The sequence below is a fragment of the Ptychodera flava genome, chromosome 12, assembly GCF_041260155.1.
Source record: "Ptychodera flava strain L36383 chromosome 12, AS_Pfla_20210202, whole genome shotgun sequence".
Classification (NCBI taxonomy): Eukaryota; Metazoa; Hemichordata; class Enteropneusta; family Ptychoderidae; genus Ptychodera; species Ptychodera flava.
The window spans coordinates 13,446,709-13,505,313 of record NC_091939.1 but is presented as its reverse complement, the minus strand read 5'-3'; the positions used below and the strand labels follow the sequence as shown (position 1 = coordinate 13,505,313).

Genomic DNA, 58,605 nt, shown 5'->3' with positions numbered 1-58,605 from the left:
AGGAAGCCGGCAGGTTGTTGATTCTTCTCCTGGGAAACAAGGAAGAGGAGGAAATAGCGTCCAAGGTGTCAAAATTTATGCGCCATTCTTCAAAGCCTCCCATGTAAAGTAATACCTCCTCCTCATCCCCTTCTACAGGGAGGGTCCATAGCACCCTCGTGTACTTACCTGCACACCTCGCATTTCGAGGTCCTGTCTAGGGGCGCCCTCACAGGTAATTTTGTTTGTTTTTTTTTCATGTTTCGGCCTTGATCTGTTCTGTTGCAGAATACAAATGTACCATATCCATGGGAAAAGTTTATGGTGGAAAAAATTCCGACGCCTAGAACTACCTACTCTTGGGTAACTTTTGAGGGTCCCCCTCGACAGGCCTGGAGTGTAACCCCACCATCGGGGATGTAACGATGGGAAAAATGAAAGCTTCCCCAACGACATTAGCTTTTCGCTGCCCCGATGAATTCATCGCAGGAGAATTACATCGACACAGATGTAACTGGGGAAACTATTATGTCTACTGGTAGTCACGATCCTGTCATCGAATGGATCACTAATGGAGTCGGAGTCTCGGAGTATTTTCAACATTATAAAGGTCCATTTAAAGGAAAACTGTATGATAGTTCCACCCCACCAGCTCGTATCTTTGCCAATAATCCTGCCTGTGTAAATTTTGTTGAGTTCATTTCTCAGTCAATCTCCTCTAGAATCCAAACTGGCGCTATTTCAGCTGTCGGGCAGGTCGGCATAGACCCCCCACCTTTTATTGTCATGCCTATTACTGTAGAACCAAAAAAACCTAGGATGTGTATTGATATGAGATATCTTAATCTATGGATCAGAGACATCCCATTTAAGTTAGACAAGCTGATTGAAGTCTCGCGATATCTTGAACAATATGATTATCACTTTAAGTGTGACGATAAAAGTGGCTATGACCACCTTCTTATTAAGGAAGTAGATCGCAAATATTTTGATTTTCAATGGGCAGGGCAATGGTATCTTAATAACACGCTACCGTTTGGCTGGAAGCTATCTGCGTATATCTACCATACTGTCGGTTACGCTATCACGAGTCACGCGCGTATCCTAGGTGTCCCCTGCCTACAGTACATCGACGATAGACACGGGGGACCACTGACACCGGCCTATAACAGCGACACGCACAGTGATTGGTCGAATTTCGATCTCGCCGAGGCGGCAGCATACATCCTATTTAAGTTATGTATAGACACTGGCTACTTCATAGCACTAAAAAAGAGTGTACTTAGACCGCAGAAAGCCTTGGTTCTCTTAGGTATGATAGTAGATTCCGAGAGTAAAGCTTTCATCATTCCCCCGCAAAAAAGCTCCGCTTCTTAGAGTTAGTAGAATACGCCATGGGTGAGAGTGTGATACCAATTCCTTTGTTGCAAAAATCATGGGAAATGAATTTCTTTCAGTCTGGCAATTCCATGCGCTCGGATCTTCATCAGGCAAATGGCCTTTGCTCTATCGAAAGCGCAAAAATCCGCTAAGAACACTATCAACATTCGTATCGGTACCCCACTCAGGAAAAAACTAGACGAGTGGCGCAATTTGATTAAATGTGTAAGTCCATTTCCCTGGCGTGACGAGAAACATGCAATAATTACGGCATACACAGACGCGAGCTCTTACAAGTGGGAGCGATTCTACAAACTAGCCCGGTTCAGTCGACGTCAATAGGAGATAGTCGGGAATTAGAATGGAGGAATAGACCAATAGTGGAAAAAGAAGCAGAAGCCCTTGTTAGAGCGCTAGAAGCATTCGGCCAGCAACTGAAAAATGCACGATTGAACGTTTGTTCAGACTCCGCTACCCTCATGTATGCGTGGAATTCTGGTTACCCGGGCTCCAAATCTCAACAACTAAATCAGATACTGAAAGAGATTTTTTACCTGTGCTTAGAACACAATATATCTCTCGATATATCTGGATGTGTGGGGCGAACAATACAAACCTTGAAAACTGCAAAGTCTGCAAAACCAAGACTCCACAGTTTCTTTGCCAAACAACTGACACTTGTGATAGTAGTAATACTGATCCCGGCGTCGAAGCTATAGACCAGCGATTGGAAGAAGTGTTAGGTACTCGTTCCGCTCATGAAATACAAAAAGACCGTTTTGTACAGCAATTTGAACTTTTTTTTGTTAACCTTTACTGAACCGAAAACTGTTTTAACTGCCTCCCCCCATGATGTTTTGCGATTTCTAGTCTATAAAGATAAGGATGCCAAGTCACAGGTACATATAGTGACCTGCCCATACTTAGGGCGTATGGGTATGCAGCAGTGCTCCTGCCCCAAAAGGTTGCGTGTTAACACCATAAAAAACATGGTTTCAAAATTAAAAACATTTTACCAGGCCCTAGCAAGTGGCGTTGACAAACGTACACCCAATCCAGCCGATTCATACATAATTGATAGATATGTAAAGAAATAGCCGAAGAGCAAGCAAAAGCCCTGGTCTCGCCAAAGCAAGCTACGCCTTTATTTATTAATAAGATGAGACTTGTATTTGAACATATACTTCAAAAGATAATGCTTGCAAAATCGCCCACACAGTTATATATATTAGCCAGAGACATGGCCTTTTTCAAGATGTTGTCTTTTTCTGGAGACGGGGCACACGACCTAGGCCACGTGAAAACCCAAGAAATTTTGAGATTTCCTGACGATTCTGGTTTACTCTTTAATCATACATTTGGAAAGACGCTAAGAGGCGACTCCACAAATTTATTTGCTATTAAAGATGTTCCGACTTAGTCATGTGCCCTGTCAATTCGTTGGAAGCGTATATCGCTTTAGCCAGCAGACTGGGCATTAATATTCTCACTGGTTATCTCTTCCGGCCAACCGCCCCACAAGGAACTATAGAAATGAAACCAATGTCTTCCCAATTAATATATTATAGGCTGAAATCATATTTACAGGAGGTTGGTATTAATGCAGGAGAAACACCGCATGGCTGTCGAAGCGCATGCGCCATCTCACTTGCCATGACGTACAGACTGGTTAGTATTATTGCTGACATTGCACTATACAGACTATACAAGCCTGTTCGTGCTGAACCTATGACTGATGATCATCGTCATTTCATACATCTTCCATTTACTAACAAAGGAATTGATGCCATTAATATCAGCAATATACTACACAACAAAAAGGTTACATCAACTATACCTGTATACTTTAAGAACCAGTCTGTACCTATTCTGTCATATCAATACACCAAGACAATCTCCAATAAAATATTCAATTACAATAAGGCATTGCGGCACTTAAAAATTGATGAATTCCTTCAACACCAGCATCCTGTGACTGCTCTACATCTCCCTTCAAATATACTCCAGTTGGCCATGTCATCACTGGTGATCTGAACTTGGTTGAACATCACCACCTTCGTAAGATATTATCTTGTGGACCCAAGTTCAGAGAACCTCGCAGGATCAACTGGAACCATAATTTTAAGATCATTATGGACTCAGTTGAAGATTATGCCAGGAAATGGGCTAAAAGGGAGGATGTAGAGTTGGACACACTGTCAGAATGGGTCAAATCTGTGAGGAAAATAGTGCGTGGCCGTATTGGTCGACTAAGATCACATGTTTGCAGAAGACCCTATTCTGTATTTAAAGATCCTGATGCTGTTAAGTGTTTGAATGATATCCATGACAAATATGTTGTCGTCCCTGCTGATAAAGCTGCCAATAACATTGTATTTGTCTGTAAGAAGTATTATTTTGAATGTCTTATAGACGAACTTGGTGTAACTAAGACCTCAACCAACTCCACTTACAGACAATCAATGTTCAACAAATCTGAAATTTTGGCAAACCATAAGTCATTCATGGATAATTTTAATATTACAACAAAGGATGACCATAATAAGTTGCCTAGCTTATACTGGATACCAAAGCTCCACAAAACACCTTACAAAGCTAGGTTTATCGCAGGATCTTCAAAATGTTCAACAACAGAGTTATCGAAGATACTGACTTCTGTTCTTTGTACTGTTAAACGGGGACTTCAATCATACTGTGATGTTGTCTTTTCTCGGAGTGGTATAAATCAAATGTGGATATTAAAAAATTCGAAGGAACTCTTGGAAAATTTGAAATCAAGATCTGTTTCAAAAATAACATCTATTAAAACTTTCGATTTTTCCACATTGTATACCACAATACCACATGATAAATTGAAAGAACGCTTGAAAAACATCATCAACCAAGCATTTTTCTACAAAAACGGTTCACGCCGTTACAAATATGTGGTATTAGGGTATAATTCTACATATTTTGTTAAAAATACAACTAATGCTAAAGTGTTTTATACCGAGAAAGACATTATCAGTATGCTTGATTTCCTCATTGACAACATATTTGTTGAATTTGGAGGACACATTTTCCAACAGTGTATAGGAATTCCCATGGGCACTAACTGTGCTCCCTTACTTGCCGACTTATTTCTGTTCTCATACGAGGCAGAATTTATCCAGAACCTTATCAAGCAGAAAAAGGTCTCTGTAGCTCGTACTTTCAACCTAACATTTAGATACATAGACGATGTTATTTCATTGAATAACTCTGAATTCAGTAAATATCTCGCTATGATTTATCCTCCAGAATTGGAGATTAAAGAAACTACAGAAACGGCCTCTTCTCTGCTTCATATCTGGACATTTTACTTGAATTTGACTCCAATGGTCACCTTTCTACTAGGCTATATGACAAGAGAGATGATTTCAACTTTAGTATAATTAATTTTCCACACCTCATCAGTAATATTCCACTCTCACCTGCTTATGGGGTATACATTTCCCAGCTTATACGATATGCAAGAGCATGCAGTTCATATGGTGATTTTGTAGAGAGACATGGCCATCTCTCTTTCAAACTGTTAAATCAAGGTTACACCAGAGCAAGACTTGTCTCTACATTCAAACGCTTTTTTGGCAGGTATCGCAAGCTGGTAGATAAATACAATATCTCTCTTCGACAAATGATCACTGATGGCATCGGTGACATTGGGCCTTAGTTAGTGACCACTACCTATCTGACTTACAGATTGATATATGGCGGGTGCCACATGTGGGGCAGGATGCGCTTACTATTTTCGAAACACCTGACATCACTTCTTGGTCTTTTGGCCAGAGGTCCATATATCTTTCTTTCATGAATTTGACTTTGTTTGTACCGTCTATTTACTGTCTGTTCTGTGCTGTTTTGTGTCTATGTTTACAACTATTGTCTTACAAATTTTGACCTAGTGTTATTGGATTATGGATGGTATGATTGCGATTATTTTACATATACGCCCTCATGGAGCATGTTGGCTGGAAGGCGGAAGAGACAGCTAGGTACTACATGAAGCTTTCAAAAGTTACACAAACTCGGCGCACCAGCAGACAAACTCGTAAATTTAGTAGAAACATCAGGCAGTATTACAGACACATATAAGCATATGGATGAACTTGTCGGTTTCCACAAGGCTTTCGAGTAAAGGGCCTATATTATAATCTATACAGAGGATGTTACTAATGAATATACAGATATTAGTTAGGTTGGTAAAGCTAAGTGTGTACTCCATATCATATAGATGAATAATAAACATCTTGAAACATGCGTATCGGATCTCGCTGTTTTTCTTCCCGGTACGTTGTTAATGATTGGGATTGGGATTCTTTAAGGTATGGATATTAACGGGAGCAGAATAATATGATGCGTAGAGCATCAGGGAGCAAACCAGAATTTCGACCCAATCCTAACAATGGCTGTATCCCTGAGCGAAGTGATAAGGCTTTAAAATATATAGTTATTCAAAGCCGCATCACGTAGTGAAAGTAATCCGCCATATGCAAATTTATAAGGTATAAATAGAAAAGGTGTCATCCGGACTATCTCTCCTCATTGCAAACGGGGAGAAGGCGACACAGAAGTAGGCTAAGACCCGATGGTGTAGAGGAGATACGGAGAGGGGCGGCGGTCTCCCGCCCACCCACCCCATGTATATATTGCTTCGCCACGGATAAGCCCACCAGAATTTCGACCCAATCCTAACAATGGCTATATCCCTGAGCGAAGTGATAAGGCTTTAATATATAGTAAATATGTATATTTGAGGTCAAAGGTCATTTGGGTCACGTGACATTGAGTCAAAAAAATTGTATCCCATAGTTATCCCTATATACCAAAAATCAGACCTCTAGCTCTATTATTAAGCCCAGAATTAGATATGTGCATAATTAATGAGGTACAGAAAGTGGCTGGACATGTGACATTTTGTCCAAAAACTTTGCTCCCATAGTTATCCCTATGTACCAAAAACACATTTAAGATGACAGCCAGTTAATTGGCCCCAACATGCACCAGTTTATCACATGACACATGGAACACACGGACGGAAGTTAATTGACCAAATCTTGGAAGTAAAAGTTGACGCCGCCATACAGGTTTTCAATTCTAATAGCTCCTCAGTATATAAAACTGAGGAGCTAAAAACTGTTCACTGTCTTCGTTTTCCGAAAAGTTTGAAAAACTTATTTTTCTATATACAGTTAACACAGAGTTGGCGGCCAATTTGAATAAAAAATGTTAGTAAATTTGGGGCAATTTGTTTCTCTAGTCCCATAATTTTGATGGTGAACCAAATTTATATTCTTGATTTTGAAACAGTATGGTTGAAATATTCCTGCAGGAAAGGTTGAGCAAAAGTTCAGTCTTTCATTGAGACACATACTAACTTAACGTTGACCTGCCTCTGGAGGCTTTTTACCCAATAATTGGCCTGCTTTGCTGCTGTACTCTGAGAAAAGGTCACTAACATGCTTGAAGTAAAGCTTGAACTTCAAAGCAGGTTTTTTAGTTGAATTTCCAGAGAAAAAAAAAACGGCTAAATTCAGCTGATTTTGGAAACTTTGGGCGCTCCAGCGGACCTTTGTTTTTGGCCGAGGTTGCCCCGGCAGTTATGTACCATCGTCATTTTGCACACTGGGTAACTTTGTGTGAGTATTCCAAGTTTTCTTTGTATCACAAAAACATCGAAAAAGACCAACTTTATCCCTTAAAAAGGAAAGTGATAATTGAAGCTCCAGAATCTCAGGCTGAACAGAGAAAGGTAGGTTCACACATCGTTTAAAAAGACTTTGATGAGGAAAGGTTTTATTGCAATGCTGTATCAGACTACATTCTCAGTGTATTGACATGTCTTCTACCATCTCTGGCAATTATGAGATATTTCAACTTAAGGTCAACAAATACCAACTAATTTTTAGGTCCCATATTATTTTCCACTCATGAAACCATCCTACTAAAAGTCATAGTTTATGAGTCAAATAACATCATATCAAAGCAAAGAGGTCTATTGCCTCTGTCAGCCAAACTATTAACATTTAGCAAAAAAAACAGAAAGTGTTCAATAACTTTATAATTTTTTTTAATGTTGCTTCACAGAGATTATACAGGAGATGTTGAGAGCATTTTACATTTTTAGCATCATAATGCTGTGGGCATATCATCATCAATGTTTGTAATATCCTGTCGGCATGACATCATCTGCTTGTGTTTAAAAAAGAAGATTCTGTGATGACACCTAGTATAGACAATGTAACTGAGTGAGACAAATTTCTACAAACTACTTCAAAACAGACATGAAATTATCAACTCACATGAGCCTGTTATAATTATTCTCAAGCTACTTTTATTTTTCTTATTTTTTTAAAGAGAAAAACTTCGTTTTGTCAAAGAATTACACGCATGATTGTTGTGAAATATTTGCAAATATGACAAGACAGAGATTTGTTCAATGAACTAAAGTAAAATGCATTTTTCCCTAACACAGCACAGATGATTTTTTAACATTTCAAAAGGTGAACACAGAGAAGAAATGACAGATATCATTGTGGGAGGCATTGAGGTTAGCAAATCCATTCAGTTTGATGTGGTCCTAGGATATGGCCAGGCTGGTATCAATAAACATTCCAGAGTTTGGTTTGGTAGTCCTGTATGCAGTCTTTACCCTGTATGCAAGTATTGGTATTCACTGGTACATCAGACCAGTTGAAAGCCTTCAATGAAAGCCTTCAATGAATGAATGAATGAATGACCTTGGACCACTGGATTTGCCCATTCCTCATTTGTACAGGGATGCAGCTAACCCCTTTGGCAGTGCACAGGAAATACATGGCATTATGAGAGGTGGTAATTAGCCATCATCCATGACATTATGCAAAGCTCTATGAGCAAAAACTTGCAAATATCTTTCATTGATATTTGGAAACCAATATAAAAACAATATTTTGCTAAATTTGTATAGGATAAAGCCCGAGTACGAGGGCTCTTCTGGTATATAAAGTCCAACACAACAATAAAATGTCGAGGCCGCAGGACGAGACATTTTATTGTAGGGTTGGACTTTATATACCAGAAGAGCCCGAGTACGAGGGTTTTATCCGACTTAAAAACTATCGCATCTAACTGATATATTTTAGTTTTCAATGTGTTTACGTCAACCGTCCCCTTTGTCATATGAATTAAAACATTTATTTGTGAAATAGCCTTCCAATGTAATGGAACATCCTATAAATGCCCTAGGGCACATTAGTTTATGTTTGTACCACCGCAGATTTTGTGTTGCAGCTGGTTTCCGCTGTGTTACCAAATTTGAATATTAGGGAAAAACGTACCAGATGTCTACAGAATATGACATTTCACTTTTGATTGGACAGTACTTTACTACGGTGCTGTCATTCGTTTCTGGAATTTGGTGACCAAGGCTTTACGAGTAGATAAAACACCCTGAATTGAGCACTCTGATTGGTCAATCAACAGTAGATAGTTTTTTAGTATAGGATAAAGCCCGAGTACGAAGGCTCTTCTGGTATATAAAGTCCAACCCAATGATAAAATGTAGAGGCCGCAGGCCGAGACATTTTATCGTAGGGTTTGGACTTTATATACCAGAAGAGCCCGAGTACGAGGGTTTTATCCGACTTAAAAACTATCGCCCCTGATATATTTTCGTTTTCAATGTGTTTACGTCAACCGTCTCCTTTGTCGATATAACATGTTTAGGATATGAATTAAAACTTTTATTTGTGAAATAGCCTTCCAATGTAATGGAAGATCCTATAAATGCCTAGGGCACATTATATAAATGCCCTAGGGCACAGCAGATTTTGTGTTGCAGCTGGTTTCCACTGTGTTACCAAATTTGAATATTTAAACGTACCAGATGTCTACAGAATATGACATGTTCACTTTTGATTGGACAGTACTTTACTACGGCGCTGTCATTCGTTTCTTGAATTTGGTGACCAAGGCTTTACGAGTAAATAAAACACCCTGAATTGAGCACTCTGATTGGTCAATCAACAGTAGATAGTTTTTAAATTCTACATAAAATCTTGAGCTAGTATGTAGATGTTATGCACAATAATATACTTTTAGAACAAAAGATATCTATAACTAAAGTTATCTAGGTACAGAATAGACAAATTCAGCTTGTATACGTGAGCAGTGAGCATCATCAATCCCTAATGGATGTAGTATGCCTGTGTCCAATTGGACTCACTATTAAAATGTGTCTTAACAGATTTCATCCCAACTTCACACTTGCCATGCCTTTAACTGCCTTTATGAAACTTGGTGGAAGTACTATACACTATACAAATATTACTTTGTCTAGCTATATGATCGTCAGCTGTTCCGTTTGCCTTACTGTTATGAAATCTGTTACGGTCCTGAGCTAAAAAGACTTGCTAGGCAAACTTTATCTCCTAAGACTTACTTAATCAAATTACAATACATAGATGTACATAAAATCGTATGTTAAAAAGGTAAGGCTTCTTTTCGGATACATACCACCACATTCGAAAATCACTGAATTCTCACAAATGACAGGCTAGACACCACGCCCATGTAAGGTGTTGCCACCATTTTAACAAAGGAAAAGACTGAATCTTTAACAATAATGGCAACAATGTACCTCTCAAAATTGCTTTCATGATTCTATTGCTTTGTGAATGTAGAAAAAGCGACCCAGCGGTCAGTAGAGCTCCGCTGTGGTATTTGACATAACACATGTGGTTTCAGAAAAGATGTTTCACCAAAAAACAGAAAAGTTGCCCTAAACATACAAATACTCATACTTGAGCAATTCTGAGTAAAGTTGCCCAGGAACATGCTTTTAACAAGCGACCTAGCGGCCGATATAGCTCCGCTGTGTTTATGTAGAGAATAACTATTTTTGACACATGTTGATGAAGAAGGTGGAAATCTTTGATAGCTCAATGCAGTGGCCAGAAAAAAGTGGCTAAAATAGCTGCAAAAATACACAATTGAAGATTTCATCATACTTTGAATATATCACATCGGATCATCCCTAAGAACATGTCAACCAAAGCTATCTGATGAGTAGTTTTTTGAGAATAAACTTTTCTGACCAAAAATGGCAACAATTGCCCCCCCCCCCCAAAAAATGCAGATTTCATCATAATTTCAAAAGATCAAATTTAGTTCATCTATAGAAACCTGTATACCAAATTTCAAAGCTGTTAGACCAGTACTTTTTGAGAAATATATGTTTTGACCAAAAATGGCTAAAATTGCCCAAAAAATTCAAAATTGCAGATTTCATCATAATTTCAATAAATATCATTTAGTTCATCTATAGAAACCTGTATGCCAAATTTCAAAGCTATCAGATGAGTACTTTTTGAGAAACACATTTTTTGACCAAAAATGGCTAAAGTTGCCCCCAAAATACAAAATTACAGATTTCATCAGAAATTCAATATATATTACTTAGCTCATCTGTAGGAACCTGTATACCAAATTTCAAAGCTTTCAGACCAATACTTTTTGAGAAACACATTTTTGACCAAAAATGGCAAAAATTGCCCAAAATTACAAAATTGCAGATTTCATCATAATTTCAATAAATATCATTAAGGTGATCTGTAGGAACCTGTATACAAAATTGCAAAGCTATCAGATGAGTAGTTTTGGAAATACACATTTTTTTGACCAAAATGGCAAAATTGCCCCAAAAATACAAAATTACAGATTTCATCAGAAATTCAATATCTATTACTTAGTTCATCTATAGAAACCTGTATACCGGATTGCAAAACTATCAGATCAGTACGTTTTGAGAAATACATTTTTTGACCAAAAATGGCAAAAATTGCCTTAAAAATGCAAATTTGCATATTCTGCATAATTTGAACAAATCTGAAATAGATCATCCCTAGGGACATATGTACCAAATATCAAAGCTATCTGACGCGTAGTTTTGAAGAAGAAGATTTTTAAAGATTTTTTTACAAAAAATGACAAAATTGCCTTAAAAATACAAATATGCAAATTTCACCACGATTTGAACAAATCTGACTGAAGTCACCCTAAGTAAACTGCATATCAAATTTCAAAGCAATCGGACAAGCGGTTTCAGAGAAGTAGATTTTTTTACCAAAACACCAAAAATGCCCCAAAAATACAAATATGCAAATTCACCACGATTTGAACAAACTGAAGTGAGGTTACCCCAAGTGAAGTGCATATAAAATTTCAAAGCAATTGGACTTGCAGTTTCAGAGGAGAAGGCAATTGTTGACGGACGACGACGGACGACGACGGACGACGACGACGACGGACGACGACGGACGACGACGGAAAATCAACCTATTTGATAAGCTCCGCGTCGCTGACAGCGGAGCTAAAAGTCCAAAGAAATTGGACAAATTTTTGACCAAGACTGGGGAAAAATTACCTCCACAAATATAAATTTGCAAATTTCATCACAATTTGAAAACCAAAGAAACTGCATACCACATTTAAAAGCAATCAGACCACAATTTCAAAGAAGTCGTTTGTTGATGGGCAATGGAAGGACAGACAACAATAGACAATCAGCCTATCTGATACACTCCATGTTACTGACACTACAGAGTTGAAACATTAATATTTAACCCTTTCACCCCAGTTCCCTGTATACAGGTCCATTTTACCATAGAAAACAATGGATTTGGGACAAACCATGGTGGTGAAAGGGTTAAAGAGTATTTTGACCCAATAAACTTGGGTAAAATTTTAATAAAAAATGTTGAATTGATGAAATAAAGATCTCTTTTGAAAACTAAAACATAAATACAAGAGAAATACAATATTATAAAATATTTAAGGACTTATCAAGGGTCAACAACAGTATCATTTGTTTGACATAAGAGTACAAATGTATTGAGTTCACCCAATTTTTTAAAAACCAACAATAATTGTATGTGCAGATCTCAAATTATTGGTCCAAACTCACATACACTGTCTTTGTTACTTTTTAATGTAGCCTTCTAGCTTCCTGACTTAATCTTGCATCAATACATAACAAGTGATGTCTGTCGTTGGATGTACTCATTTCAATATTTGTTATAAAAAATATACTTATCTCTTTCATAATAAAATGTTCTTCAGTAAACTATAAAAAAAATATAAAATTCTATATATTTGATTCTTCCACGTGGTCACCTGCTCACCTAAAGGTTTCTTTGTGAGGTCAAGGATTGTTCATTTGGGATGAACTAAACAAAATTCCTGGCAGTTTCTCGCTCGGTAACAAGACTGTACTGGAGACTTCCCACATGCTGTACATATCACATGTATGAAGTATAAGATTCCCTGGCCTCATTTTAAAAGTACAAGCATTATGCTTGTTTCTGGGAAGAAAGGGAAACATTTAAATACAAATAATTCTGATGGCAAGAACAAAACTAAAAGCAAATTTGTTGACAATAACAAACATACAAATGGTGATAATCAACAACAGAAACCCTCAAGTGAATATGAACAAAATCGTAAAATAAATGTTCCACAAAGATTATAAAATACAAAAGGAATGTTCAAGATTATATCAAAAGTTGAAAAAACTTAGAATGAACAAGCTATTCCTTTCTCAGAGACATGGTTGATGAACTTCACTAAATTTTGTTCTGAGAACACTGCAATGATTCTTCTGGTGAAGCATACAAACACTGAATGCTGATGTAAAAATATAACTTTCATCATTTTAATACCCCCTGCACAGACAAACTTTATTTTTGAAAGACAGCACCAGTACCTAACCAACCTACCGGTACTCTTATTTTCAGATTTGAACTCAAATATTCTCCATCATCAAAAGAATTTATACAAACATCCAAATACATTCATTACAACGATTGCCTTCTTGACTCTGCACCCTTTCTTCTGACTGTAAAGGTTCAGCTTCTCCGTTCAAAACATATGATTGGGCCAAGTCATACAAGTCCAATTATTTTTTTGCAATTTTAACTCATAATCATGTGACATATATTTTGAACAAAGACAAAACTGTCTACGCACTACTTGTGGATAAATCTGAGTTGCTACCAGAGCAGATATTTGCTATAATACTTTTTGTTTCTTTTTGCCTTCAAAACAATGAGTTATAAAAAGCCATGAAAGATTTCAAACTTTTAAAAACTTTTTGTGTTTCTCCTTTGAGGAACAGTTTCATGATTTTAAAGTTCTAAAGAGGCAGAGGAATGAACTTTCAGTTTCCCTTTTTGCTAATTTGCCACATAATTTAAGATAATTAAACCACTCCTTATGATTTGAAATTGCGATTGATAATTCACGTTTTGGGAACCATGGAAACTGATGATACTGTATAATTGTCTGATATACATGTCACTGTGTTAAAAACCAGACCAGACTGCCTTCTGCTCTGTACTGCACATCTACTTTTCATCTGTATGGACAGGGAAACTAAAATTTGGATATGCACGTTTGACCTCTCCTGCGGCACTGTTGTTCCTGATCTTTCTGAAGATGTCATACAGTGAACGGATTTCTGCCTCCCCGATCTGCTCCTGTTGTTGCCGCCAGAAAAACATCAGCTTTTCTGTTGGACTGGATCTTTCACGGCCAGTGGATGCCTGTAAACCCATGATTTCATTCGCAGACAACCCAATTTCATTTGCAAAACCTCTCCAGTCACATCCAAATTCACTCGGCACATCAAGTTCCAAGCTAAGATCACGCACCAGTGAGTATGGAAGACTTGTAGGGTTGTCATCACTCTGAATGAATGAACAACAAAATCAGAGATTGAAGAAAGTAGCAAATTGTCTCTTTTCATACAGGTTTAGACAAAGTTTTATAAAAGTGGCTATTTCTTATAGTCTTACTAATTTCTTAATTTAATAAAAACATCCCATTTTGATAAATCCTACATGATCTAGTGTAGTTGGTGGTATTTGATTGAACACAAGCATCTATGTCGGATAGATTTTGTAATCAATGCCATAATCAAGCAAAACATTGCAAACTGCTCATTACAAAATGTTGAATTTTAGTTCCGCATACTGTCCAATAATGCCAGGATGACGTCATGTAGGGTTTGGTACAAATGCCCTTTTCATGCTTGATACCTTTACACAAACACTGTCAAACATTTTTGCTGTTAAAAGCATGACTGCTACTCTGTGAGACTTTGTTCACTATTCAGTAAATTAAGATATTTTCACAAAATGCATGAATTGCACTATATCATAATGTGTCATGGTTTAGAAACCGTCTAAATAGTTCTTCCATTCTTCTTTAGGCAGTATGCAGCTTGACACTGGAAAGGTTTTAAAGTTTGCTCAAATTCAGATTTAGGAAACTCAGAACATTACAATTTCATGATCCGAAATTAAAAATCAGGGCTCACCATGAAATCTTGGGATATGAGAAACAAATTACCCAAAATCTACCAATATTAGAAATCCCACATGGCTGCACTACACAGTGCCAACTCTATGGGAGAATTTTCGATCTTCATGATAGCAAGACATTTAAAACCTCATATACTACATGTGTAAAAAATGTGTGACCAAAAGCAGCAAACCAAGCGTATTGTGAACATTTGTGTGCATAAAATCAGTCCCTAAGGTGCATTTTTTCCTTTTACGGAATCTGAAGTTGCTAGATACAGAACTATACAGACTTACCTTATAATTACGTCTGCAAGGCACACTGACAGGTGATATAAACTCTGTTATCTGAAACTTGACGTTGAATTTTTGCTGTGCTAGTACCGAGCAACGGAACTGGCCATTTGGAATTGCCTGCACGACAAATGTCAGAGATTGACGGAATCCATGCCAAAGATTTCTAAAGCTGATACATTTCACCTGAATTACAAGTTAGAAGTGGAAAGACCTTTCAGTTAAATTTTCATGCCTGCAAATTTGAATCAAGATTTAAGATTTAATCAACTTCAAGTAGTTAATATGATATCAACAGCTTTCTCTAACAAATACATAGTAAATATTGTTCAAGCAAAAGAGATGCGGTATTTTTTACATACTTTTCACTATCACTGTATTTGATTACATTTTTGTTACACCTCTCTAGCAAAATAAGCTGTATCGGTGATGGTGTCTACAATGGACTGATCCATGATGCACAGAACATACAAGTTCTGCCTGCCGCTCGAACAGCGCCCTCATCAGCACATACATGTACTACAATTAAGAAGCTGCTTTGGGTAGTATGTACCTCAAAATTGAGAGACTTGCTCAAACTTTCGTCCAGGAATCTTTCAACCATTCTTTTTTAAAATCAAGAATAAAAATCGAGGGTCACTGTGCAAATTTTGGTACTAGAGAAACAAATTAGCTCCAGATTTACCGATATTTGAAATTCAAAATGCCCACAATCCCTGTGTTAGCTCTATGGAGAAAAATATAATTTTGGATTTTCGTAAATCTAAGACTATGAAAATTTTTCTATCACCAAGAGCTTTACAAGCCCCAACAGGTGGTAGATCAGAAGAGATTGTGAAAGTTTGAGAGTCCAACTCTCTGTCCCTGTGGTGCATACCTTAAGTGTAGTATTGGTGAATGGATACCAAATTGTAAGAGTTCTTATATAACTATACACTTCTCTCTGGGTATCATTATGTCCATGAACAAGGTGATATGAAGAAGCTTTACCTCAGCAGTCATCATTTTGGAGCGCACATCAAGATATTATTTCTACAGTAAATTCAAATTTACTCAAACATTTCTTGCACAAATCCAGTAACATATGACACACATCTCATCTATATAACATTACTTGTTTGAAACTAAATTCACAAACACAATCAGTGGCTACATCTGTTGATGTAAAAAGGTGCAGCCACTGAGAGCTCTAACAGCTCCTACGGTAATGTAACTTTTTGTACATGGCTGTTAAGGTAAAGATTCATATGCATTATACGAAGTTATTCAAGTAAAAAGAAAATTGAACAAGTTCATCTGATTTTTCTCTAAATATCAGCTTTGGGTGTAGAAAAACTGATCCATAGAGGGCTAATTGTATACTAACCACAGTGTCCTCTGAGTTTGTCAATGCTTGATTCATCCCCTGATTCACACCCACATCGAGATCTTTCACACTGATCACAAGATCTCCCTCTCCATCGACCAATTCTAACTGTCTTGGTACGTCCGACTGCTTGCCTCCCATCTTATCCTCGTCTTCATAGACATCCTACAGAATGAGAATTCAAGAATATGGTGTTAAACAAGTAATAAGGACTTCAAGGAGACAAGGTTATGGGCTGTATCCGAAGAGCTCATCTTGTCCCGGGGAATTACAACTTGCTGACTTTTTACACTTAAAGGAGGACTACCGTATTCTTTGTGGCAAAGGATTCGATACAAATTCCTATCCTTAGGATCGCCTTCATACTCTCTCTTCACAATGTTTTGCTAAAATTTTAAATTACATGTATCATACACAAAAAACACATTAAATACAAAAATCCTCTCAAAATAATCAAATCCAGCCAAAACCTGTCTTTGCTTGACTGTCATGATTTAACTGTGCAGAGTAATATTTATCCCTGCCCAATGTCCACATGATGTTGAAAAACACATCATGTAAATAAAAACTTCACCTCTCATGGAATGAAAACTTTGCAGATTCAATTGAGCCACGTGACAATTTGTTGCACACTGTGATCTCATATTGTGCTTAACATGTTCAATGGAAGATAGTTTTCAAAAGCTTTGGAGTCAATTTATTTTATTCAATGACAATGATAGATAGTTATTGAAATGACAAACAATGCACGCTAGCCTGGTATAACTTCTTGCGGTAAAATTTTTACTGAAGTGAAATATTTTGCATTTTGAGTATTGTAGTCAAAATATCATATATCACTTGAATAGAACATACAGTTTACTGTCATGCGCAACTTCTTGAAATGAATAGAAAAATACTCTTTCTTGCCGTGAATAAATCCTGTCCACACATCACACATCAGCCACTGTTTTGTAAAGAATTACCTTCAATTGAAAAGAATAACATGCATGGACTCGAATGATGACATCTTTCCCTTTTCGCTGGAAGTATGGCACGATGGTTACATGTTTTCCCAAATCATCCGGTATATTTTCCTTCCCAAGGACCATTTCCTCCTCTGGATCATGACTTTGTTGGTCAGACCCAGAGCAGCCAAAACCGGTGAAGTGATCGGTGAAGACTGTCACGGAGTCCTTTGTGACTATCTGAAGTACGCTCTTGTCTGCCTCAAACTTCGCTGCCTCATTGATTTTGGTGTCTGTGCTGTAGGTCGTGAATTTCCAATTCTTCCTTGCATTGGCTGCACAGTGGGGCAGTGTCAGAAGCACTTGCTTTTTGAACTTGACGCCATGAGGGCCACAGAAGATGGTCGGAGTCAGGGGAACTTCTCGGTTCTTAGCTGGTAGAACATGGCTGCGTTCCTTGCTGAAATAGACATACACTACCTGTGTTTGACCTTGCTCAATGGCATAGGGCGGTATTAAGAGCTTGACACCACGTTCGGGCAGTTTCAGACAACCTCCATTGTGATCAAACCTGGCCGCTTTGTAGTCACCGGGGGCCGGGTGGAAATTTGGAAAATCTGGAATTGGTAAGACGTCTTGCAGCTTCATCGGAAAAGTTTCAGTAGGGACATAGTCTAATTCAGATGCGCCTTGTTCTGATGTCTTCTCTTCTTGACTTGAGTTTTCTGTCCATAGATCACTAGAAACATGTCCTCCAACAATTGAACCATCTTTCCCGAGTGTCTGCATGCATGTTTCATTGATGCAGTCAGCACTTTGGACCATATTCTTGAGCACGTCTGTGAATGAAACGGTAATGCAAGAAATCAGGATTTTTTTCATACTTCTGTTGTTTTCTACATCAAAACATAAGTCTCAAAGGTGCACTGTAGGGTGTACAAACTTGAAGAAAATTGTAAAAATAACATTTTCTTTGAATCTAAACATTCAAATTTGTTAATTTAAAGTTTGCCACCCGCTCGTTTGGGAGTTTGTAAATTTTGAAAATGTCCCTGGAAATGGCAAGGTGATGTTAAGAGGTTGATAGTAGAATCTTTTACTTATAAGTATATGATATAAGTATTGATCTTCATACTTTGAACGTTTATACAATCCTTTTCGTCCAAATAACACACAGGTACTGATCAGAAAAGCAGTAAAATAAATGTTCACTTGACATTTTTAGGTACAATATTGTGTCACAAAAATTTGCATCGGATTACATACACTTTGAGTCATCCCAGGGCCACATGTATTATAGGCCAATCTGCATAGTTAATATGATGTAGCAATAATGCCTTGGGAATCATTTGAAGTGTAATCACATGCAGACTTTTATGAGATGTACCTCAAAGAAAAAGATGCAAATTAAGGGGAGAACCATTTGATTTTCTGAGGGGGTGGAGGAAATGGGTACATGTCTGCAATTTTTTTTCCTGGTCACTGTAATAGCAAATTGTTTTTCTATTGTCAGTCCTGCATCAAATTTGTTTTTCTGTATTTGAAGCAATGCAATTTTTTCTATCGGTAACAATTTTTTTAAATATGTGATTCATTATTCTAACGACATGTCACTGGTTCAAATAGCTTTCAGTGTTCTGTGTATTCAGTAGTTCACAATAACTGCATCTGCTATCTAAGTTTTATGTACAAGAGACAATTTGTAAAATGGATGCTTAGCTGACTGATCTTGAGAGTACTGTACTCCTGATTCCTCTGAGTTCCTTTCTTTCAAGTCAGTATAATAGCACCAAACAAAATATTCAGTTTTAATAAGCTTTTGGGAGTAGAAGAAGAATTTGCAACTATATAAAACTAAGATTAAAGCTACTGGCCCTTTAGGTCTGTTATGCTGATATCACACATATCAATATGCTGGTTATCGCCTTGAGATATCAGATTTCTGTCCTACAGAGCATGGCAGTAGCTGTAGACTGCAACTTTGAAACCTGAAGCAACTAATTTTTTTGTTTTAAATAGTTGAAAATTTACATACCTTTGTTACCCTCTGTCTGCAATGGCAAATGACTTGAACTTGGCATTGAGGGTGCTTCTGCCACAGGACTTGGATAAAATGTAGCATTGTCGTCATTCTGACAAAATAATGGGGATTATGTTAATGTGGAAAGTGGCTCTGAGATTCATATTCAGATTATCAAATTTCTGCAATAATTTTCTGGTCTTCTGCTTGTGTGGAGTCATTTTAAAGCCTGTGAAGCTCATGAATCTTTCAATATCTTAACTTTTTGTGAAAATCTGAAATTGAATTGCATCTAAAAGACAGTATTAAAGTACGGTGGCCATTTTGAATTTAAAATATCAGTAAATTTTTGTTTATCCAATCCAAAACTTCACACAGTGACCCCTGAGTTTTATTCTTGATGTTGAAAGAGAATTGAATATCATTACTGATGTACATGTAACTCATTTGCGTTGCAACAGATCAGAAAACTCAGTTTCCATCAGCAAAGTCTCGGGCAAAAGTTTGTAAACATTCTGTATTGAGGCACGCATTGATTAAAGTCTCAGCAAAAGTGTGAAACTTCTGTTTCGAAGCATGGATTGGTTTCAGAGTTTCTCTGAGGAAAATTTTAGCTAAAGTTTAAAATATTATGTTTCTTGGCACTTTGAAAGGTGTAGGTTGTCAATTGCACATGTAGTAATTTATGTGTTTGCTAAAAACATTTCACTCAATCAGCATTTTCTTCCATGGGTCATTGAAATGCAGGAAAACCCAAGCATAATACTTGATGCAAGCTTACAAGTGATGAAAATTTCAACAGTATATCTCCTGTGACCATGAGGGAGTTTGTCCGAAAACAAACATTAGATGTGTGTTGTGTGTCTGTCTGTCTGTCTGTCTGTCTGTGCGTGGTATTCTCTTTTTTGACTCTGTCATTCACTATGAGTGAACTTCCTTGCAGCGGTAGTTCATAGCACCAAACGCTGAAGTACAATTGGCTCATTTGCATTGCAGTGGATAGAAAAACTCATTGTGATGTATTTTTTCTCATGTCAATTTTTGCAAAGTCAGACGTTGATTGCTGTTGTCAACTTCTAAGTATGCGTGCAGCAATCACAGTCGTACCATGCACATACTCCTGTGATATGACCTATGACCTTTGTGGTGGGTTACATGTGCTGTGACCATGGTTACAATGTTAGCAGCAACATTTAGGTAGAATGTGCCTCAGGAACAGGTATTTGGAGTCTCGAACTTTTACAATTTTTTTCTGATCTACCACTTTTGAGGTCTCATTTTAAAACTATTCATGTAAGAAAAATTTCCCAGTCTCAGTTTTTCGAAAACCGAAATTTTTTTTTTTCCTCCAAGTTAACACCGTGATTGTAGCTATTTTGAATTTCAAATATCAGTAAATCTTGGGTAGTGTATTTCTCCATTACCAATATTTGTGTGGTGACCCCCAACTTTCATTCTTGATTTTGAACGAGAATAGTCGAAAGATGCCTTGAGGAGAGTTTGAGAAAAAGTAAGTCTTTCACTTTCGAGGTGCAAACTGCCTTAAGGTTGCATTCTTCTTGAAGATGAAGAGATAAAAGTTACACACTTTTGTACACGTGTGTGTTTGTGTTTACTGAAAGAAACGTTGGTAAGACCTGTAAAAAAGACCTGGCCCAAACTGGACAATTTTACAAATAAACCTACTTCTTGAGGGTCAAGTTGCTTCAAAACACTCTGGGAGGGCCTCATTTATGCTGTCAACAATCATAGAACAACGGACAACTGATACATCAGAGTCTCAGCTGCTACTGCATATGAGTTGAGCTTGTTCAGTGGTAATTTGCAAATAACGGATAACAAATAGGTAACAACTGAGGAAATTAAAAGAAACTGTTATATCTTATTTGCAGCTGTATTCTACAAAGGTAAAATCACAGCACACCTGCTGTTCTTTTTATTGTTTTTGTGGGTTTTTTATCCCTTAAACTAAATCTGTAATGTGCTTGATGTCCGTCTTTGTTCCAAATTAGCTGGACAGTACCATTACTAGACAGATGCAGGCAGTGTTTCTTCATTATTTGTCCTGCACTATTTTCACACGATTTAAGGCGTAGTACGTGCCTCGGAAGTGAAAGACTTAAACTTTTGCTCAAACTTTCCTCAAGGAATCTTTCAGCAATTCTCTTTCAAACTCAAGAATAAAAATTTGGGGTCACAACGCAAAGTTTGGAACTAGGAAACAAATTACCTACCATTTTGCGATATTTCAAATTAAAAATGGCTGCCATTCCTGTGGTAACTCTATGGGGAAAAGTTAAATTTTGGATTTTTGAAAAACTAAAACGGTGAGAGTTTTTCATTCTCCAAGACCTTTAAAATGAGCCCCCATAAATGGTAGACTAGAAAATAATCATAGAAATTTGAGAGTCTGACTATCTGTCCCCTGACGCACATTTTACCTTAATGGCAAGCTATGTAAGTCCTTGAAACACTGAATATGACTTGGTTCATAACATCGTAATGTTGATTGTCTGGTAAATTTGCCAGTGCCCAGTAAATTTGATAGGAACTTACTAAGCGTCGCACAGGAGGGCATCTCATTATGCTGATGTTGTATTGATTCCAGTTTATGGACACTTGCTGGTACCATAGACAATACAGACCTACTATCTATGCTGGTACTTACTGATTGCAAAGCAACAATGTAATTTGGAATCAATGAAAGAAACACATTTTTGATGCCACATAAGAGATGGTATGTGCCTAAATTTTACTACTTTTTATGACTCCAACATATTTCATCCCTGAATTTAAGACTTGATTTGTATAATACCGTAAAGGTACATGCACAATCATGCAGCAAATTTCAAAGCTGCATTCATACATGTAACCCTGAAGAAGGTGAATATGAGTACTGGCAGATGTACTTGACATCAAAAAATGAGGTTTGTGAAAACTGACAGCTAGGTTTCAAATCCATTCCCAATATTTTGAAATCCCCCTGGAGATTTTGACAATAGGGACACACTTCCTCCTTGCCTTCAGCATTCTGAATAAAACACGGCATACAGTCAGCAAAATGTACCGGTATAACTCACTTCAAGTTGTTACCCATTCAACATTCTTCATAAAAAGGCATTTGAAAATTATTTTGTTACACTGCGACTGCATAGAATGGCATAGTTCATCTAAATTTAGAAATAACATTACTCTTGAGATCATAAAATGCTGGATCACTTTTAACCATCTTCTTGGAGAACAAGCACCATTGTCTGCGTAAAAAAAGTGTTGTAAGAATACTGAAGTTATATTGGCAGACATCACATCAGAAGTTTTGCTCACTTACCGAGTGAAAGAGGTGTGCATCCTTGCATTTCAGCTTTTTTTGGTGAGGTGCATTGTCTAGCCTACTTTGCTTTCTCTTGTCGTCATTTGATTGCTGAGGCCCATCGATGCTTGTTTCCCGAAGCATAAAACTTGTACCAGTATCTGTATGGAGAGGAATGCTTGGCGATAAAAGCAGGCACGCGCATGTTATAAATTTACACAAACAATACTGGTCTTCATCAAGTTCAAGGACTGTAACAGTGCACCGTTGGCATTTTCACATTGTGCATGTAATACTCAAATTCCTATTCCTAACCCCACCTAATGGGTTGAAATTACATTCAGAGTACATTCAGAGTTCTCCACAAGAATTTTTAGGGGTGCGCCACCCCTCTGTTACAAGGGACCATTCAGATGATATTAACAATACACAGGAATACATTTTTATGACAAAAGAATATGCACATTATGTATTGTCATGCAAATTTGTAATGTATATAATGTATGCCATAGTGTATTATCCTTGTACCAAGTTCAAACGGAATTAGCGCTGGTATGTCTGAGAAATCTGCATGAACGGATGGACACACAGACACATGCACAGACACACAGACATGACCAAACCTACAAGTTCCCCTGGATGTTCATGAGCACTGAAAATCACAGGTCATCATACAAAGTTTGTTACTAGAGAAACAACTACCTAACATATACTGATTCTGAAATTTAATATGGCAGCCATCCCTGGTAAACTCAATGGAGAAAAATAAAATATTCAAAAAACTAAGACAGCGAAAAGTTTTCTTACTCGAAGAGCTTTGAAATGAGTGCTAATTTGTAGCAGATCAGCAAGAAATTTTTAAAAACTTCAGTGTCTGAGTATTTGTCTCTAAGCCATATTCCACTTTAATAATTGCCTTGCGGTTCACCACCACTTTTCATGTTAAACTTAAACTATCACATCAATTGACTCAGTGTCATTGTTACTTTGAATGTGGAACACTTACCTGATTGGTTGTCAACCTGGGATTCAACAAGATTTTCTTGACTTGAGCTGTAACAATCATCTCCTCCAGAGCAGGAATCCTGAAAGGACACATGTAGAAGCTGGTGTTATGCCGTGCTCTGTTAAACACTCAAGTGTAATGTTGTCTGATTGGATCTAATCACCCTGTGCGGAAGCAATGGTGCAAAACCACATCACATGATTTCCTGAAGTTCAATCACTGGGAGTGAAACACTGACTTGAAGACACCTACACTCTCCAACAGTGCCTCATTATCTGTCTCTACAGCCTATTGACATTGAAAATCAAAAGCTTAAGTGTTGTACTCAACTCAGCTAATTGTGGTCCTGGCCACAGGCTAGACTGTTGAGGGTACATATAACTGTTGAAGGCGTAACAAGAATCAGAAAGTGACCCTGAGTTTCTCATATTTGACTATTTTCATGATGTTCATCTCATCTGTCAGAATATCATGTTCACAATTGAACCCAATCTCATACCAAAAACTTAATTACAGCGCCTGTGAACCACAAACTGCAGTGATTGAATAATGGATGGTTTGTTTGATAGTGTTCACCATGGACTGCCAAAGCGATGCACACATGTACTGGGCATTGTCATAAGGCCAAAAAAAATAAATTGTGCTATTCTGATAACATGGTTTTCAAAAATAGGGTGGGTAGGTAGGTTGGCAGGAAATTTTTTTTCAAAACATTTGTATTTTTAAATATGCATTTTTCAGGGGTTCAGGGTGGTCAAACACTGGCCACAACATTTCCAGAAAGACGTATCATACATATAAAAGGAAAAAAAACCCCATAAAAGACATCCTTGTTCAAGCAAAAATAAAATGCCAAGTAACAAACGCGTGATTTTAAGGGTTTTTTCTTTCATTTTTTACTCACATTTGGTATGCCAATGTGAGGTTATCGTATAAGCTGAATTAATTTGCATGTCTGTATATTTGTGGGTATGTGCGGATGTATGTCCGTCACACACAAAGGCTCCCATACTGCCAAAGCTACCGTCTCAGTATTTGGTGTACAGGTAGATGTAGGGGTTGAGATGTGAATTTGTTCAAATGAACACATCAGTGTCAAAAATGTGCAAATGAGGTAAGAAAAAGGGAAATCCTGCAAATGTGCAGGAGTGCTGGCATGTCAATTAAAGACAGGCTAACTCCACTGACTTGACTCATTTCCTGTCATTGTTTATGAACTGTTACATATTAACAGACCTGCTGAAACCATAGACAGAAGAGGGGAGGAAGACCATCAGTAGAGGGGAGGAAGACCGTCTATGGTCAAACTAAGAGGGGGCTAGCTGCCTTTCTGCTATGCATGTTGCTAAAGTTGACATCCAGTACCTAAAGTTTCAGACCTTAATTACTTTTATCATTCTTGTTTTTCTGGTTTAAATATTTCTTGTTGTTTTTCTGGTTGTACTGTGCAGGAATCATTGTAGAATTTTCCTGCACTGAACAGATAGAAACAACATTTATTGTTGATCTTTGGTACCCATACTGGTATATACCAATTTTGATCAAATGTGAGCGACACCGTATAATTGCGGTATTTTTTAAGTTTTACGTCCGCCTTTACGTAGTTCTAAAAAGTTTAGGGTCAGCAGGTAAAAAATAGGGTAGATCGGGTTATCGGAACAGCACACTTTATTTTTTTGGCCTAATTAAGCGACATGCCTCTTTTCTGGCAAAAGCTTACTCGCATTGCCAAGATTTTTGCATCTAGGAGAGGAAATAAAGCTAGCGAGAATGGTACAGGCTGGTGTTATGCATGTATATATACATGCACCGTATATACAAGTATCACAAATGTGACAGGTGTCACAACAGATAGGTATCCTTTTCTTGAGCTTTTTTCTTAAACATTGCATTCTCTGCTCTGTTTACACTCAGAAAAGGTTAAATATTGAACAATTTTACGGTCTGTACCAAAACATCAAGCTCAGTGTATCTCAGTATTCAAAATCAGTGTCATGTTTGACAAGCTACTTGTAGAAGTAAGCTGGATCATATGGTTTGAGCACAATGAGGTACCATGACCAGATCAAAGAGTGCAGTTATTAATTTGCATTGCTAACACATAAGAAAACGCTTTTCAATTCAAGACATATTTTTCCCATTTTCAACTTTTGTAAAATGAAATTCTGCTGCAGTATGCCAAATTGCTGTTTGGCATTCACATCTCTCCAATGCTTAAGTGACAAGATGTAACTTTTCTTTTACATATAGTAAAAACTGGACAATGTAAATAGCTCCCAGCATCTTTGTGATTACCAAAGTAACACGCACAAAGCTCCACCACTGCGATAATAATAAATGGACTTCACCTTCTTTAACCACATCTGGCCAAATTTGACAGATCACAGTGTTCAGCAATCAATTTTTATAATATGCACAATTTTGATATGAAGATGAAAAACCATCCCTCTAGGAATAATATTTCACCTACCTCACATGGTGACAGGCTACAGATACCACTATCAAAAGTTTCCAAGCTGTATTGTTTAAACTCTAGAAAGAACAGGAAGGAACTTATTTGAGAGTCAGCTCATGCAGTCTTGTTATCCATGCTCATTTCAATTTTCAAATTAGCCTTAAAGCCACAATACCTGCAAATTTCATGCACTATATTTCATGATTTTATTTTCAAAACAAAGTTAGTTCATGTAAATGTGCTAACTGAAGGACATGTATAGAAGTATAACTGCTCACTGATTTAAACCATGCCTACACTTTTTAACAGGTGCCGCACTCATAAAATTGCACCCCGTATACGGAAAAGTACAACAAATGCACTATTTTGTGAACATGCACATCATGATCATCCAAGAAACATACATGAGTATGATGTCATTTACTTGAATGCAAAACACTCAGTGGCTGACATTTGTTGTTGTACTCTTTATTTTCTCTGTCACATGATTAGATTTTGAAAATGGTGGAAAATCTAAAATGATGTTAAAACTTTTGAATTTACGTGCCACTTTTGACCTTATGACAGTGTTTAACCTTTTTCAGTCTTTAATGAGTCGGAAAGAAAACTCTTGGAAAACGGGGGATACTTTGAGGTTGGTTTATTACACATTTGCAGTTATTCAGGGGCTTTACTTTAAGGCAAACAAAAGAAGGCCTGTTTCCCATCCTCGGGTGCATCAATCTAGACTAGCCACATTGGCCTTTTGTTTTTCATGTTCACGTGGAGACCTTGTAAGAAAAGATTGAGTTTGTTACATAAGGCAGGAAATGTGATGTTTATGATGATCTGTTGGATCACATGCACATTATCATGGCAGGCTCTGTAAGGAAAGAACTGCACTGACATTATTTTCTGAACAGTTCCATTATCACTATCACCATGCTAGATGTCAGAATTATCACTGCACGTTGGTGGACCATGGTTAAATGTAGATCTTGTGATCTCCAAAAAATGTACATAAAGTAAACATAGGGCCAAAGTCCCTGAAGCTACTATAGACATGGATACAAAATTAAATATTTCCTGACTGTATGAAATTATCTCACTAAGGTCATCCTAGGGACCTGTAAACCAAATATGAAAGCTGTCTGACCAGCGGTTTTGAAAATACAAGCGACCCAACAGTTGACAGAGCTCTGCTTTGTTATGTAGAGAATAACCTTTTGTGACACATGTATTGATGAAGAAGGTGGATATCTTTGACAGCTCATTTCAGGATGGCCTGACCAAAAATGGAAAAAAATTCCCTAATTCCTTTACGTCATAAAAAACAGCATATCTGTCAGGTTATAAAGAATCTTCAGCTGGTTATCTTTATCTGTATTTTCATCCTATTAACCAAGCACATTTTAACTCTCAAATTAACATGGCAAATAAGTTCTGTTGAATAAGTTGAGCCTGTAGCTAATAAGAAAAAGCACACAGAAGAGACAAATGTTTGAAACTTAAGAAGTTCAAGGTCATCAAAAGCATTATAAGGAATCATGTAACACTTTCATTGCACTGTTTACACAGATTGCATAATTGCTATAAATAGCACATGAGGAATCTTACAGCCCAGCTTTACCATAAAAACCCTATCACTTTGACCACTCTTTTAATTGACTACTCTATTTTTTTCCTCAAAAAGTAATTTCATTTTATCCTTACCAAGTCAACCATAAATGGAAATTAGAACTTTCTCTACCTCTATTTATTTGACCACCCTATCATGACAAACTATTATGAGCAATTTCCTTTAGATAACATACAGGGCACAATAAATGACCGTTCAGAATATGTCAAAGTTGGGATTCAGGAAAGTTGCATCTACATGTTTTAATCCTCCAAGATGGTAAGCATTTCACTATGAACTGTCAAAAAAGTTGAACTTTCTAATAATTCTACACTAAAATTATTTTGGCTTTGATGATTTCCAAATTAATTCAATTATTTAAAATCATATTAATTATTTTTTTCTGGGTGAATTGATAGGGTTTATACAGTACAACAATTACATACAATGTAAGTCAAATTTTGACCAAAAATGACAAAAAAATTCCTTAAAAATACACATTTGCATATTTCATCACAATTTTAACAAATCTAAGTTGGGTTATCCGTAGGGACCTGTATACCAAATAACAAAGCTGTCTGACCAGCGGTTATGAAGAAGAATATTTGTTACCAAAAACGCCTTTTTTGGCGTTAATTTGCATATTTTCAACAATATCAAGAAATTAAAAAAAATTATTTCTCAAAATCATATTTTTCATTTACACAACAAATATCAAATCAGTAAGTACTGCGGTTCTCAAGATATTTGAGTGGACGGACACCTCACAAACGGACATACATACATACATACATACATACATACATACAGACTGACGACGGACGGATACCCATCCCAATAGCTTCTATAGACTATAGTCTATAGTAGCTAAAAAACTATGTCGATTCACCACATCATTTTTGTGACCTGGGATGAGAAACAAACCTGGCCTTATCCCCCATTTTTTGTCGTTTTTACTTCACCTAGGCTAAGATATTAGTAAATTGTATCCCGATATTTATTTACACACCCAATTTCATATTTTTGTCTTCCTTTACATTTGAAAACAAATGGTGCCATGATTACTAGCAATTCAAGTTAATTAGTTAGTTAGTTAGTTCCAACACTGCAGTGATCAACATCAGGCAAGAGTTGAAAAAAAATGGAATTTGGGGAAAAGGTATACCAGCTCTGCAAACTCTGGGGAAAAGGCAAAACAAACTCAATGTACAATATCTGACACAACTCCTCCCAAAATATATGCAGAGTCTTTTGTGAGGCGCATTATTGTTACAGACATAAAAATAACTAGACTGTTGACAGTCCTTTGTGCCTTTGCTGTCTCTTATGTAGTCTCTTGCACACACGATGGTGGGGGCATTGCAAGCGTATGATTTTGGAATGTCTGGAGCTACGCTTGCAATTCCCCCATCATCGTATTTGCCAGAGACTACAACATTAAGAGACAGAAAAGGTGAGGGATGATCCACTGTCGACAGTCTAATAAATAACACAAAAACCATACTAAGTCTGCACAGTAGTACAATGAGACTACGTTGATGGAACACTATTTCCTCAGGCTATGAGGATGAAAGTTCCTTGAAGTTGAAATTTTAAAGCAAGTAACAATTTGATCACTGTCTAAATTGTCCTCATGACCCCATCCAAGTCCTTCAAAATGGGGGAATGTCGAGGTCTGTCAGCTTCAATTTCAATAAACACAATAACCAAGCAAACAGATTTTTTTCTTACCGGCACACTCCAAATTTGCTCTCTGGTCTTCATCCTGATCTTCTGGGCTAGCATTTACAGCATCGGCCATCCTGGATTCTGAAGATCAGTTTCATACTGTTATTTGTGTACATATGAAGTTTAAATTGTCACTTTTGTTTAATTTTTACACTAATACAAAAGGCCCCAAGTGCCTCGGACTCGGAGACATACTGCAAAGCCAAACAGTCCCTCCACGATTAACCACTGCCGAGGCACGATATTTACGAATGCTTAACACGGTGGGAAAAGTAACAATATCATAAAAGATCTCACCTGAGCATGGAGCTGGGCTGATCATTCTGTGGTGGTGTGCCGGGCGCCTGTGGAAGTTGTAAACAGCGGGGTCTTACACTTACTTTAATATATACATGTAGGGTCAGGTCTTTACAAAAAACATCCACCCTTTATTGTAACGAGTGCTATATGTTTCCAAGCTAGGCCTAGGTAATAGCTGCAATAATTGTAGCCCCGGTGGGGCTGAGCTGTGCGACTTGGGTTTCTATTACATGCCTCGTATATCGAACGTCGACTGTCATGCGGTTTGTGCTATGCCCAGGGCATAATAATAATAATAATAATAATAATAATAATAATAATAATAATATTTTATTGCTTGCTTGTAAATATAGGATTTACATCACATATTTGTGGCAATAAAAGTGTGATACAAAAATAAGTTAAAATTTTCTTTAATAAAGATAAAGTAATACAGTATAATAATAGTAGCTAATAATAAATATATTACTACATGTAGGTATTCTTTGTTTATATAAAGTAAAAATATAATCTGCAAGTTGTTCATTAAAAGATAACTCTTGTTTTGTTAGTAGAGAAATAAGCTGATTTTCAGTTGTATCTTTTAGGAAATTGATTTTACTGAAATTGTTCTTTCTTTTGACTTTGTATTTCCGACAGACTAATAAAAAGTGTGTTTCATCTTCAATACTGTTGGTGTTACACTGATTGCAGTATCTTTCAGTAATTGGGGTTTTGGGAACAATGTGTTTCCCTTTTTCAATTGCTAGATCATGATTACTAATGCGTGAAGTTTGGTGAGTAATTTTCTTTTCTCACCTTGTAACTGAATTAAGTAGGGTTCTAATCTAAAATTATGTTTTATTTTGGCGTAAATTCTTAGTTTACTATTTTTATCAGTGATCAAATTTTTCCAAAAGACTTCATAATTGTTTGTTAAAGTCGTTTTCATTTAATTGTGCAGTTATAAGTTCTTGATGTTTAAGTGATGGAGCTTTATCAAGGAGAAAGTCCATTCCATTGTCTTTAATTAAAGTACTTAAACAGTTAAACCAGGATCTATTGTTAGTATTGTTTACCATTTGCTCCATGAAAGCTTCTTTAGCAAGATTACAATGTGGCAGTTGTACGATATGAAGCCAGTGTTTAACAATATTAAGTTTGACCTCAAGTAGAAGTGGGAATTGTCCAAGTTCACCCCTCACAGTGGCATTACAAGCTTGTCTATTACACTGTAAAATGTTCTTTCAAAATTTAAGGTGAATTTTTTCCATTGCTGATTTATTCCACTTCTTGTAATCCAGGAAGTCTTGTCCCCAAATCTCTGAGCCATACAGTAAAACAGGTTTAATGAAAACATTGAATAAGTGTAGGGGAAATTTTATCTTTCTGTTGTGCAATAAAACCCTTTTTAAACTATACAAAGATTTTGCTGCTTTATAAGCCAAATTTGTAATTGTGTCACTGAAACTACCATTTAGTTTAATTGTCAGTCCTAAGTATGTACATGTATAGCGAGGATCTTAACAGATTTGATGCATTTACTACCATAGCCAAATAAGTGTTTATCATCAAAGGAGATTTACTAAAATTAATATCTTGGGTTTTCTGTAAATAAACATCAAGTTTCCAATTAGAGCAAAATGTGTGTAGGGTGTAGGGTATTCTACCAACCTTCTTTTAAGATAGAGATTAAGACAAGGTCATCAGCGTATTATTATTATTATTCAACTCTGGTGGTTCAGTATTTACTTTTTCTAGATTTGTTTTCAAGTCATTGACATATAAATTGAACAGACTAGGACTTAGAATACAGCCCTGTTTTATTCCTTTTTCAACTTTCAGGCTTAGCAAGACAAAATTATCTGTTTTGATGTGTAATTTTGAGTTAGTGTACTTGTGTTTTATGAGTCTGTATAATATGCCATTAATATTATTTTTGAGAAGTTTATGAAAAAGACCAACTCTCCATACCGAGTCGAAAGCCTTGGCAAAATCAACACAACAAACATAAATATTCTGCATTTTGTTAATATATTTGTGTATTAAATCTTTAGGGTAAATATGTGATCTATTGTGCGATGGTTTTTGCGAAACCCAGATTGATTATTACATGTATGTATACTATGATTGTCATCTAAAATACTATTTAGCCTTTCATTTAGAATGTAAGAGAGAACTTTTCCTACATGTACACAGCTTCCGACAGAAATGCCCCTATAATTTTTCGGGTCATATTTATCTCCCTTTTTAAATAAGTGTGTCATAATGCTTGTATTCCAGATGTCTGGAAAGTTTGATGTATCTAAAACTGCATTAAATAATTTAGCCAAGGGTTTACATAGAAAGGAAGAACCATGTTTTAACAACTCTATACAAAACCTATCAATCCCTGCTGCTATTTTACTTTTTAAATTTCTTATTGCTGATAACACTTCTTTAGTTGTTATTGACTTATCCAGCTGCTGATTAGCCTGATTCTTAGTTTCTGCAGATGTTGAACTATCAATAATTTGCTGTTGGAAATCATTATACCTGTCATTTTCAATTGAGTAAGAATTTTGTAAAATTCCATCCATGTTGAGGCTGAGATACAATCTCCAGTATTATTATCTTTATCATTATCTTTTAAGGACTTGATCAATTTCCACATATCGTGTGAATTTTTCACATGTAGACTCTTTAGTTTGTCTAAGTTGTTATGTAATAATTGCACTTTTCTTATTTTCAACAAGTTTTTTAAACTTCTTTTTCTTTGTGTAATAGATAATTTTTAACTGACTGTCATATGGAGCTTTATTTAATAGTTTAGCTGTTGCTATTAAGTCCCTTTTTGCTGCATCACAGTTTTTGTCAAACCATTTTGATTTCTTTCTCTTTAAATTTTTCTTTCTCTGCTTTTGTCTATTGAAAATTCCACTGCAGGCTTTATCTAAGATGTCATTAAAATGCTTAGTTGCTGAGTTCATGTCAGATTTGTTATTACCAATATTAGTATTCAAAAATTCTGCAAAATCTTTTAGTAGCTCATCTGATGTCAATCTATTCGTGTAATTGAAAACAGATAACTTATCCTTTTCCATTTTGGGGGCATTTGCAATAAATTCACAGTATCTTTAACACTGCTTGGATTAAAATTTGTTAGTTTGAGGAGGGTAGAAATTTGACAGTGATCTGAGAAAATTGTGAAATTGTGTATTTTAAAATACTCAAAGTCATCTATGATGTCTGTTGTTGCAAGACCATAATCTACTACACTGTTTCCATTCCATTGGTAACATGTAAATTTTCCACAAATATCTCTTGGTAGTCTGCCATTCATAATTCTTGTATTGCTGGTTTTACATAAATCTGTGAGGTTTCTACCATACTTATTTTCAATCTCATCCATATTTCAGCGATTGAGGTGTGTATCGACAGAATATCCTGGTGGAACTGGTATATGATTTGAGAAATCATTCTGACAGTAATCCTACTCTGGCATTAAAATCCCCTACAATCATGACAGAGCCAGAACAGCTACACTTTGTGATCAACTGTTCTAAACATTCGAAAAATGATTCAGCATTACTAGTATGTTTAGAATTTTCTGGTGCGTTGTAAACAAAGCAAATAAATATATCCTGTTGTAATCTAAAAAATGCTTTTCAAAGTTTGCACCACACCATATTGTCCGCATCTAGATGAACCATTTTTACACCCGTCTTTATGGTATTTTATACCAAAAGTGAAAGACCCCCCTCTGTTTTTTCTTTTTTCTGACAACAGAATATTCATAGTATCCAGGAATGTGAAAAGTATGTTTCAATTGCTCTGTGAGCCACGTTTCTCCAATACCTATGTCATGTTGAGTAATATTATTTATAAAGTCACTGTCTTCAAACTTTCTCTCTTAAATGGTAACCCTGTACGTTCCAATAGGATATTGACAGTGAACTTTGTATATTGCTGTTTTTCCTGAAAAGGTTTCGTTCACATCAAGGTTTGCATATGGGGCATAGTGTGGTATCGGATGAGTCAAGGAAACACTACAGCATGTAGTAAGAGAACAGCTTTAATGCGGTGTGTCAATCACCAAAGTACAGAACAACATGTGCTCAAAAAACACAAAGCCTTCTGGAGTTAAGGCCATGCAAAATAAACAAACAATATGTATAACTGACAGTTCCGTCACAACATATTTCCTCCTCCAGAGTAATACATATTTTTATGTGCATGCAGATAACGCAAATAAACACAAACATCAACAACAATTTATGAACTTATTGTCAGAAGTACAGTGTCCGAGTAAGTTCAAATCAAGGTCTGTCTCAGGTAAGAACATAGTCTTTCAAATACGCTGGTAGACGAACAGTACGTTGAGGTCGTCCTGTAGATTGTTGATCATGAGTAGATGTTCCTTCCGATGGATAAACTGGTGGTACCATCAGGTGGGTGGACTTGAAGTCAAATGTCGCAGTGGATGGAGCATGTTGATAGGAACGTGATAACCGTCGAACATTCCATGTAGTTCCATCATCCAGTCTGAACGTTGACTGCCCTAGTGATTTGGTGATACGGTGAGGTTTTGAAAGTGTAGCTGATAGTTTATGACTGCGGTTAGGTCGCTTGACTCTCACAAAGTCACCAACTTTAAGTGCTGATGATTTAGCATGACGTTTCATATCAGTATATGCTTTGATCTTCTGCTGACGCCGGTGGATCTCTGACTTTAGATCATCTATTTCTTGTTTCTTTATCGCTGATGGTGGCTTCAGCTGATCAAGTGGTAAGCGTAGCTGACGATTGATCATTAGCTCTGCAGGAGATTTCTGAGTGATTGCATGTGGCGTTGCTCGATAGTTCTGAAGTATGGTGCGAATACACTTTGCGAATGGCTTTCCTTCCGCGAGATTTGCCTTAAGACCATTCTTCAGAGTTTCGTTCAGGCGTTCCACTCCTCCATTGCATTGTGGATTGTAGAGTGCTGTTAGGTTGTGTTTGACCCCAAGTGACGACAGGTAGTTTTCGAATTCATATGAGGTGAACTGAGGACCATTATCAGTAGTGATGGATTCAGGTAGGCCCCATCTGGCGAACAGCTCGTCAAGAATCTTGATAATCACAGTAGAGGTGACTGTTTCTGTAGTTGCTATCTCCGGCCATTTAGAGTGGAGATCGTGGACTACTACTAAGAAACGTTGGCTGCGAGGAGCTGCAACTACTTCTCCAAAGATGTCTATCTGTATAGATTGCCATGGTCTAGTTGGCCAGGGAGTAGGCTGTAGAGGTGGATGTGATGGTTTTGACGATTTGCCACTGATGGCGCATGCTTCACAGTTACGGACAAAGTCTTCGATCTGTGAATCCATACCCGGCCACCAAACATTCTGCCTACATCGTTGCTTCATTCTGACCATTCCTGGATGAGCTTCATGAGCCATGTGGAGTACACGCTCTTGGAGAGAGCTGGGAATAACTGCTCTACATCCCCTTGCTATGCAGTAGTCGTCCCATATGGTAAGTTCGTCCCGGAGTTTTGCAAACCCTTTTAAATCTGGCGAGACACTTCTAGGCCAACCATTCACGATGTACTTCCTGACTGACTGCAGCACTGGATCCATGTGTGAACTTGTGCGCAGTTCGTCTGGTGTGACAAGGTTATCCAAATTTATTTCAAGGATGTTTTGATCCGACTCTTCTTCCCCAGAGTCATCTTTGGCTGACAGGCGACTGAGCATGTCTGCGACAAAGTTTTTGTTGCCTGGTAGGTGCTCTACCTTGAAGTTGTACTGCAGCAGACGATCTGTCCATCTGTAGATGCGTAGAGGTTTGTGACCAGATCCTTTCGTTGCTAGTAGTGTTTTCAGCGATTCGTGGTCGGTACGCAGTGTATACCTACGGCCATACAACAATATATGCCAATGTTCTGATGCATATACACAAGCTAATGCTTCTCGTTCACTGGCGGAATATTTACGCTCAGCTGGAGACATTGTTCGTGACGCAAACGCTACTGGCTTCTCTTCCCATTAACGCATTGTGATAACACGGCACCGACTGCATAACCAGAAGAATCAGTGGTCACAAAAGTTTCGGCATCTGGATTGAAATGTGCAAGCACAGGAGGTGATGCAATCTGTCGCTTCAGGTTGTTGAATGCCTCACGCTGTGTTTCTGTCCAGACCCATGTCTCTTCCTTCTGAGTAGCTTGCGAAGTGGTTCAGCTGTATCAGCATAGTTGGGTACGAACTTCAAGTAGAAGTTTGTTGTGCCCAGGAATGACTGAAGTTCCTTGACATTTGTCGGTTCTGGTAGGTCCATGATAGCTTTCGTGTTTGACTGAAGTGGCAACACCCCAGCAGCTGATACTCTATAGCCTACGAAGTCTATTTCGCTTTTTGAGATTTCACACTTCTCCTCGTTGAGGGTGAGGTTATACCTTGCCAATTCGTTCAGTACAGCATTGAGGTTCTCGTCATGGTTGTCCTGATTAACACCATGTATTGCGACATCGTCGATGCGGTGTAGATTGCCTCCACACGTACTTAGCACTGATGCGAGTATCTTTGGAAAGCTCCTGGTGCCGAAGACAGTCCATATGGCATCCTTTTGTACTGGAAGACGCCTTCATGTGTTATGAATGCAGTGAGGTATCTGCTTTCTTCAGCCAGCGGAACTTGTAAGTAGCTGCGACGCAAGTCAAGTTTGCTAAATACCGTAGATCCATGAAACTCTGTTGTCATTTCACCAAGGTCAGGAAATGGGTACTTGTCTGGAATAATGGCTTTGTTGACCTCACGTAAATCAATACATAGGCGAATCTCTCCTGTTTTACGCCGAGTTACCACTAGGTTTGAAATCCAGGGAGATGAGTCTACTCTCTCAATGATGTCAAGTTTCTCTAGCCTGCGTAGTTCTTCCGAAACTTCAGCCCGGATGCTTAATGGCAGAGGACGTAGTTTCTGCGATACGGGTGTGACGCTTGTATCCACACGTGGTCTGTGTACAAAGCTGGAGATTTTACCTAGCCCTGTAAACAATTGAGGAAACTTGTCTTTCACTTCAGAGCCTACTGAGTTCACTGGTATACCATGTCTGCTGATCTGGAATCCAAGTGCGTTGAATAAGTTGATACCCATGAGGTTGCTGCCTTGTCTTGTTATGTAGAACGGAAAGTTGTCTACTCTCTGTTCTTCATACTGCACAGTCAGCTTTGCGATACCAATAACCGGTATAGTATCCCCTGTGTAGCTAGTCAGTACTTGGTTTGTAGCTGTGAGTGGGACGTGTCTGAAATGTTGCTGGTACAGCTTCTCGTTCATTATAGAAACTTTAGCTCCAAGATCGATCATCAAACTGAGACTGACTCCATTTATTGTAGTAGCCCAGGACTTAAATTTACTGTCAGCAGGTGTACTGCCTGAAACTGTGTAAACATATGTCTCTTAAGTCGGTTCGTCCAATGTATCGATTTGCCTGACTCTGCGAGTTGCAGACTTTCTACATAGTCGTCCAAAGTGACTAACCTTGTGACATTTACTGCATTTTTTCCCACGAGCGGGACAGGTAGGATGACGTGTGATGTGACTATCGGCCCCACAGTTGCCACAAACAACATTTTTACTTTGTGTGGCCCGATCACTGGAATCGCCATTTGCAGACCATTTTTCGCGGTTTTCCGGCGGCTGTTACCCCTGTTGTATTGTCCTTTATAGACACCTTGTACTTTTGTTTCTGGCTCTTGCTTCACTCTGATTGGCTTAATACTGGGTGTAGAATCAATTCCAATGACATGTGAATCAGCGAGGGCACTTTCGATCTGCTCAGCAAGTGTTACTGCTTTTTCTAGGGTTAGGGTGTCAGGCTCCATCAGTAAACGTTCTCTGACTCGAGTTGAGTTGGTTTTTCAATTAACTGGTCTCGGACCATTTCATCGGCGAGGCTGCCAAAATTACATTGGGCTACAAGCTCTTTCAGGGTAGCGACATAGCTTGCCGTGGACTCACCTGGTCTCTGGCCTCTTTGCCTGAAGCGATGGCGCTGTACGATTATGGATTTCCGTGGACCAAAATGAGACTCAATTTTGTCCACAGCATCCTTGTACGTCGGACAGTCTCCAAGAGAGTGAAATATTCGTTGCCCTTCCACTCCTAAGCAGTGAAGTAAGACCGCGCGTTTTCTACCATCTGCTACTCCTTCCTCGTCTAGTCCTGTGGCCGTCATGTAAGTTTTGAAGCTTGCATACCATCTTTTCCAAGGAATTGGAGGGTCGCCGGGACTTGAAAGAAACGGAGCTGGTGGTGGGAGGTGTGCTTCAACCATCCTCGTCGCCAAAATGTGGTATCGGATGAGTCAAGGAAACACTACAGCATGTAGTAAGAGAACAGCTTTAATGCGGTGTGTCAATCACCAAAGTACAGAACAACATGTGCTCAAAAAACACACAAGCCTTCTGGGAGTTAAGGCCATGCAAAATAAACAATATGTATAACTGACAGTTCCGACACAACATATGGGGCATAGCACGGCTACAATTGTTGCAGCTAGGTCTAGGTGTACATGTACCAACATGGAGGTACCAAAAGAACAATAAAGGGTGGATGTTTTTGTAAAGACCTGACCTGTAAGTGTAACATCGCGTTGTTTACCAGTGGCTGAGCCACGAGCCCTTGGAGTTGTCAACGCGATACAAGCAGCATTGCGTTTGCTGTTGCTGCGGTTCTGTAGCCCTGCCCTTGCTAGATGTGTTGGGGAGCCTCACTCCCCCAACACAACTTGCAAAGGGAGTGGTAGGGCTACGGATCCGCAGCAACGTTTGCTGCAGCACTGAGTTGTGCCTGGGATGTGGGTTGGGGTGACATTTGCTGTCCAAAACAACAACAAGGCAAAACCCTGAGCGTAATGTGGCCAGTACTCTTGTCTCTACACTGAACCCACCGTCCCTCAACCACCGTCCCTCGTTGAGGGACGGTGTCTGAACACTCCATACGCCTGTGGTAGGATGAGACGTATCGATCTATGAACAATAACGTATTCAATTACCTGTAGATTGGAATCAAACCAGGTGCCGGGACGCGGTGTCGACCATAACAGCCGGGCCAGTTTCGTTCTCAGGGCGTCATTCTACCAGCAGCTGCCCAAATGGCCAATCAACGTGTACGTTACATCTATTGTCCAACCTCGTGCGCAAGTTTTGTACACATGCCGCATTTCTTTCAAGTGCACGTTAATATGTTTTCAATGAAACAGCAAAAGCTAAAAAGGAAAGATTAAGTGGTACCTGTTATATTATGTTATTTTCACTTTCTGGACTTGGACCTGACACATACGCACACATGCACACTGGTAAGGGAGCATTCGTTTTTCAACCCGGGGAGGGGAGTTGGTGGAAATCAGGGGGAGGTTGATTTTTACAAACTGTTTTTTTTAGGGGGGTCAAATTTTCCAATAAATGAGTGGAGAAGGGGGGGGTCAGATTTTACGAAGGTTTGTGTGGAGTTATGGCAAAAAAACAGAATTGACCGAAAAAGTGTATAAAATCGAATACAAAAATGGCTTTATACTGTCTGAACAGGTGATAACAAGTATAGAAAAGAACACTTTTGTTCATAAAAAATATAAATTTTCAAGGTGACCAAGAGAAATATGTGTCATGCCATGTTCATGATACAACTTTTATAGCACTAAGAATACTTGGGAAAATAGCTCAAGTTTTTGAAAATATGGTGTTATATGAAGTGTTTGCAATGATTTTTGGACTTTGTACTTACGTACATTGAAACAAGGAATTTGATTTTGGAATTTCGCAAAATGTTGATTCACTATACGTTATTGTCTACGAGGAAACTATGAACAATTATTTTACGATACAAATCTAGCTAAATCTGTGCTTTTTTAAATGTTTGACAATTGATATAAATGTACATGATTGGAATTGTATGTTTGAAAGAGCAGATGTGGACAACAAATTGATATTGGAGTTTCACCCAAGGGATTATTTGTAAAGTTCAAAAAGGATTCTATGAAAGTTCAAAGGCAAATGAAAAATTGTATGTCAATTAAGATATTATTGATACGGACTGTGACATCTGAAGGAGGGTCACTGTTTTTTGTGCATGAAAATTGGGGAGGGTCACTCTTTTTCTGGAAAAAACTTTTGAAGGGTCACTATTTTTCATTCGGGGCTTAAAGTGCAATTATCAAATCAAGATTTTTTGGGGGGTCATATTTTACGGTTGATGATTTTTTTGGGGTGGGTCAAATTTTATACATTTAATTTGGAGGGGGTCGCTTTTTGCATTTTTTTTGTAGTTTAAATTCCACTGACCTTCCCCTCCCCGTAAAAAACGAATGCTACCTAAATTCGTTCCCTCTTTGTTTGATATGGTAGAATCCTAAGGACTGGTCAATTTCTCCAGGAAGGGTAGGGGCGCAGACCACTGGACTCTTTTTTTCCCGGACACCAAAAAGTGGCTAGCTGACACCCATCACCCATGATAAAAAAGACAAACCGAGCCAAAGGTAAAAAACGTGAAATTATATTATAAAAGCGATGGTCTTTGCATCTTCTCACTTGTTTCATGCGAACGATGCATAGGTGCTGGATTTCGAGCCAATAAGCGTTTAGTTCTCTAACATCGATCATCATCAAGTATAAGGTGGCCGCGCAATGCAAGGCGTTTCATGTGATATCCAATGTTTGATTTCCAACCCTAAAACGAAAATCAAGGGAGGAAATTTGACGATATTTGATTAATATTGCTTCTTTGGTTTCGACATGAAAATTCGGTTGTCCTGAAAATGCCACGGATTTATGATGCTTTGCAAACCAGACTTTCAATTTAAAAACTTCAAGATATCTCTGATACATTAAAGTTTCGCACCTTAAGAGCGCGCTAAAAACCGTAAATGATTGATGCAATGCGTGGCTGGTATGATGCATTTCATGCAATTATGATCCGTTGTCTTAAGTAAAAAAACATTTACCCCTCCCGATTGAGCAATTCAAAAGCACGGTGACACCCCCCCCCCCTCCGCATCCACACAAACCCCGGCCGAAAAAAAACTGACCTGACCCTAATCTGGATGACGACACAACATAGGGGCTCCCCGAGGAATCCTTTGTGAAATAGGAGCGCCTAGGAGGCCTTAAAATTAAGTAAGTGTGTAGATTTGGTCTAAGTCTGTGAATACGATGTAGCAGAGTTATCTCGACCATTTTTTTCTGGCCTTGATACAGTGGAGTTATCATGGTTACTCCGAGAGAAACTTTATTGTCCGTCGCGTTCACTCCAGGCATGCGAAAAATCGACTACCCACAGTCTTTACTTCACATTGTACATGTATCTGTATCTTTACTGAACACACAACTTCTCTCTGAAGGGAGGGAAAGCGTTACAAAAACAAATGAAGAAGTTACTCAGGAGAAAACAAAGCAGCGTTTCAAATTAATAATAAGAAAAAGAAATAAATTAATACAAAAAACAATTGGATTGCATGATTAAGCCTAATCTATCAATCTAGCGAGAAAACAAATGATGATTACATTCCTGATAGGCGTTCCATTCTCATTTCAGTCTCATGTCAGTTTTTTTCGGACGGGGTGTGGGTGGATGCGTTGGGGCACGGTCCCTCCACAAAAGGGACTGTGGTTGGGGAGAGGGTGACCGCGCTTTTGGAATGCTCATTCGGGGAGGGGTAAATGTTATTTTTTTTTAATTTAAGACAACGGATCATAATTGCATAAAATGCATTATGCCAGCCACGAATTGCATCAATTTTATACATGCAGATATGTACTGTGTTCGACGAATTGATATGCTTGTAGTTTTCATTATGAATTCAAATTTGTGGAAAGACGGCGAAGAATATCGTATCAGGGAATCTCAGTCAAAACATTTCACATACAAAGTAACACTAACATCAATGCGTTAAAATCTCGCTTAAATGACTTTATTTTACACAATCGCCGACTTGAACCAAGTCTAAGTAGTGTGCGCATCGAATATTGATGACTTCAACTTCTTGCGCAAACTTTTCACTGTAGCAGAGAAAACTTTCAACCATTCTCTTTCAAAACAAGAATGAAAATAATAGTATATAAGCAGGGTACCCGTTTCGTAGACCTGGTACCACCACTTTATACTATTAGCCGTTCAGGATGCATCCTACATACTATAGCGTTGTAAAAGAAAATGTCTCACCGTACCTTAGTTTCAATAGATATGACAATCGGGACAGTTTTCAGATGTCATATTTACCGATATTTCAAATTCAAATGGCCGCCATACATGTGTTAATTCCATGGAGGAAAATTAAATGTTCGGTTTTCATAAAAATAGACTGATTCGATTTACAAGAGAAGCAGCGTTTCTGGAGCACGGCAGAAGAGACTCTTTCTGCAACTGAACTTTAAAGATGCCAAGTCCGCAGTGACGATAGTTGCACATTCTTACTTGGTGTGTTTATTGTAATCTAGAGCAAAAATTGAGAGAAGGTTTTTAAAGGTAATCCTTTCTGATCAACCACTTGTGGGGGTTCATTTTAAAGCTAGTGGAGTAAGAAAAGTTTTCCTCGTCTTAGTTTTTCGAACATCAAAATGTTATTCCACCCCCCCACCCCCCACCCCACCCCCCCCCCCCTTAGAGTTTACTGGCGGCCATTTTGAATTTCAATCTCCACAATCTGATTAAAATCAGATGTAGAGTACGGCGACGTCTCTGTACTTGCGCGGTTTTCTCTTGCTGTCGTTATTATATTGATGGCCCAAATACAGCAATCTGATTGGTCGAGACGCGAAAAGAACCGTATATTGGCGAAATACCGCGGCTGGCATACGCGCAAGCTCTCGCTATCGCTCGTGCGTATATGTCGTGAACTGTTCAAAATCTCGTGGTATACCTTCGCTGGGTGTGCTTTATTGCTTAATTATATCATACCAGATATGGTGCAAAAACAGCCATATGATTGTTCGAGACGCGATATAGCACAGTTGGGACAAGCTTGAGATCTCAGCTACAAAAGAAATTCTGTTTTGACGCATCACTCCATAATTTCAATGTATACTGTTATCATATCGTAGCAAGGCAGTACCACAGCACTATATATATATATATATCGCTCTGATCAAATCGACCTTCTGAGTGAAACACTAAATATTTTACAGTCATCCATCGATACTATGGATACATCTCCTGTCATGATTGTAGGGGATATGAATGCTTCACTACCTATTGGTAATCAGCTTGGTAAATATTGGTACCGTCGACATCCATTTACTAAACATAGTTATATTTTGTATGATTTCTTATGCAGCAATGAATTTCAAGTTGCTAATTTCAATTATCCACAAACTGCTATGTATACGTTTTTTAATGACAATGCGAGGTCATATATTGACCATGTTTTTTGCTCTAGTTCAGCTTTGAATATCATTTCTGACTGTAAAGTTATGTCCGACTTTCCTTTAAATGTAAGTGATCATTTCCCTTTGTGTACAACTCTTAATTTTTCCTTTGGTTCACCTCATGTTGGTAGTACAGATACAAATTGTGTATATGCACCAAAATTTTCAGTTATCAATTGGTCAGATGAGAGACTCCGCTCTGCTTACAGTAATTATGTAACTGACGCAGCAACGACACTAAAAACTGTCAACCTTGATGATGTTACCAACAGGGATAATGCCCATGATATTGTTGATTCTATGTGCAAAGAGATTGTTGATATCATACATAATTCATGTGAGAGGGTCGTTGTTGATAATAACCAGCGTTACAAAGGGCATTACAAGAAAAATAATTGGTGGAATAATGATTGTCTTATTTCACGTAATAGGCAACGTTTTTGGTTTAATATCTGGAAATCCTGCGATAGACCTCGTACAGGCCACATTTACATGTGCTATAAAGCAGCCAAAAAGGCATATCGTAACGCTTGCACTACAGCTATGAACAGTACGTTGAACCGTACACCTGGTATGCTTAATTCACTTTATTCTTGTCGTTCCCTTCGTAAATTTTGGAATTGTATCCGTAAGCTGAAACATGATGGTTCTTTAAATGAGTGTAATCAAGTGTATTGATATAATGAAATTTTATGATCACTTTACCTGCAAATTTAGCAGGTCTAACTATATCAGTGATGTAATTTCTTCTGCTACGGAAAAGGTTTCTGAAAAATGTAATGATCTTTCGAATGTTACTTTTCCCGATTTTGTTATGTCTGAGACTATGCTGGTGAGATATATTCAGAAACTCAGGGGTGGTTGTGCACCAGGTGCTGATGGTGTAATGTCTGAACACTTAAAATATGCAATTAACTCAAAGATTATTTATCATCTAAGTGCGATGTTTTCAATATGCTTTAGGTTTGGTATTGTTCCTACGTCTTTTTTGAAAGGCTTACTTATTCATTATTGAAGAAACCTACACTAGATCCTGCTGTACCAAACCATTACAGGCCGTTAACATTGTCAAATACCTTTTCTAAGATTCTTGAACTGTATATTCTTGATGTATCTGGGAATCACAAATTTAGTGATCTACAATTTGGGTTTATACCCGGCAGAGGAACCACTACTGCCGCTGCACTCGCAAATGATGTCATTTCATACTGTACTAAACGAGGTTCACCTGTTTATACCTGTTCGCTTGATGCTGAAGGTGCATTTGATGCCGTACTCATGACATTTTGTTTTGTAAAGCGATAGATGTGATTCCTGATCACTGTTGGTTGATGTTGGTGTACTGGTACAGGCATCTTAATGTACAAATTAAATGGGGTTCTAGATTGAGCGAATCAATTACGGTATCTGTAGGCACTCGACAAGGGGGGTTATCGTCACCCTTTCTTTTTAACTTGTTCTATCAAGGTCTTGTTGATGAACTCACGGCGTGTGTTGGTGGCATCAATATCAGTAATGTTTCTTTTAATGTCTTTTGTTACGCTGATGACATAATGTTAGCTAGTCTAACCAGCACAGGTCTTCAAAATATGATTAATACTGCTCAGAGATATATTACAGAACATGGTTTACGCTTTAATCCAAAGAAAACAGATTGCGTTATTTTTGGGGGGTGTAATCTTACTCCTCGTCCATTTTGGTCTCTGGATGGAGTAAGACTTGCTGAATGTGAAAGTGTGAATTATCTAGGGTTACATTGTCATCTCTTAATACCAATGTACATATTTTGAATAGAATTAATGCATGCAGAAAGGCATTTTATGGTTTTCAAGGTGCCGGCTTCCATAATGGTAATAGTAAATATAATATGCTTGCCTATGTATGGAATGCTGCCATTAGGCCAGTTCTGACGTACGGTATTAACTGTGTACATGTTTCCAAATCTTCTCTGAGTGAGGTTGAAAAGACTCAAGCTAAGTTGCTCAAAGCTGGTTTTGGTATTCACAAATTTTGTAGAAGCACTCAGTTCCTAAAAGCGCTCAATGTCATGACTATTGAAAAATCATTAGAGATAAGTTCTCTTGAACTACTGAAATCAATCTTCGCTGACAATTCACGTGCTCGTTGTTTTTATTTGCATCTTTTGAACATGAATTTTCGTGGTAATCTGAACGGTCACACGGATTTACTCTCACGTGCTAATAAGATTTGTGCAAAACATAATGTTTCTTTCTTTCGTTACATCTTCGATAAACATTATTCAAATTCTGTATTAAAAAGTATGAAGACTTTTCCTACACCGGATGGATTAACGGACAGTATACGTCATCTTTTATTGACAAGAGGTGTACATAATAGGCACATTCTTAACATGTTGCTGATGCCGTTTTAGCTCTGTTCTGCGTTGTTTTGTGTATTGTATCTTGTTATTTTTGGTATATTATGTATTTTTCTCTTCTTTTGAAGGCTAATAAATAAATAATAATAATAATAATAATAATATATATATATATAATATATATATTTATATATATATATATATATATATATATATATATATGTACATAATATACACTCCTATCTGAGGATTGCAGATGAAACTTATAGATTTCATTACTTGTACTTTAAGTAATTTGCTTTTATATATATATATATATATATATATATATATATATATACAAAATATATACAATATATACAATATATATAATATATATATATATATATATATATATATATATATATATATATATATATATATATATATATATATATATATATATATATATATATATATATATATATATATATATACAGCCACTCCACTCAAGCACTCTCTGTCGCCCGTAAATATGTATTATTACGCCGCGCCGTGAACTGGTCAAAATTTTGTGGTACACCCGTCGCTGGTGTTTTATTGCTTAAATATGCTTCGAGAGGCAGGTAGGTTAAGCGTTAGTTGGGAATCGGTGTACAATACACTTCCTCCAAACTTACAATTCCCGGAACGTGGGTTTCAGAAGAAGTGTATCGTACACCGTCACCGAGGAAAGGTCCTGGACTAGGTTAGGCTCAAAAAATGTTCTGTTGGCAAAAGGAAAATACATATAGGGACACTGATTTTAAAATTTCATAAAAGTTAATTGAGTGGTATTCAAATGACCCATGTACTTAATAAAGGACATTTACAGATTGTCCCGTACGTAAAACAGAGATTCATACAATAAGGAATTGCGTAGCGATTGAAACAAATTGATGTAAGCGTCTAGTTAAAGTAAAGATGAAGATGTTCAACATTCAGATTTAAATACATTCGAAAGCTTGGGCAAGCTTACCCAAGCAAACATCGGGAACTAATCAATCTACTGAAATCGAGTTTACAAAAAAACTCAAAAGACACTTCTATTGATAACTTGAGGTAGTTTAATCATTTTAAGGAGTTGAACACAAGTGTATCTACTAGATAAGTTTTGACAGATGTGACAGAACCATAGCAACAAGAAAGCAACATCTCATCAACTTTTGGACTGATGTCTCAATTCACCGTCAGAACAGTTGCTTTAAAAGATTGAGAAGGTCCACAGTTTGGGTAAAATGAGAAACGGATTGATAAAAGGGACGACAAGCACAATTTCCCATAATGTGATAGCAGTTAAGGCCACTGACCAAGTGCATTGAATATAGATGTAAAAATTGTGCCAATGTATTAAAGGGGAGGTGGCAATGGTCCTGGGAATTACAGGGAAATAATATTGCTAGGTACAATGAGCAAAATTTCCACTTCGATTCTCCCTATCTCATATATATCTTTGCCTTTTGCATGATACTGAAGTGCATGATGGTTAAAAAGTCGACTTCTTAATTGCCACAGCAAGAGTTTGAGATCCTGATCTGTCGAACACTATTGTGCAGTAACGCATTGCAATCGTTTTCATGGTAAAAAGTTCTGTCTGTTGATGAAACTAATAAAGCTCATGCATATTTTTAACTTTTTAGGCATTACTGGTATGAAATCTCTATCAAATCTAAACCTTTACTCTTTGACTTCTGTAGTCTTATTGTGTTTTAGCTGTAGGAATTCGTCATGTTCAAAACATAGCAGACCGCCTGGGTCTTCAAGTTGTATGACTCACTTCAGCATCTACGTGGCAAAATCGTATTTACGGTATATCGAGAATTCTGTAGGAAAATCACTACCTGCTCATATTAATCAGGAAAATCATAAGAGAACAGGTAGGCTTTATGCCAGAGTTTAAAGGCGCCCTTCTCAAGCCCAGGCTCTCGCATTAGCGAATGTGTCAACAGCCCATTAACAGTTTGTCATTCTTTTGTTTTCCATTGAATATTTTATCAAGTAAATAATATTTATATTAGATAAATCTGATAATTGAGTGGGGGCTTTAAAGCATATGATCATACAGTTTTATTTAATTGGCTAGAAATAGTTGCAGAAAGGAACGTACATTTTTCTCATTCTTCATTGATTTTTAGTTGATTCCATTCGGTATAATTTCACAAATTAATGAAAAAAAAGTTGTATCCCAGGACAAGTTTTTTCAGCACATAGTTAAATTGAATTTCAAAAGTTAGGCCGGGGTAAAGGTTTATCGCATCATTAACTCACTAAACTCGTTCCAATTGAGACGGCCTTAATGTTACAAAATTCTATAAAATCCGTAGAATAGTACCGTGAAAATGGTACGTTGGTGTACAAATTTTGAAATGTAATGATGGCTTTCAACAAATCGGGGAAACATTTAAACATACTTGAATTTATGTCACTTACAGAGTTATTTGTTTGATATTGTGTCTGCATAAACGCACCTAGTAGTAGGAGAAATCCTACCGGGAAATTGAATAGATCACACATTGGCATGGGAATAAAACAATATAGGGTTATACAGGCATATTCCAAAATGGAATAGTGTTTGCAGAGTTAAATATTCGAATCAAGGCTCATGATTTTGCATGCCTTCGTCGATTCTCTAGATTCTTAAATGTGACTCTTTCCATTTCCACCTACGACTTCTTTAAGATACCGATTCTATACTTTCCAGCTCACATTGTTCGACGAACTTAAAACTGGTTTTAGGCAGCGCCATCGAAGACGTAGTGCTCGGTTGACCCCTTGACGTAGTCGCCACTTCAAGGTCTGTATTGCGCATGCTGTCGACAGGGTGCGGGCAATGGCTGAACAACAGTGACATCTCAAGGTACTTAGCGTCCAGAGTGCAGGAAACTTCATCCACCCTACGGCTTTTCCGCGCCACTCTCTCCCGTGGAAGCTCAGGCAACGACTCTTTCCTCCTCGTCTGCTTGTTGGGAAGGGTCGGAGGCGCGACTTCGCGTCTGGAAGGGAGGTTCTGCACCATATCACCCATGACATCAGGACCGTAGTTGAAGCGTAGTTGAAGGATCATACAACCACAGCAACACACCAAGCGATTGGCATCCTCTCTGAACTTCTTGTTCACAATATAGTAGATCAGAGGGTTGTAAATACTCGAGGTCTTTGCCAGAACCGCGGATGCTGCTGACAGTCCCGTTGGTATGATGTCAGTGCCACTCACAGCTACCCACATGGACTCGATGGCATACGGGGACCAAGCGACCAGGAAAGAAACGGTGATCCCAAGAGCGATCTACCGAGAAAACGAAATCCACATCTGAGCACCATTAGGGAGCGTTTAGTTATCGTGGCAGGGGATGGGCCGGCAAATTCTTCCCGTGCATCAGTCAAAAATAAGTGAATCAAAAAATTGATGACCCCCTTTTAAGATGACAAAAAATTCATGACTACCCCCCCCCCCCTATTGCTTGAGTAAAGCTGCACACACATAATACATATGTATACAAAAATTTGATTTTCATTTTCATGGGAGTCTATGATAAAACTCTTAATTTTTTTTCCCAATGAAAAACTTGCTATACATGTGCATGTACATGTATAGACGTTGGATAATTAACATATTGTACTTTATTTTTTATTATCAGTGCATATTATGTGTACAAAAAAATTGAGTTTGGAATTTCACTGAAAATGTTCAACCACTATACATGGGAGTCTGTGACGAAATTTTGAATAATTTGTTGCCAAACTTGCTATTCTTGTGCATATGTAGATGTTGGATAATTGACATAATTGTATTTTAAGAGAATGGGATGGTTACGAGTGCATATGTGTTCAAGAAATTTGATTTTGGAAATTCACCAAAAATGTTGATTCACTATAGGCCTAAATGGTTGTCTATGAGAGAACTATGAACTTATGTTTTTGCAAATTAAAAGTAACAATATCTGCGCATTTATGGACGTTAAATAATTGATATACATGTACTTGATTAGACTAGGGTGATCACAAGTGGATGTATGTGCAATAAATTTGATTTTGGAATTTCACCCAAATGTTATTTGTCTATGAGGAAACTATGAGTAATTTTTTCCTATACAAACCTACCTAATCCGTGGATTTACAGACATTTGATAAGTCATTTTAAAGTACTTGATTACACTTGGGTGGTTATAAGTTGATGTGTGTGCAAGAAATTTGATTTTGGAATTTCACCAAAATGTTGATTCACTATGCATCGGAGTCTATGAGAAGACCATGAATATTTTTTTACAATACTAAACTAACTAAATCTGTGCCTTTATAAGTGTTTGACAATTGATACAATTGTACTTGATTCAAATAGTGTGTTTGAAGATCACATGTTGACAAAAATTATGATATTGGAATATCACCTAAAAGTATCATTTTACTTTTCATGGTAGTCTACAGGTAACTGTTAAATATTTTCCTTGACAAAACTTGGTATATCTCTAATATGGATTATGGACGTTAAATAATTGATATACATGTGATGGGAATCGTTCATTGCCCTCAGTGGGCTCGATTTACAAGAAGACAAGGCTCAGATTGCCAAGGCAAGATGTTCATATGACAGATAATTATACTTTTGTTCAGATGTACAGTTAAATGACTTCAGAGAACGAATTCATGCTGTGAATCATTTTTATATGCAATAATTTTTTGAAACTGCTTTTTGACGGAATGGATTCTTATGAAATCAAGTGACCCCACCCCACCCCTCTGTGCTGTTTAAAAAATACATGACCCTTCCCCCAGTTTTCACATTTAAGGTGCCCCCCCCCCCTGGATTTTGCCGGTCCACCTCTGCTGTACTGAACGCTCCCTTATTGCCATAGAATCGTATAAAGGACTGACTGAGAATATCGTAATTCGTCACTGAGAGTGACAGAAAGAATTTATGTGCAGCGGCTCGGAAGGATTCTGCTCGTCAACAGAAAGAAGAAATTAGGCATATAGCCAATTTTAAATGTTTTAATTATTCGGTTGATGAAGTGCTGTTTGACCCCTTTCGTATAATCCGTGACATTATTCGGCTCACCATTTTTTCACCCGAAAATCAAGGAATAGCAGTCGAAATGTAGGCAATTTTTACGATTTTACCAGTTCACTTGACCATTATGATTATTGACATTAAAATTGGACCAAATTTGGACCTTGAATGTGCCTTCTTAGCAATGTATTTCTGAATAAAGAATAACACGCTCAGCGCAGTTGCTTTATCGGCCAACTTATTTGTTATCAATAAATTCAAGTGGGAATGATGAATCGGGTAAAATCTCACATACAAGTAAGGTGTTACTATTCCTGGTTACGATAAACAACGTTTATGACGTCACGTCAACTCCTGTCGTGAAATGTTACCACCAATTTGAAATTAGAAGTTAGAAGCTGCCTCCACGTGATTAATCCGTAACATTATTCGGTCAACCATTTTGTCACTCTGATATAAAACAATGGCAGTCCAAATATGGGCAAATTTCATGATTTCATCGGTTCGCATGACCATTGAGATTAAAATTGGACCAAATTTTGATCTTGAATGTGCCTTCTTAGCAATGTATTTCTGAAGAAGATCAACACGCTCAACATGGTTGCTTTATCGGTCATCCTATATAAATTCAAATGGGAATTACGAATTGGGTAAAATCTCACATACAAGTAAGGTGTTGTTATTCCTGATTACGATAAACAACGTTCTTGACGTCACGTCAACTCCTATCGCGGGACTTGTGTTTTGCATATTAAGCTTCTTGTTGAACTGGCAACCACAACAAAACTGAACGAAACATATACACAACCATGAACCGATGTACTTTGAAAAAATACATGATAGAATATGAGTGCAACCTTAACAGTTTACAATCTCTATGATATTGATATAACTGTCATTGATTTCCATTTGATAATTACTGCAGCGGTTGTCTATATTAATACAACTGTAGCAGTTTACGAACTACAGTCTTTAGGCGAACAAGAACAGTGAACTGGTATATATATTAATGTTTATGACACTTTTTGCCTACGGTTAATCATTAGATTCTGACGAGTTACTTTGAGTATCAACTCCCTCTACGGGGGGGGGGGGCATGAACTTGACACTACAGATGACCCCCACTCAGAATCAAATGATGCATTTTATGCAAAGTTATCATGACCAGAAATGTTTATACCAGCACTGCTGTTGGTAGAATCCTGTTTGTGTTGCCCATAGGCTTTTATGATGTCAGCATAAAAGTATGTTTTATTTCTGTGGTGTCATATATGTTTCCTTCAATATCCTATTATTGCCATAGTTCCCTACAAAATTTGTGTAAAATATTTCCTCCTCAAACCATCTTGTAGAAATTCAAGCCCCCTTCGGAACCGTGTGGTAAAAATCACACCTTCCCTTATTTCAATCCCGTAAAAATGAAGTCTCCCTAAATTGAAGTCACGTGGAGCCAATTTCTAATTTCTAATTTCAAAATGGTGTTAAAATTTGACGATAGGAGTTGACGTGACGTCATGAACATTATTAATTGTACTCAGGAATACCAACACCTTACTTGTATGTAGCACTTCACCCGTAATTCCTATTTTCATTGAACGATTAAAGATAAAGGTTGGCTTACAAAGATACCGGGCAGAAAGAGTAATTCGTGATTTAGAAATCCAGCGCAAAGAAAGCACAAAAAAGATTGAAATTCCTTCCAATTTTAATGTAAATGGTCATGCAAGCCGATAAAATCATGAAATTTGCCAATATTTCGACTGTCGTCGTTTGATTTCAGTAGGCAATTTCATTTGCATTCATTGATTACAAATAAGTTTGGCCGAGAAAGGTACTACACTAGACGTATTCTTAATTGAGGAAGGCAATGCCCAGAAAGCACATTCAAGATCGAAATTTAGTTAAGGTCAAAAAGTGGTTGGCCAAATAATGTCACGGACCAGAATGAACACGATCGGAACTAACTTGGAAAAATTGGATGGTGAACTAATGTCGATTTAATCTGCAAATATAAGCTCATCTGGTTTTCCCTTTAAGCAATACACTTCTTTTTATGAATAATTTGTAATATTGCAACATTCAGTTATAAGGCACCCAACACTTTTGGGAAATTTGTAAAATATAAATATCCGATTCTCCTAAATTAGTTCCAATCATGTTAATGGTTAATTGCGGCCAATATAGATTATATTAAGTTTTTGCAAATGTCGTCGTAAATGCTGATTATCTTAGAAGCATTACCCTTTCCATTTATTTATTTATTGTTTGATCTATCAACCATAAACAGTTACCGAAATGACAAAAAAATAGGATTACACATCTTTGCGCCACATGAGCATCTTTACCCGATAACAAACTTGATTATACTTGATTAAGCATTTTATAATTTTTTAAGCCTTCAAATGCAGATTGTTTTACGAAAGACTGTTATATGTAAGCAAATGGTTCAAAATTGATGAAATCTACTTATTAAACATGACCGTAAGGTAATACAACAAGAATGATCTGATGGCTTACGGGTACGGTAACACAGGGGTAACGAAAGCTTCTGCCCAACCTACCTTCGTCAGCTTGTCACCAATCTGCGATGCGCAGGTCCTTTTCTTTCGATTTCCTTCTGTGCTGTTGAGGCTACGAAGGTGAAACCAGATCTTCCATCCTATAGAGACGTAGCTGAATGAGACCACAACAAGCGGCAAGAAGAAGACGAAAATGAACAAACAAACAATGAACGCGACGTCTGATGGAGATTCGCTGACCCATGCCACTGTACATGACAGTCCGAAGGGCTCGGGAACGTAGCTATGAAGGAAACAACGTAAAAGCAAGATGTTATTGCTGTAGGTGATACCAGAAAAATGTCATTATTTTAGCATGTCTACACACTGTATAATATACCGAGCCAAAGTATGATTTTAAAACGTTTAATCTCCTCTTATATATCAAGTAATAAAGGAACTTGGACGTTTTGAGGCAAGCCTTCCTACGCATCAAGGCTGTCTCGTTACGAAAACAAGACGTGCATGTTAAGCGCTCGGGTATAGTAAAAGGAAAACGTTAAGAATATCGACTCTGATACGAACCGACATGTATGACGTCTTGACATGAAAACTATAACGAGGAACCGTTTTGAACATGAACTGTTGAATCATATAATATGGCACCGCACCTATATTGCACATGCGTCAAGTTTTATAAGAAGTGCACTCCAAATATACCAGTCATAAAGGGTACACAGACTGGAAATTGCCCAGGGGCTTGTGAGCGCCGTCTCACGTGAAAACAAATCACAAACATATTTACCTGCTCCATCCCACAAGGGGTAAAGAAGCCCAGACTCCACTGATCACCCATATTATCAAAATAGACACCAATATCCTTCTTCGTGAGTTTAGCACCTATGGACAAATCGTGAAGCTTTCAGTGGTAGGTCATACTTCGTTTAATCAATACGGTTTAGCCAAAAACTTAGAAAGTAAAATAAAAACCGACCCAGTTAAATGTAATATAAATTTAGAAATCTAGCAAGACATTAAGAAAGCTACCCAATGCTTGTCTAAATTCAAATTTAGAAAGCTTTCCTAGAAATTTAGAAATTTGACTTTACTTTGTCCCAACCAATCCAAATATCGCTATATGCATAATATATAAACCCTCCAAGTCATGATTTTCGTCCATCGATGTATCTAATGTTTAGCACGATCTAAACACCCTTCCAAATTTTCTAACTTAACTCCACTTAGTACTAATTGTTATCGTTATACACTTTCTAAATTAACTGCAGTTTAGATAGGCCATGACGAGAAAAAACAAATTCCAAAGATTTATCGGCTATATCCAATATTTAGCCCGTTCTAAATATCGTTGTATACTTTCGAATTCAGCTCAACTTAAGATTAAGATTTAAGGTGCAAAATCCCTGCTAAAGATATAGCCCGAGCTAAATATAATTCTAAACTTTCTAAATTAGAAAGATATTTAACCCGAGCTAAGTATCGTTCTAAATTGCCTGAATTAGCTGCTGCTCAGTTCAGTCTTTTGGGGGGGATTTTTTAAAATTAGTGGATTTATCGGATATATCGTCGGAACAGACTGTTCGCGCGTTAAGATTGATCAAAACTGGAGCTGAGTTATAGAAAGTGCAGAATGCTATTTAGATCGGGCCAAAATTCGCATATATCGGATACACCGTTTATCAAGATATTTACTTCAGAAGACTTCTCTAAACTGGAACTTAATTCAGATTTGAATGTTACTTAGATCGGGCTAACACTCTCTCAAGGTCAATGAGTGATCCATACTGAAATTTCGGATATTCTTGTTGGAAAAGGTATTTTCTGGGAATTGTAAACTTGAACTTAATTTACATATGAATGCTATTTGGGCAAACACTCTCGTGTGCAAGAATGATCCCTAGTGAAATTTAACAGTTCACTATCACCGACTCATATCTTTCAAGTGTTCAAGCGTTATATCAATTCATAGCTGCTAATGGTTGCGGCGTCAATCGACGTAGAGTCTTTATAGGTTCTTTTGTGAAAGAAATGATGCAGCACAGATATGATTTGCTGCACATGCCCAATAATTCTTATACAGTCATTTATTTACGCTCAAGACTAACCAATGAATATATATCATTATTTTCCCTCCAGTCTACCTGTGTTAATTTTATTGTCCGATCAGTTATTGGATAGAATAGAATGGAATGGAATAGATTAGAATAGAATAGAATAGAATAGAATAGAATAGAATAGAATAGAATAGAATAGAATAGAATAGAATAGAATAGAATAGCTGCAATTTATATCGGCCTTATGAAAAGATGTTTTAAAAGCCTATGGAGTTATCGAGATTCATAAATGATCGATAATAAAATTTCAAAAAAAAACCAGATAGAATAAATAATTTTCACTATTTTTTAGCAAGCATTGCTCTACCTTTACTGATTACACTGTATTCATTATTTTTTTTCCTCAATACAACTACATTTCTGGGGACCAGGAAAATGTTTGATTCCGTAACACAGGGAGAATAACGACATGTGAGGGTAACCCTCAACCTCCTACTAATGCCCCCTGTTGTTTGCCCTTCGTAACAACGTTTCCAGCAAAAGAAGGCTTTTGATCTGTTAGTAAAAACTATTTGTTTTTATTAACTCCATTTATACGGCTATAATATTATCATTATATCTTATGGCCAAAACATGTGCCTATGTAACTATGTGCCTATGTGACTATGGGCCCGAGGGTAGGTGACCATTTGCCCGTCGTAAGGAGGGCAAATGGTCTCCTGCCCCGATGGTACATAGTCCCATGTTTGGGCTATAACTTTTTTATTACATGTCTCTCTTACACAGTTTTCAGTCAAAATATTTAGGACTATTCGCAAATGATGATCAAATGCTTTATTTTCATTTAGACGAAGAACCGTTAAAAATGGAACGATTTTCACCATCGAATGGCGCATTGATATATTCAAACTACTGTGATGCGGTTTATCAATTTTTTATGCAAAATTTTCAAATACCGGATTTCCCATGTTTTCAAGACTTTTACATCCAAAAGATGTCAAGTTGAAAAAAGTTCCGGTTCACTTTCAGTCCAGTGATGACTATACGGCCCGCGACATCGTCGACGCGTTACCATTGAATCCTGATAATTATTTTGTTACCTAATGTATTTAAAACTTCTTTGCATATAGGCCGGTGGCCTTGAAACGCAATAAACGAATCTGAACCATTGAATCCTATGGAGCGCGCGACGTTCGATATACGAGGCATGTTAATCATACTTATAGTTTAGTTGAATGTTTACTGGACAGTTCGGCAGTTGTTACAGTTGATTAGCTAGTGACAGAAGCTGGGTGTAGAGTTGGCACAGACGTGATACACAGGTCAGGAATAGCTCCAAGCTATTCTGTACTGGGTTACCAGTAAAACTGGTAAAAAACAGTGAAACGGTTGCTCAGTTCAACACCGTCATTTGTGCAATCTCGGCAATGCCAACCTAGGATGCAGCAAACCGCAGGATTTTAGCAAAGCCATGCAAGAAAAAGAATTAATTAATTAATTTACAGATTGCTCACATTTGTAACGTTATTCCTTGTTGGCATGCACTGGAAACAAAATGAACCTTTGCTTTACCTCTATGTTCTTGGCATATTTTCATGTAGCGGAAGAAAGCCAAACAGGACATGCAGATGATGCTGGATGCACCAAAGAACAACCCAATGAAACCATACCACTTACAGCCTATATCGCCAGAATTCCACTGCGAATGAACAAACACAAAGTCAAATACATGTGAAGTAAAGGGTGGCCAGATAATTAAACTCTGATAGGTTGACGAGTGAGTTCATTCAACGTTTACAATTTACGGTAGTTTGAGCCTCGGAAGTGAAAGACTTAACTTTTGCTCCAACTATCCTTAAGGAATCTTTCAACCATTCTCTTTCAAAGTCAAGAATAACAATCGGGGGTCACCTTGCAAATTTTGGTACTAGAGAAAAAAAATAACCCAAGGTTTACCTATATTTAAAATTCGAAATGGCCGCCATCCGTGTGTTAACTCTATGGAGAAAAATAACATTTTCGAATTTCGAAAAACTAAGGTGGTGAAAAGTTTTCTTACACCAAGTGTTTTAAATGAACCCCCAACAAGTGGTATATAAGAAAAGAATTGTAAAAGTTTGAGAGTCCGAATATCTGTTCCCGAGGCGCGATCTAGGTTAATTAGCAAGCTGTTTGCAGGATGGGTTAATCTGATAAGTGTAGAGGGTTTACGATACATGACACAAAATGTTTGCAAGTACGCCTACATACATACATACATACATACATAGTGAGCATCTAGTTAGTAAGTAGACTGTAGGAAATAAAACTATTAAATATTTGCGTAGCACTGGACAGTTTCTATTGTTTTGCTTTTGCGTAATAGAATTTCAAAGAAGGACTTAGAAAAATTCTCAGTTTTTAATGTGTTTATCTGAATTGGTACGTTTATAATTGTTGACTCAATAACATGTGAACATAGAGAACGACGAGCTGAAGCCCTTGTCAGTGCAAGATTAGTTAGATTGAGCCTACGGTGCACGTCTGGGCATCTCTCTCTCTCTCTCTCTCTCTCTCTCTCTCTCTCTCTCTCTCTCTCTCTCTCGTCACGGTGTCTTGTCAGGTGACATAGTTACTGTAGAAGTTGTGAAATTATTTGCCATAGAATTCCTGTAACCTTGACTGTAACGATGAGTAGCCAAGTACGACCAAGTAAATGAGATATTCCCTAGCGATCTATGGCAGGATATTTTGTATCCATGAAATTTTGTCACAAGAAACAGTGCAATTTTGTTCTCGAGAGAAAATTATCTCGAAGGTCAATCTCCGTTGGTCTGAAACATAGCTCGCGGTCTGCCCGGCTTGTATACAGCTGCTTGTCATTGGTAATAGTAAAAGATTTCTCACAGATCGGTTTAGGCAAAACCAACGAAAATACATATTATATACCCTTAAAAAGCTCAATATGCTGTAACTTTTTATGTATTTAAAAAATATTTTTATGTATTTTTTATGTATTTATTTTTGTATGTATTTCATTTCATTTTGTTCGTCCTTTCAAAGCTGCTGTTGTTGTTGTTTAAATTATGAACTACAGGGTGTGTAGAGATTTACGCATCTTTGTGATCCGTATGTTTAAGTTAGGGGTAGATAGGGGTAGATATTTGGACTCTCAAACTTGTCGAATACTTCGCTGATCTACCACTTGAGGGTGCTCATTTTTAGGTACTTGGAGTAAGAAAGATTTTCAGGGTTTTTTTTTTGAAAATCGAAATTCTTATTTTCCCCTTGGAGAATGATGGTTTGAATTTCAAATATCTGCAATGTTCAGTTATCTGTTTCTTTAGTGCCAAATTTTGTACAGTGACCCCTGATTTTTATTCTTTATTATTGGCAAGATTACGCTTGAAGGTTTCATTGAGGAAAGTTTGAGCAGAAGTTTAAGCATTTCACTTTCGATGCGCGTAATTCTAATCAAATACATTTTTGGTTTTGTCATATACGTATTGAAACTTGTTCTGTTACAGCTTAGTCACAGAGTATGTTTGAATAAATTATTAGAAAATTATCAGTGGACACCGACATG

The 58,605-nt window shown here is 37.5% G+C and overlaps 2 protein-coding genes across 4 annotated transcripts in view; both read right to left on the bottom strand.

Moving 5' to 3' along the window:
* Window positions 1-12,967: 12,967 nt before the first annotated feature.
* Window positions 12,968-38,848, bottom strand: LOC139145065 (UNC5C-like protein). Of its 3 annotated transcripts, XM_070715999.1 has the most exons (11): window positions 38,744-38,827; window positions 29,738-29,784; window positions 29,444-29,521; window positions 26,131-26,192; window positions 23,661-23,739; window positions 22,673-22,815; window positions 19,360-19,456; window positions 17,343-18,163; window positions 16,378-16,542; window positions 15,015-15,197; window positions 12,968-14,102 (listed from the first exon to the last, which is right to left on the bottom strand). In XM_070715999.1, the coding sequence occupies exons 2-11, from the start codon at window positions 29,760-29,762 to the stop codon at window positions 13,761-13,763; spliced, it is 1,995 nt and encodes a 664-aa protein (XP_070572100.1). In that variant the 5' UTR covers window positions 29,763-29,784; window positions 38,744-38,827; the 3' UTR covers window positions 12,968-13,760. The 3 variants fall into 3 exon arrangements, with proteins under 3 accessions (XP_070572100.1, XP_070572101.1, XP_070572103.1); XM_070716000.1 differs by lacking the exon at window positions 29,738-29,784 and having other exon boundaries at window positions 38,744-38,848; XM_070716002.1 differs by lacking the exons at window positions 26,131-26,192; window positions 29,738-29,784 and having other exon boundaries at window positions 38,744-38,825.
* Window positions 38,849-46,513: 7,665 nt separating this feature from the next.
* The window catches only part of LOC139145064 (opsin-5-like), a 36,685-nt gene continuing 24,593 nt past the window's right edge, over window positions 46,514-58,605 (bottom strand). Inside the window, exons 3-6 of the mRNA XM_070715998.1 lie at window positions 56,613-56,739; window positions 53,774-53,868; window positions 53,032-53,272; window positions 46,514-48,748 (exon numbers count right to left, since the gene is read on the bottom strand). Coding sequence (XP_070572099.1) covers window positions 53,102-53,272; window positions 53,774-53,868; window positions 56,613-56,739 — 393 coding nt within the window. The 3' untranslated portion in view covers window positions 46,514-48,748; window positions 53,032-53,101. The remainder of the gene's footprint in view (window positions 48,749-53,031; window positions 53,273-53,773; window positions 53,869-56,612; window positions 56,740-58,605) is intronic.

What these genes read in the sequence shown, in the direction of transcription:
- LOC139145065 (XM_070715999.1), bottom strand. Translation starts at nt 29,762, where the DNA reads ATGATCAGCCCAGCTCCATGCTCAG. An exon ending in GTAGCCTGTCACCATGTGAG is followed by an intron (nt 23,740 to 26,130) that starts GTAGGTGAAATA and finishes GTGTCCTTTCAG; the next exon opens with GATTCCTGCTCTGGAGGAGA. An exon ending in GTTATTCTTTTCAATTGAAG is followed by an intron (nt 16,543 to 17,342) that starts GTAATTCTTTAC and finishes CTCATTCTGTAG; the next exon opens with GATGTCTATGAAGACGAGGA.